At 37.6% G+C, this 60,448-nt stretch overlaps 1 protein-coding gene and 1 pseudogene across 2 annotated transcripts; both read left to right on the plus strand.

Moving 5' to 3' along the window:
• The first annotated feature begins 6,130 nt into the window (after positions 1 to 6,130).
• On the plus strand, positions 6,131 to 50,265 carry LOC307104464 (transmembrane protease serine 11G-like). Its single transcript, XM_079779360.1, has 10 exons — positions 6,131 to 6,231; positions 28,882 to 29,003; positions 29,574 to 29,695; positions 38,453 to 38,520; positions 40,073 to 40,233; positions 41,507 to 41,545; positions 42,543 to 42,714; positions 43,694 to 43,953; positions 46,103 to 46,245; positions 48,699 to 50,265. The coding sequence occupies exons 1-10, from the start codon at positions 6,221 to 6,223 to the stop codon at positions 48,858 to 48,860; spliced, it is 1,260 nt and encodes a 419-aa protein (XP_079635486.1). The 5' UTR covers positions 6,131 to 6,220; the 3' UTR covers positions 48,861 to 50,265.
• Positions 50,266 to 58,731: 8,466 nt separating this feature from the next.
• LOC307100147 (chromobox protein homolog 1-like) lies at positions 58,732 to 59,292 on the plus strand (annotated as a pseudogene). The gene has a single exon. The product of its transcript is annotated as a chromobox protein homolog 1-like (transcript).
• Positions 59,293 to 60,448: the final 1,156 nt, after the last annotated feature.

A 60,448-nucleotide genomic window follows, 5' to 3' on the forward strand; every position in this document is an offset into this window, starting at 1 on the left:
GTGGTTAAAAACACAAAAACCTGGGCTTTGCCTCTTATGCTGTGAATGCTCTAATAATATTCACATATTTTAATAGATAAAAAACTTTTAATTTGTCTGACTCCTTGTTTTAAAAGACAGTTCAAATTCATTAGGCAGACAGTAAATACTACAGCACATAATCTCTGTGGGATCTTGATGGAATGTTGGGTGCCATGAGAAAGAACTAAAGGTTCATTTTTAATGCTAGATAGAACAAGATTGAAGCAAAATTTTTACAAACGCTTAATCATATTCTCTCAGTGAAATCTTCATGATTCAACAATAAGAACAAAAACATATTAACAGGAAGCTACCCTTTTGAGAATAAAGTTGTGGCTTTGTTAGTATATTTATTTGACAGAGCGGAAATGTGTGGGAGGCATTCCTTCATGCAATCATGGAAATGGAAAATAAACTTGTTACAAATTATTGAAACTAAAGCTAGAATTATAGCTGTTAAAACCTAAGAGATTATCTACAGCAATGGTCACACACTTCTTCTGACTGATGTAAAATCAAAGCCAAGAGAATTTTTCCACGTTATACTGTAGGTCATAGCCAGTGTAGAAACTTAACCCAGGAGACCCTTATGTCCAGTCTAGCCATCTCTCTATCACTCTAATTTAAGTTATTTAGGTTCATTAGCCAGGAACACTGCAGTTCTAGAAGTCACTGGAATTAAATGTTTGTTACTAAACCAAAGTTTCTTCTTGCAAAAATATGAGGTAAAATGGTGTTCGGCAAAGCACATCAATGGACAAAACCAGTTTTACAATTTAGACAACACCACAACACTATAGCCACCTATCCCGAAGGAAATGGAGATGATTTGAATGTAGGAAAGCTGCAGAGTCAGTTAAATTCTCAGGTCAGAACACTCCATGCTTTTGTAAATGCTTACAAAGAAACTTCTTTTACAGGTTTCAATATTTTCCTTGCCCGAAAGTTTTAACTATGACTAATAAGAAATGAGAGAAACGCAATCACATCACACAATTTAAAAGATAAATATTCCTTCGCTCTAAATTGTTCTCAGTCTGCCAAATGGAAAGTTAATCTATCAGCCTCATGATGTTGTGAGGCTTTTCTGCTAATTAATAAAGAACAAAAGCCAGAGAAGGTTTCAAACCCATTTCAAAGTGCAAAGTATATTACTGTAAACTCAGCTGATGCTGCACATGCACTAGGATTGTCATTAAGTTTTCATAGTGATGGTTATTTTCATTGATCCATAGTGTTGCTCTGTGCATTTTGTAAATACTACTGTTTTGTTGAAATTATATTTAGATTTTTCTTGAAAGAAGTAATATTTAATATAGCTTGTGTGGTCAATATTAATTTATTTAAAAAGAAAAATACCAGGCAAATCAAATTAGTTTTGTTCATTTGATAGCTTTAAGAATAAATATAATTCATTTTATTTAAAGCATATTTTACTATAGCATCTGAGAGAACTCTGTAAATCAATCTACTAGGAACGTTTTTATAGCTATTCTGTAGCTGACAGTAGAAAATATTAAAAACCAGTCCCAAGTCAGCATTTAACATATATTTTAAAGACTCTGCTTAGTAATATTTTAATTTATATTCTGAATTATTAAAGGTTTTAAACTTAAGTCACAGAGCTATGCTACCCAGATATCATGGATTTCCTGTGAATTTTTATAGATTTTGTTCCCCAGTCAGATTTTGTGTCCCAACTTTTACTGAAAAAAATATAGTCTTGTAGATAAAAAAATTATCCTGTTAGATCTTTCTTCTCTCTACTTCTAAACTCTAAAAGATGTTTGGATGACCACCTTTTAAATATTTTCAGGAAGAGAAAATTAAATGCCTAGGATTGCCTTCCAAATGGTTTTAATAACTGCCCTTTGCTGTATTCAAAACAAGTACCTTTGCTTATTCTCAAGCTTGTATCTTCCTGTAGAATTTGGGGTAAGCAACTCTGGCCCAGCAGGGGGATAATGTTTTAAATCCACTTGTGTTTGTCCTACAAGTGACAATCTTTAGGGAATGAGGATTAGGAGGTTGAATGAACAGTCTGAGGTGCACCATGAACAAAAGTGGAGAGGAGAAATAAATAGAATCTAAATGTTAAAAAGAAGTCATTGGAAAGACAAATATTAAGCCACAGCTACTTGACAAAAGTTTCATAAAATATAGCTGGACCACAGAATAAAAATAATTGTTTTAAGTAAAGGAAATGGATGATTGATTTATCTCCATTAAAAACAAACAAACAAACAACAGGAACATCATAATTAATACTTTTTCAGAAAGCGAGGGCACACAATTGTATCAACACAATTATTTTATCTTCCAATCCTTGTATATATTCATGCATATATTTTATAAAGTTGACATAATTACATATATAAAACTATGTATTTCTTTATCTGAGATTACCTAAGATTTTTTTCAATAACTATGTGTTTTATATAACCATAATTTTTAATGACTACCTTTGACTTGATACATCAAATAGTTAGGCTACATAGACTGTGACCAGAACACTAGGCTAACCTGATATCAACTAAATTTTATACCAGGGTCATAAACCATAAAGTATGGCACATCCCTTCCATGCTCCCTGAATCCTCTAGAACCTCACAAAATAAAAAAAACCCTGTTATCACCTATACTTCCCTGAGCTTTACTTCTTTCCCACAGTGACTATGGCTTCTTCTCCTCATACTGCTTTTTGTCTTCCCTATTGGTTTAACATCTCTCTACTACCTCTTTCTCAGCTGGTTCCACTGAATCCTCCTTGCCTCTTTTAATTCAAATGTTCCTATGCCCTCAATCTCTTCGCAGAATGCTCCCTCACCATCTTACTAAAGTCTGGATATCCAGATCTAAAACACACCTTCATTGTAGCCCTCTCAAGTGATTGCTCTTTCTCCCTGGTTCTAATATTGAGTCAGAATTCTTCTAACTCTTAAATAAAAGATCCCAAATACGTGTGTAATCTCCCAACAATTACTGTTGCACACTAGTATAAAATATGTACTATTTTAGTACAAAGGCTAATGCCTGTAGCTAAACCACACATTGCCCCTCCTAATTACTGTCAATCTCTTGATCACTCCCCACATTTATTAAGGTACTAGTCACTTGCTCAAAATAGACCACTCTACCTAACTTTATCTTCATTGTGGTCAATTTCAACATCTAAGTGGATGAATCACACCTAACTTCAATTCTTTGAACTCATAAATGCAAATGACTTAAACTTCTATTCCACTCCCAACATCTCCAATCTAGACTGTTGAAAGAACGTCAAAATGATCTTTCTTCTATAATCTTGATGCCCTCTGGTCCATTCTCTTGAACTTGTTTCAAATAACTCTAATTTATTTACCTCTTACAAAAGAGATACTTAATCTAGAGTCCACCAGGAAAAATATTCATCTTTATTTTCACTAACTTTTGAAAGAAATCTACTGTTTTATTACATTATAAAATAGGCAGAAAAAGATCCAGTAACATAAGCTGTATAACTGACTTTGTGATCAAGAGAAATCATAGATATTTTTATTTTATTTAAAAGCTACATATGTATCAAAATATATTTATACTTACCACAACTTTGAAATTATGTAATTAGTTTCATTGCTATATGATGTTACCTAATGTTAATAGAGAATCATACTTATTACTAAACCACAAATTTAAAAAGTATTTTTATGCCTATATTGCCATATGTTGATTTCTGTATATTTCTACATATTCTGTTTTATGAATTAAAAAACATTATTATAGAAGGAGCCTGTAGTCTTTACCAGAGAGCCACAGATGGCCATGATCATGACACACACACATACACAAATCAAGAATCTTTGACCTTTAGGTTAAAGACAAAAATCTATTTTCTTGATGTACAAAAATTTTGATGATTATCCTCTCCCTACTTCCATTTTAATTTCCTGCCTTGGGTTCTTTCCTTTTGCCATTATTCATTTTAGCTTTTAAAGTATTTCTAGCACTCTAAACACACTGAGAAGTCTCATGCACAAAAGGATCCTGTTGCGTAGAAGCTCTTCTCTCCTTTTCACTTCAGCAAGTTAGCTTTTTTAAAAAAATGGTATATTTTTTATTGATTTCAGAGAGGAGGGGCGAGAGAGAGATAGAGAAACATCAATGATAAGGGAGACTCATTGATTGGCTGCCTCCTGTGTGCCCCACACTGGGTTTTGAGCATGCAACCAGGGCATGTGCCCTGACTGGGAATCGAATTGTGACTTCCTGGTTCATAGGTTGACGCTCAACCACTAAGCCACTCTGACTAGGTGCAAATTTGCTTTTTGAAACTGTTGTACCAACTGACCCTATCTCCAGAGTATGTAAATGTTGAATTTTACTAAAATCTACTAACATATTAAACATATAGTTTTAAAATAGAAAACAATACTTTATTTTAGTATTGTAGTAGTCAGAACTCTAAAATTCTAAATGTCTGCCTTTTTTGCACTGTGAATACGTTGAGATATCATACTCATTATCATGTTACATTACATGGCAAAAGAAACTTTGTAGATATGATTAAGATTATTCATTAGTTGACTTTTGAGTTAATAAAAAAGATTCTGCAGGTGGGTCTAATCTAATTCTTTAGATGTAGAGTCCTTTATGTAGAAGTAGAGCATTTTCTCTTTCTGGCAGCAGAAAAGTCAGAGATTCTAAGAGTGAGAGGATGTACTATTATTGGCTTGAAAATGAAGGGAACCGTGTGCCAAGGAATGCAGGTAGCCTTTGGAAGCCAAGGTCAGCCGAGCCTGACAGCAACCAAGAAACAGGACCGTAGGCTTTCTGCAATAGCCTGAATGAGGTGGGAAGTGATTCCTCACCACAGCTTCCAGATAGGAACCCCGATGAGTCCACACCTTGCTCTCAGCTTTTGAGACACTGAACAGAGAACAAAGTTGAGCTCACCCAGATTTCTGACCTACAAAGTAAAAACAGATCATTCAAGGCTGTTGTTTTAAGTTTGTCATAATTTGTTATACATGAATAGAAAATTGACAAAAGTATGTCATTTTTATTTATTAGCAAATTTGAACATTTTTCATATGTCCATTTATTCATTGTAATTATATGTTCCAGTTTTGGCAAAAAACTGTTTTTTTTCTTTCAAAACAAAAGAGGGACTGAATCTGAATATGAACATTGATGGTCAAATCGACTGAAAGTCAAGTATTGAATGCAAAGTATTTGCAGAGTTCTGGTATGTGCATTTAGTAAAAGACATCACAGTTTCTGGCCATCACAGTTTCACTATCTAACATGAGAAATGGGTCTACAAACCTAAAAGTAAGCAAAACTAAAACTATATTCCTGCTTGAAGGGAAAGCATGGGTTGTTTAGATAGTGTGAAAGCTGGGACATTAAAGGGAAACATCCTGGAGGAATTATCTTTAGAATCTATGTACCCTGTGTAGACAGAGTCTGATTAAATGACTTGAATCTTACACTGAGGTGGACTTGGAATTGAGAACTGTGCTATAAAGAAGGGAAATGATACTTTAGGCATGTGGGCAAAGACACAATGGGAAGAAAAGGATTGGATTGACAGAAAACTCAAGCTCAGAGAAGGTAGACATGACTATGACTACAAAGGGGAACACATGGAGAGGAGACAATCAGCAGTAAATTTACAATGGCAGCTGGCACAAATATATTTTAATTTTCCCTCCTTCAATCCAGATTCCCCTTTAGAGTAGATGCAAATGAACTACTGAGCTAGACGTGATGATTACATGTATCATTGCACAAAGAAAGGCAAGTTGAGGGTGTCAAATGTTCTAGAAAAGTCCTAATGTTGCCTCTGAAAGAGATGAATGGCAGGGTCTGAAGACCAGGCTTGTCCTGACTCAAAGAGTGCCACCTCTGGAAAGCCAAGCACAAAACCATGCAAAGTATTCAAGGGTGTTGCTTAGGTTTTGAATACGGTACTCTTTCTCCACTTAATTAGCCAGAACCAGGAAATTTTTCCTGCAATAAAGACAAGTGATTCTTCACCTCAAACCATAGTATTGGTTAAAGTTTACCCATCCCAACTTGTCAAACTTGTTTATTTTAAATCCTTAAGCATTCTTTCTTTAGTCAGCGTACAGGTCTGAAAGAATGCCAGGATGCTATTCATTTGACGAGAAATCACAAAGCAGCACGGAGGTGGAGGAGTTTGCATTCTCAACAGTGTATGATGTATCAGTAAGTTTAACTTTATTTCATGTTTGAAAAGATTCATTTCAGATCGTGGTTTCCAATTCAGGCAATTATTCTGAATTGGAAATTTAAAGGTGTTTTTTTTTTTCTTCCTACTGTTGTTGGAGAAAATAATAATATAGATTTGCTAATACTGTTTATTTCAGGAAACCATGCTAACAATTTAATATTTAGGATTAAAAGGTTTAATGGGTTGGATTTTAATTGAAAAGTTTAATGTAAAAATAAGATCATCACAGAGAAGGAGGAAAAACGGAGAGCCTAAGGTACAATACTATAAATTTGTAGCAGTGGAAGGATGGGGCATGGAAGAAAGTGTCTTCTCACTCTCAGTTCAGAGTTTAGGATATATAATAGTATTTTTTAATCTTCCCAAATTATGCATTTCATTGATTCATTGAAAATAAAGGAAACACACAAATTGTGTAAGAAATATTGTATCTTAACCCCTATTTTAAAATTAATAAGTACAAGTAAAACTCCAAAAAATAAATACAAAATATAATGTTCTTTGAGATATTCTTTGTCTCTTAAAATAAAATTTTTGTAAACAATAGAAGAACAATTGGTACATCAGAATGCAAAAGTGAGAAGCAAATCAGTATCATAAAAATTTTGTATTTTAGTAGACTTGGATGTCTATAGAAATGAAAGTGACATAAAGGTAGAGAAATAGAAAAATAGCCTGAAATAAAAATCTGGGGAAAGCAAAAGACCTACATCTGGGAATAGTCCAAGAAACCATTTAGGTCTCTTTATTCCTATTACTTTCTATTTTCAAGATTTTCAAAATTGTCCCCTCCGGGTCTGAAATACCTAAAAAGTCTACAGTTCCATTCCATATCAAGATAAATCAGTATGATTACTTTATAATTTTTTGCTCTGGTTTTCCTTAGCTTTGTAGCTTAGAGGGATAGTAAGGGGTGAGAGTGGAGGGATGGGAGGGAAGGTGTTGTTGAAAAACAATCCCTACTTTTCCTATTGATAATTGATGTCTGAGGTAATTAAGTCAGAGGGTTTTCTCCATTTGAAACACACAAATGAAATTTTATTAGTTTTTGTCCACTGGAGGTAATGTGAAGAAAATATACTTTACTCTTTGTTGTACATACCAGTATCTAGTAGAATGCTTGGCAAAAGCATATTAACTGAACCATTTAATTGTTCTTCAAATATATTTGGTACCAACTAATTTCCAGCTAACAACTCATTCATTTGATTTAACTGGATTTCATGTCACCTTTAAAGCCTTTTTTTACACTGAAGTAGTTTGTTTATTTTTCTAGTAAGCCACTCTGTCTTTAGAGATCATTATATAAACAGGTATAAATATATTTATAACATTTAGTCCTTGTTTTCTTTCCAAAAAATGGGTAACCATGTAATAGATTGTTTGGATTATTTTATTCCTACAATGAGATTCTGAATAATTTTAAATTTCTCTTTACCTCACACAAAAATATTAGCCTTTTTATCGAGATATAACTGATGCATAACATTACATTAGTTTCAGGTGTACAGCATAATGCTTCAGTATCTATAATAATAAAAGCATAATATACTAATTAGACCGGATATCCTTCTGGACATCCTTCTGGAAGAAGCCGGGGGCTGCGAGGGAAACCCAGGTCCCGGGTGCCAGAGGGAAGCCGGTGCTGGCAGCCAGGGGAAGGAAGACCTACTCTTGCACGAATTTCGTGCATCGGGCCTCTAGTTTGTATATATTGTGAAATGATCACCACAGAAAGTCTAGTTAACATCTGTCACCAAACATAGTAACAAATTCTTTTTCTTGTGATAGGAACTACTCTCTTAGCAATTTTCAAATGTACAATACATTTAGTTACTATAGACACCATGCTGTATATTACATCCCCATGACATTTATTTAATTACTAGGGGCCCAGTGCACGAATTTGTGCACCTTGAAAGGAACTGCGGGCCGCGAGGCTGTGTTGGGTACAGGGGCAGGTCTCGGCCCATCCTCTGCATCCCTGCCTGGCTTCTCCTGCCATGGCCCCTGATCCCCTCTCTGCCAGCAGCCCCGCCACCTCCGCTCCATGCCGGCCCTGCTCGCATCCACTGACAGCACAGAGCTGACAGTGCCGGCCCTGCTCGCATCCACTGACAGCACAGAGCGATTGGGCCAGCGCTGCCAGCGGGTGTGAACAGTGGCTGTTGCCCTGATCGCACCTCAGGAGCATGAGGAGGTGGAGAAGCCCTCAGGGATGATCGGGGCCGGCAGCCACCGCTCACACCCGCTGATAGCACTAAGTGATCAGGGCCGGAACCAGGTACCAGCAGCGGGTGCCAGAAGGGCTGGCGCCAGCAGCAGGTGTGAACACCAGGCAGGTTCGCGGTGCGTGAGAACAAAGAATTTTCAGTAACCACCAGAGGCTTGCCCCGATGACAGCGACCAGTGCCCACCTTGGTCTGGTGCCCCCACTCACCTGCTCCACCATCCTTCCACAGCCAACACCCACCATATTCTGCGCTCTGCCGCTTGCTGCCAATGCCCACATGTTCCGCACATACCACCTGGTGGTCAGTGCACATCATAGTGACCGGTTGTTCAGTTGTTCAGTTGTTCCACCATTTGGTCTATTTGCATGTTAGGGCTTTATATATATAGATTGAAAGTTCGTACCTTTTGACCACCTTCATCCATTTTGCCCAACAACCCACCCCAGCTCTGACACCACATAGAGTCTTTTTCATGTAGTAATACCCATTAGTGAATTTTAACTTATTTCCCACGTTGACAGTTAAAACAAGTTTGAGATTCATAATAATAGGCATAAAAGGACCCTGTCAAGTGAAAAAATAAATAAAGAATAAAATAAATATTCAATTAAAATAAGTCATTAGGGTCTAACGATTTTAATTTGTAAACCAAACTTGTCATTTAAATGAGAGGCCATACTCATTTTCTGTAATAGAGCTTTAGGCTCTTGGAGTTCAGCACTGACAATGTAGGACTAGGCACAAAAAAATAAAGACAGATGGCCCTTAAAAAGAGTATCTCTGAAATAGCATAATTCCAAGTTTAAAAATGCAATGTAAGCTTTATCAGAACATATATACACATATTATGCATATATACAAATATACATATATACATATACACATTCATATTCTATCATATATTTTTAAAAAATAAGATTATCAAGATACAGACATATCTGTTTTATATATAGCTAAGTATTTTTATAGGAAAATGTTATGATACATTATCTTTAATTTAAAACTGTTCTTTTTTATTTTTCAATATTGGTAAATTTGTAAACAACACATTAATAATGAACATCCTTCTGGCTAATTTTTACACACATTCAAAATTCTAAAATTCTTTCTTTAGAATAAATTATCTTCTACACTTTCACAATTTCTGGAATGCCATCTCATGATTAACAAAATACTCTGTATCCTAAACTTCTTTTTCCTGAATATTTCCTATATACCTAGAAAATTAAAATACAGCTATTTTTTTCTCAGAAGATAGCATTTTTACAGCCCTATTATGGAAGATTTAGTCTTTGCCCTCTCACTTCCTAATGCCACTTCAGACCATTACTCTCCACACCTTTGTAAATTGCTTTGTTCCTTTGAGGCTCAAACAATTCTGCTCTCTACCCTCTTTTCTTCCTCATCACTGTCCTATGGACCCATGATTATGCCATGATTTATTAAAGACTGACACTGCTTCCCTATCTCTTTCTGTAATCCAAGTCCTAGGTTTACCCTAGGTAGTATCAGTGCCCAGGTGGTTGATTTTCAACATCCTACTCATCTATTTCCTTGATCTTCTCATCTCTATAATTCTCTCCAAATATTACTTTCATGTCCACACCTTAGACTTTGTCATAACTCGAAATTACTCTCTCTGAATCATAACTTTAGATAACTAACACTATTCTAACCTTCCTTCTTACATACTCAGTTGTTTTTAATGCATCATTAAAAAAATCATTAGCTCCACTCTATGAATTCTTCATATCCATCAGTTGTCATCTCCATCAAACACACACACACACACACACTCACTCACTCATCTTTGTTTCTTTTATGATTCTTAATTTCAACAATTTTTTGAATTTTGTCTTAAACTCCACTAAATTTTTTTAGCCCTTATTTCTTTCATCATTCATACCTGAATAAATTCTAAAGAGAATACAGCTGTCTGAACAATGACTCCCCTCTTCCCAGACCACTGAAGAATGCTACAGAAAAGCTCTCAAATGTGCTGGAAGTGCCAGTTCATTTGAGCTCTCAACTCTTACCACTATTCCTACTATGTCATCTTAGTTAATATTCCAATTTTTCACAATGATTATTTTCAACTTCTCTAGCCTCCTCAAAGTTCCAAGTTCTCACCGTGTGTCCTTTCCTGTTTCAACTACTTCAAAGAGATAAAGTGATTGATCAATTAGATAACAATTCATTCAACTTCCTGACAATGAACCAACAAACCTACCTATATCCATTCATGCTCTTTAGAGGATTCCTACAGTTTATCCAAGTTCTCTAATCTATTATGTTGAACTATATGAAAATGGTTCCACTTTTGACCTACACAAATGTCAATTTCATACCTGCAAACATAATAGTTTAGAATCCATGAACTTTCAGATATGCTCTCAACCTAATCCTCCTCTCAACCCCAGGACTTCTACTGGCTAGTCTATACTATTATAAGTATACTCAAAATTGTCCCATTCACAAGAAAATAAAATCCTCCATTAACCCCATATGCCTTGATGACTTGTCTCTCTCTTTCTATCCATAGTTGATATCCACTGTCCCATCTCCTCACTTACAATTTTCCTTCAAATCAACTGACATTTGGTTTATAACTCCACTACTCTGTTTCTTTTCCTTTCATGGTCACCAATAATTCGCTATTGCTTAATCCATTGGGTATTCTAAATTTTTATTATATTTGATTTCTCAATAGCATGTAACACTCTGTATCAATTCTTCTTTGAATACCCTTTATTCGTTGTTATCATATCACAGTTACTTTCCTTATTCCCTCCTTATTTTCTTAATGTGGTTTCCAGGATTCTTCATTCTTTGTCAATATCCTAAATCTTAGATTTATTTAGAGTTCTCTGAGTTTTCCCCCTACCTATTACTTCAATTAAAAAATTCTTGAGCATCTATCATATTCCAGGTACTAAAAATACAGTGATGCATTTCACACAGGACTTAACATTTTTAAATGAAAAAGTAAAATTGTTAGATTATAATGAATGCAGATGTAATGACTTTGTATTTATGCTGATAAATTAACTCTTCCTTTTCATATTTGTAAATATATAACTTACAATTTGCCCCTTGACTTTTGCTTTTGAAAACTAGATCAACAGAAGATTTTATGCTAACTTAATTTTTTCTCTTTCTTTTATTTAAGTAGTCCAATTTAGTGTTTCCCTTGATGATTTCTGCCTCTGTATGCCATTTTTAGGAATAGATATTTCATTCATAAGTATAATAGCAAAGAGTAAATATAAGCCATGATCATGTGTAACTGATTTTTTAATCTCATAGCTCTAAGATTTTACAAGCAAAGACAATAAAACAGTAAAAAATATATAATTTATTTAAATAAGGCAGTTTTTATAAGGAGAGTTCTCCTCATCATGTGGAATTTAAGTAGTACACTTAATGTTTTGAGTTTTTTGACTAGTATTGACCTAGTACAATACTTAAATGTCCCTGTAGGAATAAGTAATGTGTCATAATTATCTTATTTTATAGACTTATAAAAGAGTAGTTTGTAGCCTAAAATTACAATTGGCCAATCCATCTATAATAAATCTTGTTTCACAAAATTCACAGCTCAAGCTATATCATATTTCACAGTTTATCAGTAATCTAAAAGTAAATTCCTTCTATATTTTCTTGGTATTGACATATTACTGAGTTAGAATGCAATCATGATCCTTAGATTTGGTGAATGAACTAGAAAGAGAATTTCAGGCTCATACATAGAGGACATAGTGAGTGAATACTGAGAATACTTCTTATGCCAACCAACTATCTAAATAACAATGAGACGAGCTCCAAGTTATTTCATTTCAACAACATCAAAAGAGGTACTAATTACTACCAACAAAAAGACTTGTAACTGGGCACATGGTAGAGGAATAAAGGAAGCAAGATCGCTGGTAAGGGGAAGAAAAAGAACAATGATCGGTAACAAATATAATTCAATTTAAATTGAATGAAGGTTAAGCGCAGGTGTAAACAATGCACTTTGGCAGCATTACCTAAAAGGCCAGTACTTGTGCTGCTGGTGATATATGAGATGACTTTAGGTAGGATTTACAAGAAAATAAAGCAACTATATCAAACTCAGTATTTGGTGAACATTCTTGCTTAGGGATTGGCTATATTAAAAATGATTCTATTTTACAAATTTAAGGGAATTGATTTAGAGGTATTAGTGCTTGTTGCAAAATTATGATGATTGCAACTGAAATTTGGAAAACACTGTAACAACTCAATGAAAGAACAATTAATTTTAAGCAGGATAGAAAATGAACATTTTAAATAGAGCATTTGGATGAGACCTTATAGTATAATGAACCCCTACTATACATTTTTAGAAGTAGGAAAGTAGGAGAGGGCAATTCTAGACTTGGATTATTAGACTAACAAAGTAGAATGCCTTCTTACTTAATGTAAGAGGTGTTTTGTTTTGTTTTTGACCAGGTTGACATTCTCAAGAAAAACACAAAATTACAAGTCATTATTTAGAAAACAAATGCTTATTTGTGGGTTTATTAGAGAAGGGTAATATATATGCTTCAGTAGGTATAAAATATATCACAAACAAGGCAGGGTGAAATTTTATGAATAATTTTATTTTTAAATTTTATTGTTGTTATTGTTTTTTACAATTACAACAATTAAATATTGTTTTGATAGTAACTATATGCATTTGCCAATCCTTTCAAGTTTACACAAATGAAATCTTCTAGAATTATTTTTTAAAATCTTTATTGTTGAAAGTATTACATAGGTCCCCCTTTTATAATTCTTGCAATTCAAACTCAAATAGTGACTCTCTGGCAAAATACCCAAGCCCTCTCTAAAAACATTCAATTTTATGAAAAATTAATAAATTAAAATTCAAATTAGCTCAATAATTTTATTACAAAATAGAGTAGTTTAGAACAAACACTGTGAAAGAAGCACTGGGTTTGAGGTTAGAACAAACTAACTTTGAATCAATATTCCTCCAGTTAATACATATGTGTCATTCGCTTATTTTTACCTCTGTACTGAGATAAACACCATGAAAACTATAAAAGATTCCAAATGTAAAAGGTAATCATTGCTAGTGGGCCCAATGGAGAAGAGAGTTTAGTATATTAAAGTAGGATTTGGTCATGACCCTTGTGCCAGAGGCACTTGTGTAACAAATGACCAGTTGATTTTCTAGGGGTTCATTATATTTCTTTGACTTGAGTTCCTAGTCAGATTCTTAAAAACAGACACAATAGAATGATTTATTGTGTCCCATTTATAAGTGAATTAACTCTCCTCACTAAAGGGTTTTAAGTCTCTCCAAGAGGAATAATCATTTTCTGGCCACCACCTCTTTTTGGGGTGCCCAGTCCAGACAGCTGGTGATCTCACCATTTTAAGACTCATACACCAGGTGACCCAGGCATGCCTCTCCCATATGGTCTGCTGGGAAGCTCCACTGTAAGGCTTTGGTTTCCAAAGTTACTCTACAAAGTACTAGAAGCTCTTAATTGCTGCCATGTACTGCTCTTATGAGTCTTGGGGTTCTTCCAGACCTCTGGATCTTGGTTGAGAGTAAAATTATTTCTTAGTGCAATTCTTCTCAGCAAAATGTATCTCCCTGTTTCCAAGCTTCTATTTCTCTACCATATCTCATTGGTCATTGTTGTGCTATAATTTTGGATTAGATCCTATGTTCTACAGTGGAAATGTTCACAAATAGAAAAGAGGGAACTTAGGTGGGCTCAAGTAATTAGTACTTTTAAGTTCTTAGGGTAATCATTTTAGTCTCAGTTGAAAAATGGACATAATATTTACCATATGAACCTTACAGAAATGTTGAGTGTTATAGGGTATATTAAAGCTCTTTAAGAACTATAAAGTGCTATCTAAATAAAAACTATTATCATCATTAGTATTGTTAGGATGACCTATGTTTCACCCTTATACCCTTACACCCCACCCTTTGCTTTCCAAACCTGTTTGGAATAAGGTGGGGCAAGCTTGAGTAAAGTACCACTCCCTATTTTTTAGGGGCCCTAAGACTCCCTAAAAGCACTCTCATGAGGCTCTGATTATACTGTGCAAATTTATCAAACACAGACATAAAGAACTCCCAACAATTAAGATAGCTCATCAGATATGTATAAATACCACATATATTTAACTGAGGTCATAGGGTTACTCTCTGGCAGGTATTTTGCCACTGAAATGTGAGGGTGAGTAATAGAAAACTGGGAACAAGAAAGCTATCTGGACAGAGATCCCTTGGTTCCCATGTAGACAGGAATCTCCAAAATGAGTGTGATCTCTACATAGTGATGGAATTGCCTTGGTCAGAGCAGTTATTAATTGTACAGACTTTTCAAACCATATAATTTTATTTAGTAGGGTCAGCCAGTCACAGCCACTCTTTAATCAAGCCTGATTACAATTGCTAACATTGAGGAGCACTTACTATCTCTTTTAGTTCTCATAATATCTCTGTGGGAGTCATCTGCATTTTACAGAATAATAAAATCAGCTCTAATAAATGAGGCAAGGTCACATGATAGTGAGTATAGAGGCACAATATCTAAAAAGAACCCAGTCGCTTTTCACCATACATGCAACCTTTCTTCAGAGAACTGGTGAGGTTTCTGTGATCAAAGCAAACTCTTAAGAAAAAAGTAACGTGAGTGAAATATTGCTTATTTTCTGTTCAAGACTATGTGAGCTTGCAGGATTGGCTAGAAGAAGTGGAATATCATAAAAATGCACAACTAGTCTATTACTGCATTGTCTTTATATACTTTCCTAAGAGCCTTACCCATAATAGTGTACAATACATACATTAGATGCAAGCCAATAATAAAATATTAGGCAACTCTCGGGTTCTTTCTTGTTCATGAGACAGCAACATAGTGAACTTTCTTAATATTTGATAGATCACATACAGACCAGTTTATACAGATGAGTGATATACTGAAAAACCCATCTTGGCAATTAAGAGAAAGTGGCAATTTTCCTTTTAATTATTAAAATAATTGTCTAAATTCTTTACTTCCTCTTTTCCAAGTGAGTCTAAAAAATTGTAGGAGGATAAGACAAGAACCCAGTGTTTTTACTCCCTACCCTATAACCCCTTAAATTTTATTGTCTTTGCAGAAAACAATTGTCAGTTCAATGAATTAACAAGAATGTATTGCCCATTTTGGGCCAAGCAGTCTTTTAAGTGTTACTGTTGTAAAAAGAAGAAAGGCAGAGAACATGGGCACAGAAACAAGCCATAAAAAAGGCAGATGGGGTGGCAGATGATTTAGTGGGAGCTTGTGGATGCTCTCTTCTGATTATTTCTATTTTCTCAGTAAAATGGAATCAAGGTCATTAGCTGAGGATGAGGTTGAAAGAGGAGTTATTGGAGATTTGAGAATAAAATATATGAAATAGTTGTTTATTTCTCACAATAGGAGAAAGAGAGAGTAATAATTAGTATGATGACCAGAAAGCACTGAGGGCCAACATACGATTAATGGTCCTACATTTAAAATGAGATTCATCAGCACAGTTGATCATTTTTTCCCAGCCACAGTTGTATAATCACAAAGTATCTAGAAAGTTTTATTTGGAGTTTTACTACATGATTATGACTGAGAGAGAATTATAGGAATGAGGGTATTTGGCAGGGGATGAGTATAATGAGGGACCATGGGATTTATCCTGGGTAAGTGAGCACTACCAACATGAGGATGATGGGAGACAGTGAAACAATTATAAATGCCAGTGGGATTGAAGTCAGGGTACAAAGGCAGTGAGTTGGAAAGATAAGTGGTGGTAGTTGAAGAGTTGGATGATTAACATTTAGATTATGGAGAAATTGAAGCTGTTGAGAATAACAGTATAGAGAACATGAGTATGAGAGTGGGCAGCTGAAGTAGAGAGAAGAACAAGGTCATTGGCACAAACAATGAAGACAGGAAATAGAATAGACAAAATACAACAGAATAGACAGCAACAAAGCAGTTAGGAAACTTGAAGGTAGTTGCTAAGGGGAGTGAGGGAGGCGGGGACACCTGTGAGAGGAACTGGCCCTTAAGGGAGGGATAAAGCATTAGAGCATCCCAGTGAAAGATTTCCAGAAAAGGAAATGCCAGCAGCTGGGGAAAGGAAGTTAGAAATACAGAGGAAGGGGAGCATTTTAGACAGAGGATATTGTAAGCAGAACAGTGGTGAGTGAATGTAAGGAACAGAAGAGCACATGTGCGGGCAAGTACTATACATTAAGCCAAAGGTAGGTGAAACGTAGCCAATGAAAGGCCCTTCTTTTAAAAATAAAAAATATATCATGCCCTCCCATATTTAAAATTGTCCATTGGGTTCCTATTCTCTTAGAATTAAAATACCTTGCCATGGCCTTCAGGGGTCCCATGATTTTTCCTTGCCTGTCTCTCTGGTTTAGCCTTCTCTAGTCTTTGTTGGATCCACGGGGTTCCAGCAACACTGGCCTCATTTCTTTCAGGAACACAACAAGCTAACCTTTTTTCCAGCTCTAGGAACTTGCTGCCACCTGGTTGTTCATTCCAAGTTCTTCTAAAAGTTCTTTCCTCATAATTTGTTTCTAAGATCAAATGGCCTCTCTTCAGGGATGACTTCCTGCTACCCAGTTAAGGACCCCACCACAGGCCTCCTTATTCATTAACTAGTATCCCTGCGCACGAATCTGTGTGTGAGTAGCTCACTGCCTCTTGCCTCAGCTGGCCACGCCGCCCACCACCGCTGGTAGCTCTCTGCCACTTGTAGCTCACTGCCCCGCCCTCCTGTAGCTCTCCACCGCTTGTAAATCGGTCGTGACGTTACAGCGTCCCAGCAAATTTGCATATTTCTCTATTATTAGATTAGATGTATTTTATTTCCATGAGTTAAATTTCCATGGTTTGTTTATTTTCAGTTTCCTTCTACTCAACTACTTACCACAGCTTTTTCAGCAACAGAATCAGTTTTTAGCACATAATGGGATCTCAGTAAATATTTCTTGAATAAGTGAATACTAAGCTAAAGAGTTTATAGTCTCTGTATTGAGAACTATCTGAAGGTTTTTGAGCTAGAGATTCACATTATCAGAACTATATATTTGGTTTGACGTGGGGTGGTGAACACACAATACAATATACAGATGATGCATTATAGAATTGTACACCTAAAACATATGTAATTTTATTAACCAACTAGAGGCCCAGTGCATGACATTCTTGCACTGGGTGGGGCGCGTCCCTCAGCCCAGCCCACGCCCTCTCGCAGTCCGGGACCCCTTGAGGGATGTCTACCTGCTGGCTTAGGGCCGCTCCCCACCCTGAGCTGGCAGGCAGACATCCCCCAAGGGTCCTTAGCACTGCCGCAGAGGTGGGAGAGGCTCCCGCCACCACCGCTGTGCTCGCCAGCCATGAGCCAGGCTTCTGGCTGAGCGGTGCTCCCCCTGTGGGAGCACATTGACCACTAGGGGGCAGCTCCTGCATTGAGTATCTTCCCTCTGGTGGTCAGTGCACATCATAGCAACTGGTCATTCTGCCATTTGATCTATTTGCACAATAGCCTTTTATTATATAGGATGTCCACCCCAATAAATTCAATAAAAAAATTTTTTTAACAAAATGTATATTTAGAACATAATTCTGGCAACAACATTATAGAATGTATTTGAGAGGAAATTACCTGGAGATAAAGGATCTATTAAGGGCTATAGTGATTGTCCAGATGAAACACATTGAATGCCTGAAGTAGTTAGCATGGTGTTAGGAAAATGCACCAGGGTGTAAATAGGGAAGACAATTCAGGGAGTTGTGGAGAGGGAGCTATCATATGATTTGAAGGTTCAGAGAGAGTAACTGGAAAATTATAAATAATTTTATTAATTCTTATTTTTGTTTTTTAAAATGTGAGTTAAAATAAAAAAATATAGGGAGACAGGAATAAGATATGAACAGACTAAGGTAGAAAGAGAGTGTTGTGATAAGAATGAGGTGGAAGAACCAAGTAGAAGGAAGAAAAAAGAGCAACCCACTATGGGATAGTAAAGGGAAAAAAAAAAGATTAGTGAAGATGTTGACAAATTATAACATTTTTACATTGTTGATGTGAATATAAAATGGTGTAGACACTTCAGAAAAGTTTAACAATTTCTCTAAATGTTAAACATACATTTATCATTTGACCCAGAAATCCAACTCTCAGATATACATGCCAAAGAAATGAAAACACATGTCCATACAAAACTTAAACATGAATATTCACAGCAGCATTTATAATAGCCAAAATGTAGTAACAATGCAAATGTCCATCAGCTGATGAATATATAAATAAAATGTAGTATATCCATAAAATAGAAAATTATTTGGTAATAAAAGACATGTAGTCTTAACTCCTATGATATCACATTGATGAATTTTGAAAATAGTATATTAAGTGAAAGAAGACAGGTAAAAAAGGCCACACATTAAATGACTCTATTCATAAGAAATGTCTCTAATAAACAAATCCATAGCAACATAAAGTAGATTAGCAGTTGCTTAGGTTTGGGGGCAATAGAGAGTGACTATTAATGGGTATGGGTTTTCTATTTGGGAGATAAAATGTTTGAAAATTGGTTTTGGTGATTGTTCTACAACTTTGAACATATTGAGCCATTGAATTGTATATATTTCACTCATTTTGTCAAATGAGTGAAATATATGGTATGTTAATTACATATCAATATAGACATTAAAGAAAGAAAGGAAAAGAGAGAAAAGGAAGGCAGGAAAAAAGGCAGAAAGGAGACATCAAAAGGCTCTGGAAGCTCAAAAGTGAGTTTTAATTAAAAGTAAAAGCTCCTGACAGTTATTGTTCACTGAGGCTGTCCAAGTCACCTAACTATCATTATCTTTGTCTTTGGCATTCATGTGACATCTCCAGCAGAATCAAATAGTCCTTTCTGGCTAAGAAAAGCCTTATTTAATTTTCTTTTCACATTTCAAATTTTATTTTTTTAGATTAAAACTATTTCCCAGCTGTCACATACAAGTGACAGTAGGACTTGCTCATTAGAAAAGATTTGTAGCTAATACATTTTTGCATCTATTAACAGTCAAAACAAGCCCCACTTTCTTCTAAAGGTCAAAATTTGTTGTTAAATCACAGTAGGAAGCAAGATGATTAAGGATAAGTGATGATTAATTGAAAACATTAGTAAGAAAGCAGAAAAAAGTGTACCAATAAAACTGACGCAATATTGGCCAAAGTGGGTGGAAGTACTGCTTGGGACACTCACCTTATCTTCAATAGCTCAGGTCAATTCTTTTTTGTCCTCATGTGTTTTAGTTACCTCAATACTCTAAAATTTCCTTCAAGGAACAGCTTCTCATGGAACCTCACCATGTAAATTTGTATTAATGAATAGAGATTTGAAGAGTAACACTCCTGACCTTGATTATTTCCTTTTGAACTCTTTCACAACTAAAACACCGGTTATTTTAATTATGACATCAATCAACTTTTCACTTATGAAACATGTCTTATTTGCATAATGTGGGGTTAAAGAAACAAGACACACAGCTTATCAGAACATAAAACATAAACAAAGCACAAATGTTAATTTAATCTTATGCACAACTTTTAGTATTCTTACTCACATCCTAGATTTTATAAAAGTCTCATCATATCTGGTGATACAATTATAGTAATCATTGTCATCATTGTTAAGACACTACAATTATGAATAACACCCCCCACCTCCTGATATTTTCATAACAACTTTTTTCCAGAGTTCTCTGTCTTTTCTGGGCAGTAGATTAAAACCCCAGCTACCTGATTCACCCATCTTGTCTTGTCTTAAATTTTCTCATACCCATTATTGTTGTCCAGTAACTCTTTCCCAAGGATGCTCCAAAATGTGCTCACCACATGATGGCTACCTCTGAACCTTGTGATTGATTACTTTTGAAGGCTCTAGTCCCTCCCTAAACTTTAAATCTCTTATCTGCTGGAATGTCCCTTGGAGATCATCAGGGCTTTGCTAGGCTCCCAAATTGCTTCCCAGTCTGTGCATAGTTTGTACACAGTGTTGCCACTCAGATTCCAAGATCCTAGGCACAAGTTCCCTCCTCTTTCTTTCAAGAGCAGCACATCTACCATCCAGCACCCACTTTCCACCAACTCCCCCTAACCCCGTGGTCAGCAAACTGCGGCTCGTGAGCCACATGCAGCTCTTTGGCCCCTTTAGTGTGGCTCTTCCACAAAATACCACGGCCTGGGCGAGTCTATTTTGAAGAAGTGGCATTAGAAGAAGTTTAAGTTTTAAAAATTTGGCTCTCAAAAGAAATTTCTATCATTGTACTGTTGATATTTGGCTCTGTTGACTAATGAGTTTGCCGACCACTGCCCTAATCCATTATGCACTCCTTGGTTATCATTTCTCTGCTGCTTTTGATAATAAAAATAATAAAATAAACAAAACTCCTAAGTTCTCACCACGTTTTAGTTACTGTTCTGAGTGCTCTTACATATATTAACTCAATTGTCTCTGCAGAAGGTGAAATACCCATAAGGTGGGTAATTTTAGCTCCATTTTATAGATAAGGAAGCTAAGGCATAAAGAAGTTGAATGACTGCCAATGTCCCACAGTAGGGGAGCTGGGACAGGAACTCATTTCAGCTGGATGCAGAACTCACACTCTTAACCACTATGCTGAACAACCTCTTTCATGTGGCCACTGCTGTGGCAAAAAGAAATCCTTTTATTCCTCACCCTTGACTCATTGAGTGACAACATTTGATAATATAAATAATTTTAAAAGCACCAGGAAAAAAACAAACAAACAGATGTTAGGAGAGCTATCTAAGAGAAAAGGCCCTGAAGATGTACCTTTACAAAGGTACGTTGAAAAGAGCCAGAGGAGTTGATTCCATTCTGTTGAGGTCAAGAAGTACCTCCCCAGGAGACAGTCTGGGTAATGAGCCACTCAGAATTTACATAAAGGTAAGGGAGAGATGAAATAGAAGACACTTTTCAAAATGCTTCTCTTCTTTGTGAAAAATTTTCTAGACTGACCTGCTGAGTAGGTAGTTTTCATCACTGCTCATCTTTGCTTTGGCAGGTATACTTCAAAAGATGAGGTCACATATTTTTCTTTTGGTTGAATGTCAAAAGTTTCTCTTAGGCTGTATTTTCTTGTACTACAATAAACCTATTTAGTCATCTTGCTGGGATAGTCTGACCAAATTAAAAGTTTTGAATTGGAATGGTTAGGGGAAGAAAGAGGCCAAGAAAGAAAGAAAAGAGAATTGTCTTTTAACAATTTATAAGTATAAAACTTGTATTCTATTTCAAGTAACTGCTTAGTCTTTCCCTGCATGCTATGTTTGAAAAACTCATCTCTAGCAAAACTCTGATAAAAATAGTTTTTGTGTTGTAAATAATTTAGGGTTACCTACCACCTAAAGACACATTCTCTTATTTAGTGAACAAACATTTACCTAATATGTGTGAAGTGCAAGCTCCACCAATACAGAATAATCGCTGAAATCACACATTGAAATTAGTCAATGTGTAAGTTAAAATTATATTAGTACTAAAAATTGGGGAGAAAATCAAATCTTACTTTAATTTTTTTAAAACATCCAAGAATCCTATCTAATAAAAGAGTAATATGCAAATTGACCGTACCTTGGCTACACCCACAAGCCATGCCAACCAGCCAATCAGGAGCAAGTATGCAAATTAACCCAACCAAGATGGCTGCCACCACAAAGTGAGCAGGAGGCTTGAGTTTCCCCGGCAATGGAGGAAGCCAAGCTTCCTGCACACCCTGGCCGGCCCAGGCATCACTACACTTAAGGCTACAAAGTTTCAATTATAGAAGATAAATAAATCCCAACAAAAATGGCAGCAGCCACAGAGCTGGAGAGAGCAGGAGGCTTGAGTTGCCCTGGCGATGGAGGAAGCCAAGCTTTCCACCTGCCTTGGCTGGCCCAGGCCTCCGCAGAAGGCTACAAAGTTTCATTTATAGAAGATAAATAAATCCCAACAAAAATGACTGTGGCCACGGAGCAAGCAAGAGGCTTGGGTTTTCCCGGCAATGGATGAAGCCAAGTTCCTGGCCTGCCCTGGCCTCCGCTGAAGGCTACAAAGTTTCAATTATAAAAGATAAATAAATCCCAGATCCCAGGGCCTCCACTTGGGTTGCCGGGGGCGTGGCCAGCCTGCAAACCACCACAGGCCCCTTCCCAGGCCACCCCACACCCTAAGGGAACCCCCACCCTGATCCAGGACACCCTTCAAGGCAAACCAGCTGGCCCCCACCCATGCACCAGGCCTCTATCCTATCTAATAAAAGAATAATATGCAAATTGACCATCATTCCGACACACAAGATGGCTGCCCCCAGGTGATCAAAGATGGCTGCACCCATGTGGACACAAGATGGCCACCACAAGATGGCCTGCAGGGGAGGGCAGATGGGAGGGATCAGGACAGCAGGGGAGGGCAGTTGTGAGTGATCAGGACAGCAGGGGAGGGCAGTTGAGAGGGACCAGGCCTGCAAGGGAGGGCAGTTGGGGTCGATCAAGCCTGTAGGGGAGGGCAGTTAGGGGGACCCAGGCCTACATGGGAGAGCAGTTGCGGGGGGGAACAGGCCTGCAGGAGAGGGCAGTTAGGGGTGACCAGGCCTGCAGGGGAGGGCAGTTAGGGGCAATCAGGCTGGCAGGAGAGCAGTTAGGCATCAATCAGGCTGGCAGGGGAGTGGTTAGGAGGTGATCAGGCTGGCAGGCAGAAGCAGTTAGGGGCAATCAGGAAGGCAGGCAAGCGAGCAGTTGGGAGCCAGCAGTCCTGGATTGTGGGAGGGCAGTCGGACATCCCTCGAGGGGTCCCAGATTGGAGAGGGTGCAGTCTGGGCTGAGGGACAAACCCACCTCCCCCACCCCCGTGCACGAATTTCGTGCACCAGGCCTCTAGTAAATATTATAAGTCATGGCTGCCTGGTTAAGGAAATAAATGTACATTTTTACTTATTCATATGTGGACCCCCAAAAAGAAAGATTCATTTAATGTAAAACTCAAAATGGAATTTATCTGCTGAGATGGATTCCCCTTAGTCAACCAGGGGTCCAAATTTTATAAATAATTAGAGCCCAGCAGCCATTAGCTGGCAGGGGCTCCTCGTGTACTGCAAAAATGGGGAAGGACCTCAGATTGAACTCTCAGCTTCCTACACTATGCCTCACATGAGTCAACAAATGAGTCACATGAGGCAACCAATGCAGGGGAAGCCCTGGTTTTATCTTTCTATGAATTGAGACCTACCCCATCCAATTAGAACTGCACAATTTGGTACCTCATTTATATAAAATAGACCTGATTGGGAACCTGGGTGGGAACTTTCACTATAAATGGCCAGCAACTTCCACTCTGTCTCAGGGGAACACAATTTAAGTTGCTACCTGAATCTGTGTCTCCCGGGCTGCAGCTCCATTTGCTCAAATAAATGCTTTTTATTTTTATTACAGCCTAAAATTAATTTTGGTTTACACATACCTAAGTCTGTGATTCAGTCACAATGTTTCTGGTGTTAGAAATAGAACAGTTCAGTGGGAAACTATATGCTTCTGAAGATGAGAACTTTGTTGCAAAACAAGCTCCCCCTTCAGTGATGATTTTTCCTGACCAAGAGAGAAGACAGTGAAAAAATGGATCCAGCATTTTCAAGCTTTAAAAAATTATCACTATTTGCAGCCATTATCTCCTCCAAAGAGAAATAATTAGTTTTTCTTCAAGATTCTCTTAGAAATTCTCTGTGACTCTGGTAGCAATGTGTGTGCATTGTGCTCCTTCTCCTCTGTAAGACTATACCTTGAGAGGAGGCTATACTTAAGATGCTTTTTACATTCCCCTACTTTGTACAGGGTAATGCTCAATAAATTTCTACTAATTTAACTAATGGAAACATGCATTAAGCTTACCTCTATTCTTGTTCATAAACTCTACTTTCTCAAGTATGTCCTTGAGAAGTCCTTCTCCTTGCCTCATGTTTCCTTGTCTTTTTTTATGTTGTTCCCTCTGCCTGTGGTACATGTCATCCTTGCCAATTTCTACTCCTCAGCCTTCATGGCCAAGTTCAAAGGACAAATTCTTTAAGACAAAACTAACCCACTTACCTCTCATAGCAAAATCAACCCACTTACCTCTCTTGGGAATATTTCATTATGACATTTTTCATTTGTATTATAGTCATTACTTAATGTGTCTCTAAATCACACATTCTTGTAGATGGGAGACTATGTCTTATTCAATTTTTAATCTCAAGCAAAAAGTGTTTGGCAAAGAGAAGAAATCAGCAAATGTCAACTGAATGAGTTTATGATTGACCATGATCCTCTATTAATAAAGGTGATAAGCCCTAACCAGTTTGGCTCAGTGGATAGAGTGTCAACCTGCGAACTGAAGGGTCCTGGGTTTGATTCTACTCAAGGGCATGTACCTTGGTTGTGGGCTCAACCCTAATAGGGGGTGTGCAGGAGGCAGCTGATCAATGTTTCTCTCTCATAGATGTTTCTAACTCTTTATCCTTCTCCCTTCCTCTCTATAAAAATCAATAAAATATATTAAAAAATAAAGGTGATAAATATGTTCATTAGATTTTGTCTATGCCCCAGTGGGATCCTAGCTTTTCTAACAATACTTCAGATATCTGCAGATTGCTGCAAGTACTCTTGTCTTGCCATCAACCAAAGAGTAGCAGGCCAAAATAACTTTAGATCCTTTCAGAAATATAGCAGAACTCAAAATTAATGCTACCTGAGGTATTTATCAGGGTTTAGGTTATAATTCCTGAAGTAGGAAAATTGCTTCTAGATTCTTTGCCCAGATGCAAGGATACAGGAGCATCCCTACTCCTTCAAGATCATTGATGACAAAAGGCACACCTCAGTTATATCTTCAATTATTTAGCTAGGGCCTATATTTTCTACTTTAACACCACCAGCTATCAATCCCAGAGAAGGCAATTCCTTCTTCTTTTCCATGTGTACTTGTAAGATAAAAAGAAATAGTATCTATAATTATCAGAACAATATTCCTGTCCAGTTTTCTAATTTGTTAGATCTCCCTGGACAATCCCTGATGGTCCCCTTCTAACCTGCCTTGATTCTATAAGTGTTCAGGTTTAGTATTAAGTGTGGGCTCTGAGCCTGAGATGGGGGAAGTGCTTTGTCACATTTTCCTGTTTCCACAAAACTTTGCCAAATATCAGTCATTTGCACATCACTTTTTCTCATGTTTGCATGCTACTGGTACTATTATTATCTTAATATTTTCTTTAAATTGATTCATTATTTACTCAAATAAATATGGCCTTATTATACACAATGTTATCTATAAAAAATCACAGCTTTGAATCTTAGAATCCTACTAGAGGCCTGCTGCATGGATTCATGCACTGGTGGAGGCCGTGGCCTGTGGGGATTGGCCTGCTGTGGGAGTACCACTCATCCCAGTCAGCCAATTGGCTATGGACCTGCCCTCTGAGTGGCTGCTCCTACTGTGGGAATGCACTGACCACCAGGGGGCAGCTCCTGCTTTGAGTGTCTGCCCCCTGGTGGTCAATGCACGTCATAGTGACTGGTTGACCAGTCGTCCTGGTCATTCTACCATTCTGTCACTGGGCTTTTATATATATATAGATGAAATGGTTATTCATTATATACCCCCAGTGGTTCTCATGCCATGAAGTTTCTGGATCCAAAGTCCTGAACTATCACTATTTATTTGTTTGTTCATTATGTCGATGATTTCTTTTTGTGTCGTTTATTATTTCTCCTTATTGTTCTTTTCTGTTTTCTTCTACATGTCCTGTTTTAGATGTTCTTTGTATGCATTACAGATTACTTCTTTTATAAATGGAGATTATAGGTTTATGTACAGATGTGTGCAAAGAGCCCTAACAGACCAACTCTGTATTCTAGCTCCTCCAGTTTTCAGTAGTCACTCAGAACCTCTGTGTGTTCATGCTAGAATGAGAGAAGTGGCCCATTTGCCCTCACTCTTTGAGGATCATTGTGATTTGAGGCACATGAACCCAATATATGATATTAGTTCATTTACAAAGAAAAACTATTTCAGAAAATCTAGGTAATGAACTGGGGAATATATAAAAAAGTAGTCATTCTAGTGTAATTCTGACTTTTTAAAATCAAAATATAAAGTTAATCATCAGTGAGTTTTTATTGACAGTATTTTTTCTAATTTTATATTTTTAATATATTTTATTGATTTTTACAGAGAGGAAGGGAGAGGGATAGATAGTGAGAAACACTGATGAGAGAAAAACATCATTAGCTGCCTCCTGCACAGCCCCTACTGGGAATGTGCCTGCAACCAAGGTACATGTCCTTGACCAGAATCGAACCTGGGACCCCTCAGTCTGCAGGCCAATGCTCTATCCACTGAGCCAAACTGGTTAGGGCTTTTTCTAATTTTTTATAAAAAACATATTCAAATGTTACTAAGTATAATATGAGCTAACCATGAATTCTAGAGTAAAAAAAAACCCAAAACATTCTAAACAAATGGAAGAACATACCGTGTTCATGGATTGGTAGAATCAGCATCATTAAAATTTCCATACTACCCAAAGCAATTTATAGATTTAATGTAATCCCCATTATAATACCAACAGCATATTTCAAAGACCTAGAACAAACTCTCCAAAAATCCATCTGGAATAAAAAAAGACCCCGAATAGCCACAGCAATTCTGAGAAAGAAGACCAAAGTTGGAAGGATCCCAATACCAGATATTGAACTATATTACCAAGCCAGGGTTCTCAAAACTGCCTGGTACTGGCACAAGAACAGATATATAGACCAATGGAACAGAACAGAGAACCCAGAAATTGGTTCTATCATACACAAGCCACTATGCTCAATCAATATTTGACAAAGGAGGCAAAAGCATACAATGGAGTCAAGACAGTCTCTTCAATAAATGGTGCTGGGAAATTTGATCAGATACATGCAAAAAAATGAAACTAGATCACCAACTTACACCATACACAAAAACAAACTCTAAATGGTTAAAGTACTGAAATGTAAGATGGGAAACCATAAAAACCTTAGAAGACTCCATAGGCAGCAAAATGTCAGACATATATCGAAGCAATATCTTTACTGATACAGCTCCTAGAGCAATGGAAACTAAGCAGAAAATAAATAAGTGGGACTACATTAAAAAAAAAAAGCTTCTGCACAGCAAAAGAAACCATCAACAAAACAACAAGAAAGCCCACTGTATGGGAGAACATATTTGCCAATGCTATTTCAGATAAGGGTTTAATCTCCAAAATTTACAGGGAACTCATACAACTTAACAAAAGGAAGATAAACAATCCAATCAAAAAATGGGCAAAGGACCTAAATAGACACTTTTCAAAAGAGGACATTCAGAAGGCCAAGAGACATATGAAAACATGCTCAAAGTCACTAATCATCCAAGAGATGCAAATCAAAATGACAATGTGGTACCATCTCACACCTGTCAGAATGACTATCATCAACAAATCAACAAATGACAAGTGTTGGAGAGGATGCAGAGAAAAGGAACCTTCATGCACTGCAGGTGGGAATGCAGACTGGTGCAGCCACTGTGAAAAACAGTATGGAGTTTCCATCAAAAGTTAAAAATGGAACTCCAATTTGACCCAGTAATCCTACTTCTAGGACTATATCCCAAGAAACCAGAAACACAAATCAGAAAAGATATATGCACCCCTATGTTCATAGCAGCACAATTTACAATAGCTAAGATTTTGAAACAGCCTAAGTGCCCATCAGCAGATGAGTGGATTAGAAAACTATCGTACATCTACACAATGGAATACTATGCTGCTATAAAAAAGAAGGAACTTTTACCATTTGCAACAGCATGAATGGAACTGGAGAGCATTATGCTAAGCAAAATAAGCCAGTTGGAGAAAGAAAATATCACATGATCTCACTCAAATGTGGGATATAATGATCAACATAAACTGACGAACCAAAATGGATCCAGAGACAAGGTGGCACTGAGCAGACTGTCCAACCTCGGGGAGAAGGCAGGGGTCAAACAAAGGACTTGTCTGCATGCATATTAGCATGACCAATGGACACAGACCCTGGGGCAGTCGGGGCTTGCCCTCGGGGGTGGGAGTGGCCAGGGGGCGTTAATTGGGAAAAAAGGAGACATATAATACTTTAAACAATTAAAAAAATTAAAGTAATTACTTATGAAAAAAAATAAACAACAACAAAAAAACACATTCTATGCCAAAACTATGTGAAATTGAGATTCTAGTCTTTAAGTTCTGTTTGTTTTTAATATATAACTCTCTCTTTCAAAAGGCCACCTATACGAGGCAGAAGAACAAATTCCTTGAAACCATGGATGATTGCCCTTATTGTTGCAGCTGTTGTGTTGGTTCTAGCAATAATCATCGGTCTCCTTGTTTATTTTTTGGCATTTGGTAAGAATCTATCTCATTGTGTGTTTTTTTTAATTTTAAATATCCACTCACTTATTTCAAAACCTTAATATTTTTAAATATTTTAGAATACAATTTTCATTGCAACAATCATTTGCTTAAATGTATACATACTTTGCATAATGTAATGTTGATTTGCATAAATTTATCTACCTTTCGGAAATTATAATCTTTTATGTATAAAAATGCTTCTAGCATTTAAAATTTGACTTGGTTCACGTAATACTATTTCTTGACCAATGCCATAGATTTATATCCTATGTTATTGTATGATTTAATATTCTCAATATGATTTATTGAGAATAAAAAATGATTTTAGTAGCAATTCTAAATTCAAGGTCAACTTGTGTCAGGACACAACTGAAAATTACACGACTAAGAGATTGTGCAATCTCCAAAAAGGAAGAGAGAAGTATTGGCCACAGCTATTGAATTAATTCTCAGGAGTTCATCAATTATGGGATATTTTTGCATGCCATTCCCTTTATTTCCATTATTTTTGTAGCTCATATGAACTAAAGAGAAACCATGCATATTTGTTCTCCCTTCCAGGTCAGAAAAAGTTGCACTATTTCCAAACCTCCTTCCAAATCCCCAGTATTGAGTATAATCCTGATTTTTCAGTAGAGCACTCAAAAGTTAGGACTGACCTGAAACAAAAAATCAGTGATGAGGTAAGTCTAAGTTTTGCTTGTATCATTTCTACCTGAAAATACTGTTAGGGGGAAAGAGGTTAAAATAAAGTAAGAGGTGAGTTGAGAACACACAAAATTACATCTATGTTAGGTTTGCCAGATAAAACACAGAATGCCCAGCTAAATTTTAATTTCATATCTTCCTGAAAATATACTTCATTCAATATTTTCAACATGCTGATACTAAAAAGCATTTATTATTTATCTGAAATTAAAGTTTAACTGTATTTTTATTTGCTACTCCTGGCAACTCTAACCAACATTGTCTCAGGTACACTGGAGAAAGGATGATTGCACCAAAGACTGAACAACACAAGCTAAACAAAAAGAAAAAAAATTAGCTGAAGTACAAAAAAATAGCGTATTTGGAAATATAACTCAATCATTCAGGCACAAACAACATTACCATGTAACATTTATTACACACCTACAGTGTGTATGATCCTAATACATTTCCCATTAGGCAATTATATTGAACATTTGTTCCTAAAAGTAGAGCACAGAAACACATAGACTTCCACTGAAGTTTTCAGTTTATATACAGCTTCTACTGAGCCAAGCATTGGCCAAAGATAAAAGATCATTCTTGCCAGCTTCAGAAATATTTCTTTAGCAATTTCCCAACCAAAAGCAGAAGGTGATGAAATGAATTGAAATATGCAGCTAAGTGGCATTGGCAGGGTATTGAATATTTTATTACAGGAATAAATATGTTGAATTGGAGACAGTCTAAGCCTCGAAGTCAGAATATCTATGTTCAATAGGCTTCTCAACTTTGGGAAGCTACTTGACGCCTCAAGGTTTCCACTTTCAAAATAACGATAATTACACCCACCTCTGAGTTATTCTGAGAATCAGTTTACGTTGCAAATAAAAAGTATGAAAAACAATGTCTGAATGAATGTTAATACCTGTTTCTTGTGTTCTCATGGAACTTTTCACACACCTCTGCTAGAACACTTACTGCCTTGTGACATTATTATTATTTTATATGTCTAGGTCTCTCTGGATTTGTGAAGGGCTAAATCGACTTATTCTTATAATTCTGGTGCCTGTCACAGTGTCTGCCACATGGTAGGATCATAAAAATACTCATCAAACAAATGACCAGGGGATAAAGATTTTACTAGTAGTGGTCCTGTCCTCTAGAATACAAATGGTGACTACATAGGAGAAGTATCATAATTGAGAAGTACAGTACAGAAGTATGGTAATTTAGACCAGGAGTTGGCAATTTTTTTTTTTTTTGTACAAAGCCAGATAGTAAATTTTCAGCTGTGCAGGCCATACAGTCCCTCTGAAGCAATTCAGATCTGTCTTTATAGTGCTACTGCACCAGAGACAATACGTCAGCCAAGCAGTGTGGCTGTAGCCAAGGAAAAATTAATTCTGGATGCTGAAAGTTAAATTTTGTAAAAATTTTTAGTGGTCACAAAACATTACTCTTTTTATGATTTTTTTCAACTATTAAAATAATGTGAAGACCACTCTTAGATGATGGGCCCACAAAAATGAGTGGCTGGCTAGATTTTTTCTATCTATATATATAAAAAGCCAGCAACCGGAATGCCGGAACAACCAGAACAACCGGTTGCTATGACACTCACTGCAGCCAGCCAAACTGCCAGATCAGGGGCGGAGCTGACCGGCCAACCTCCCATGGCCCCTCCCCCCCAGCCAGCCCTGCCCCCAAGCAGCTTCCCCCACCCTAATCGGGAGCAGGGCCAGCCGGCCAACCTCCCATGTCCCCTCTCCCTGCTGGTCCTGCCAGGATTGGGGTGGGCAGGCCTACCCCACCCGTGCATGAATTCTAGTAGGCTATAATTTGCTGATCCCTGATTTATTTCATTATTTATTTTAATTTTTTTATTGTTTAAAATATTACATATATTAGTAAATATATCTCCTTTCCCCCCCCCCATTGACCTTCCCCCAGCCTACCCTACCCCCTGTCGCATGCCCTCATCCCACCCCCTCAGTGTCTTGTGTCCATTGGTGTGCTTATATGCATGCATACAAGTCCTTTGGTTGATCTATTTCCCTCCCTCCCCAACACTTCCCAGCCTTCCCGCTGTAATTTGACAGTCTATTGGGTGCTTTACTGCCTCTGTATCTATCTTTTAATTCATCAGGTTATAATGTTCTTTATTTTCCATAAATGAGTGAGATCATGTGGTATTTTTCTTTCATTGCCTGGCTTAGTTCACTTAACATAATGCTCTCCAGGTCCCTCCATGCTGCTGCAAATGGTAAGAATTCCTTCTTTTTTATAGCAGCGTAGTATTACATTGTGTAGATGTACCATGGTTTTCTAATCCACTCATCTGCTGATGGGCATTTAGGCTGTTTCCAAATCGTAGCTATGGTGAATTGTGCTGCTATGAACATAGGGGTGCATATATCCTTTCTGATTCGTGTTTCTAGTTCCTTGGGATATAATCCTGGAAATGGGATCACTGGGTCAAATGGGAACTCCATTTTTAGTTTTCTGAGGAAACTCCATACTGTTCTCCACAGTGGCTGCACCAGTCTGCATTCCCACCAGCAGAGCACAAGGGTTCCTTTTTCTCCGCATCCTTGCCAGCACTTGTCATTTGTTGATTTGTTGATGGGTGCCTTTCTGACAGGTGTGAGATGGTACCACATTGTCGTTTTGATTTGCATCTCTCAGATAATTAGTTACTTTGAGCATGTTTTCATATGTCTCTTGGCCTCCCTTCTGTCTTCTTTGGAAAAGTATCTATTTAGGTCCGTTGCCCATTTTTTTATTGGATCATTTATCTTCCTTTTATTAAGTTGTATAAATTCCATGAAGATGTTGGAGATTAAACTTTTATCAGTGATAACATTTGCAAATATGTTCTCCCATACAGTGGGCTTTCTTGTTGTTTTGTTGATGGTTTCTTTTGCTGTGAAAAAGCTTTTTATTTTGATGTAGTCCCATTTGTTTATTTTCTCTTTAGCTTCCATTGCCCTAGGAGCAGTATCGGTGAAGAAATTGCTTCAGCATATGTCTGAGATTTCTCTGCCTGTGGATTCTTCTAGTATTTTATGGTTTCCCATCTTATGTTTAAGTCCTGCATCCATTTTCAGTTAATTTTTGTGTATGGTGTAAGTTGGTGGTCTAGTTTCATTTTTTTGCATGTATCTGTCCAATTTTCCCAACACCATTTATTGAAGAGACTGTCTTGACTCCATTGTATGTTCATTCCTCCTTTGTCAAATATTAATTGAGCATAGTGGTTTGGGTTGATATCTGGATTCTCTATTCTATTCCATTGGTCTATACGTCTGTTCTTGTGCCAGTACCAGGCTGTTTTGAGAACAGTGGCTTTTAAATCTGGTATTGAGATCCCACTTACTTTGTTCTTCTTTCTCAGGATTTCTGTGGCTAATCAGGGTCTTTTTTATTCCAGATGTATTTTTGGAGAGTTCTTTTAGGTCTGAGGTATTTTAATGGGGAGTGCATTGAATCTATAGATTGTTTTGGGTAGTATGGACATTTTAATGATGTTGACTCTACCAATCCATGAACATGCTATGTTCTTCCATCTGTTTACATCTTCCTCTATCTTTTTTCAGTGTCCTGTAGTTTTCCAAATATAGGTCTTTTACCTCCTTAGTTAAGTTTATTCCTAGGTATCTTAATTTTTTTGGTGCGATGGTAAATGGGGTAGCTTTTTTAGTCTCTCTTTCTGTAAGTTCATTATTGGTGTATAGAAATGCCATAGGTTTCTTGACATTAATTTTGTATTCTGCTACATTGCCGAATTCATTTATTAAGTCTATTAGTTTTTTTGATGGAGTCTTTCAGGTTTTTTATGTACAATATTATATCATCTGCAAATAAGGACAGTTTTACTTCTTTTCCAATTTGGATGCCTCTTATTTCTTCTTCTTGTCTAATTGCAATGGCTAATACTTCCAGTACTATGTTGAACAGGTGTGGTGAGAATGGGCATCCCTGTCTTGTTCCTGTTCTTGTGGGAAATGGTTTTAGTTTTTGCCCATTGAGTATGATGTTTGCTGTGGGTTTATTATATATGGCTTTTATTATGTTGAGGTATGATCCTTCTATTCCCACCTTGGTGAGAGTTTTTATCAAGAAAGGGTGTTGGATTTTGTCAAATGCTTTTTCTGCATCAGTTGATATGACTATGTGATTTTTATCTCTCAATTTGTTTATGTGATGTATCACGTTTATTGATTTGCGGATATTGTACCATCCTTGCATTCCTGGGATAAATCCTACTTGGTCATGGTGTATGATCTTTCTGATATATTGCTGGATCTGATATACTAGAATTTTGTTGAGGATTTTGGCATCTATGTTCATGAGGGATATTGGCCTGTAATTCTCTTTCATTGTGTTGTCTTTATCTGATTTTGAGATTAAGGTAATGCTGGCTTCATAGAATGAGCTTGGAAGTGTTCCTTCCTCTTGAATTTTTTGGAATAGTCTGAGGAGGATAGGTTTTAGTTCTTCCCTGAATGTTTGGTAAAACTCCCCTGTGAAGCCGTCTGGCCCCAGGCTTTTGTTTGGAAGCTTTTTGATGATTGCTTCAATTTCTTCCATAGGTATTGGACTATTGAGATGTTTAGATTCTTCCAGAATGAGTTTTGGAAGGTTATATTTTTCTAGGAATATGTCCATTACCTCCAGGTTGTCCGGTTTGTTGGAATAGAGTTGTTCATAGTATATTTTAACAATCCTTTATATTTTGGTGGGGTCTGTTGTTATTTCTACTCCTTCATTTCTGATTTTGTTTATTTGGGTCCTCTCTCTTGCTTCTTGGTGAGCCTGGCTAGAGGTTCATCAATCTTGTTTATCCTTTCAAAGAACCAGCTCTTGGTTTTGTTGACCTTTTGTATTTATTTTTTTTGGGTCTCAATGTCATTTATCTCCACTCTGATCTTTATTATTTCCTTCCTTCTGCTTACACTGGGCTTTTCTTGTTGCTCTCTTTCTAACTCTTTGAGTTGTAGGGTTAAGTAATTTATTACCATTGTTTCTTGTTTTTTGCAGTAGGCTTGTAGAGCTATGAACTTCCCTCTCAAGACTGCTTTTGCTGTGGCCCATAGATTTTTGTATTTTCATTGTCATTTGTTGCCATGATGTTTTTTATTTCTTCTTTGATCTCTCTGGTAACCGAGTCATTGTTTAATAGCATGCTGTTTAGTCTCCATGTGTTTAATTTTAGGGGGTTGTTTTTATTGTAGTTAATTTCCAGTTTTATGCCACTGTGATCTGAGAAGACGTTTGATATGATTTCTATCTTCTTGAATTTGAAGAGACTTTGCCTATGACCCAACATATGGTTTATCTTTGAAAATGACCCATGTGCACTTGAGAAGAATGTATATTCTGTGACTTTGGGGTGAAATGTTCTGAAGATGTCAATTAATTCCATCTGGTCTAGTGAGTCATTTAAGATTGATGTTTGCTGATTTTTTGTTTAGAGGATTTGTCCAATGGTGATAGTGGGGTATTAAAGTCTCCTACTATGATTGTATTGCTGTCAATCTCTCCCTTGATATCCTCCAGGTGTTTTTTTATGTATTTGGGTGCTCCTGTATTGGGTGCGTATATGTTTACCAGAGTTATTTCTTCTTGTTGGATTGCTCCCTTTAGTATTATGAAGTGGCCTTCCTTATCTCTTGTTATGTCCTTCACTTTGAGATCTAATTTGTCAGCTATAAGTATTGCTACCCCAGCTTCTTTTTTCATTTCCATTCGCCTGGAAGACCTTTTTTCATCCCTTCACCCTTAGTCTGTGTGAATCTTTTTTTCTGAGGTGGGTTTCTTATAGACAGCAGATATATGGAACATGTCTTCTTATCCAATCCATTACCCTATGTCTTTTGATTGGTGCATTTAATCCATTTACATTTAAAGTTATTATTGATAGGTGCTTATTTGTCGCCATTTTTATTCTTTACCTCTGTGTTCCTTTTTCGCTTCCTATTTCTTTTTTTTACAGCAGACCCTTTAGCATTTCTTGCATTGCTGGTTTGGTGGTAATAAATTCCCTTAGTCCTTTTTTGTCTGTGAAGCTCCTGATTTCACCTTCAATTTTGATTGATAGCCTTGCTGGGTATAGTATTCTTGGAGTCAGACCCTTCCTTTGCATGTCTTTGTATATTTTATTCCATTCCCTTCTGGCCTGATGAGTTTTTATTGAGAAATCAGTCGGTAGTCTGATGGGGGTTCCTTTGTAGGTAACTTTCTGTCTCTCTCTGGCCGCTTTTAAGATTCTTACTTTGTCATTGGTGTTTGCCAATTTAATTATAATGTGCCTTGGCATCGGTCTTTTGGGGTTCATTTTGCTTGGGACTCTGTGAGCTTCTTGGATTTGTGTGAGTTTTTTCTTCCCTATATCAGGGAAGTTTTCTGTCATTATTTCTTCAAACAGGTTTTCTATTCCTTGCTCAGTTTCCTCTCCTTCTGGAATCCCTATTATGCGGATGTTGTTTTGTTTCATGTTATCCCCAAGTTCTCTTAGGCTCTCCTCCTGCTTTTTAATTTTTTTTTTCTAGAAGCTGCTCTACTTGGGTATTTTTTCCTACCTTGTCTTCTAGCTCACTGACGCAGTCCTCTGCTTCTTCTAGTCTACTCTTGATGCTTTCTATTGAGTTCTTTACAGCAGCAATGTCATTTTTCATTTCTTCTTGGTTCTTCTTCATTTCCTCTTGGTTCTTACACATATTGTCGAATTTGTCTTCCAGTCTTTTCAGCCACCTTATGACCATTTCTCTGAATTCTTTCTCTGGCAGGTTGCTTGCCTCCATTTCGTTTACTTCCTTTTCTGGTGATGGCTGCTTTTCTTTCATATGTGGGCTGTTTCTTTGTCTCCCCATGGTCTCTCTTCTCTGGGTTTCTGGTTATGTAGTTCTCTCTCTCCTTTCCATGGTGGAGTGTAGAGCTCCTCTGAATCTGCATGTTTGTGCCAATTGGGGACTGGTGCTCTGGGGTTCACAGCTGTTCTTTGGGTGCCGCAGTTGTAGATTTTCAGGTTTCCGATAACATCCACTTTCCCCTTCAAGATGGTACGGTCTCCGCGTCCAAGCCGGTCGCTCCGGGAGGGAACCCAGCAGCAGTGGGAGCTGCCTGATCAGGGGAGCCCCGTCCAGCAGTCCCCCACTGTCTCCTGGAGTATAGCTGTTCCTCAATTCACCAACAAACACTCCCTGTGCAACCCTCAGCTGTTTTTTCTATCTGCTCCAGGACAAGGCTTGGGACATGTCTATCTATTCCACCGCCATTTTTTCCTCCCCTCGCTGATCCCTGATTTAAACTGTAATTTACAGTTCTAGGAAACATTATCCCAGAAGAAATTACTAAAATTAGTACCTAAAATGAAATTTAGAGATGTCTTTTGAAGTTAAATAATTTAGACTGTTTATATTCTCAATGGCCATGGGCAATAACATGGTTCACAAAGCTATGACTTAAAGGAAACAACAACAAAATAATGAAATAGAAAAGAGAATGAAAATAGGCAGAGAAACTATAATAAGATTTATAAAAATCTATGTAGAAATCTGGAAGTACATATGCCCCAAATGAAAATAACAGGTTCTCTGCAGTGATTTAGAAATTATTTTAATTCTTTTCATTATGCTTTGCTGTTTTGCTAGCTTTTTATAACGTTTTACAATGAATATGTATTAGGTATTTTCATATAAATGTACATGTGTGTATATAAAACTATATCCTTAGAAAACAAATTTTCTATTATTGTTAAAGGAAAACACATGGCCATTGTTTTTCTTAATAACTTGAATTTTCTTCTTTTTAATAACTGTTGATTTTTCAATAACTGTATGCATACCATCCTATCTAATAGGATATGATATGGTGCCTTACCAGAGGAAGTTTCATAAATGAAATCAGACAAGTGAAAAGCACTTGTTCAGCACATGCCTAGTTTCACATTTTGGCAGCTCTTCTCTTCTGATTTGAGGAAATAATTATTGAGACTCAGGTTCATGTAAGATTTGGCACATGATCTGTCATTTTTTTTCTGAAAAGCCAGATTGAGGAATCAATGTTAATGAATAGGTTAGTGCAACCACAGATTCTGTAACAATCTGTGGTTTTAGTAAGAAATAATTTCTTCTAGGAATTAATATTACACAGAAATTATCCCACAAAAGTCTAAAATGACACACAAATAGCAGTCTTATTCTGTTATTATTTCATGATTTTTTTCTTGCTGAGTATATTCATTTTAAAGAAGTACCCAAAAATATATATTCTTTTCCTCTCCCCCATTTATCACAGAATCAAAATATGGCCTAAAAAGTTTCAGAAAAGCCTAAAAGACTGATTCTTTAATCACCTCCATGAGGATGATAACTGACCTTGAATGACAGAGGATTTTAAGTCCTTATGTAGCAAGTTTTCAAAGAACCTCAGTCTTTGTACCTCCAAGTCTGTGCATATTTTATATTGGCTGTTGAAACAGCTAGCTTCATTCAACTCTACATCAGCCATCTTTAACCATGTGACAATTTGTTTAAATATCAACATCTAATTACTAGGAAGATCTTTCTGATAACAGGATTATGCCCCAATGAGCTTTCTGGGTGGGGATAGGTATAAAACAACACAGAATTAAATGCTATTTGAATCACTGCATGTTTTATAGAAACTTTTTTGTATTATATTGAAATGTGTGAAATTTATATTTAACAAAGTTCTATGCTGTGTGTGTGTTTTTTTTCTTTTCTCAGATAGATAAGATATTTCAAAATTCCAGTTTAAATCATCATTACATCGAGTCTCATGTTGTCAACTTTAGGTAATCATAACTAATCAATTTGTACAATGAAAAGGCAATTTTGTTTTATTTAATTATTCTTCATTTATTTGCTTTGTTGACAGGATATAAAAATCTTAGATAGCTCAGCTGGCATGGCTCAGTGGTTGAGTGTCGACCTATGAAACAGGAAGTCACGGTTTGATTCCCAGTCAGTGCACATTCCTGGGTTTTGGGCTTGATCCCTAGTAGTGGATATGCAGGAGGCAGCCAATCAATGATTCTCTCCCATCATTGATGTTTCTATCTTTCTCCCTCTCCCTTCCTCTCTGAAATAAATAAAAATATATTTTTTAAAAATCTTAGACATACCAAGAGCAAAAATAATTTCATATTACTACATTTAATTATTATTCCTCTTCTACAGAGTACCTATAGGGGGCACTTTCTTGACTTGGGTAGAGATTAAATACATTCTTCTGGTTGTTCTTTTAAAGACTTGCATTTCAGCCCTGGCCGAATGGCTCAGTTGGTTGAGCATGGTCCAGTTGGTTGAGCATGTTCCTGTGCACCGAAGGGTCACTGGTTTGATTCCCCATCCGGGCACATACCCAGATTTCGGGTTTCATCCCCCCATTAGGGTGAGTACAGGAGGCAACCAATGGATGTTTCTCTCTCACATCAATGTTTCTCTCTTTCTCCCCTGTACCTTTCTCTCTCTTAAAAAAAATCAATAAAAACATATTTTGGGCAGAAAAAAGGTTGTGGGTCTGATCTGGTAGGGCACATACCTAGGTTGTGAGTTCAGTCCCCAGATGGGGCATGTGCAGGAGGCAACCTATTGATGTTTCTCTCACATCGATATTTCTCTCTCTCACACACACTCTTTCTCACTGTCTCTATAAAAACCAATGAAAACATATCCATGCATGAGGATTTAAAAAAAAAAAAAAAAGACTTGCCCTTCAGTTAAAGATTCCCACAATCATTAAATACTTTTACTTAATTTTTAAAAATATTTTTTTATTGATTTCAGAGAAGAAGGGAGAGGGAGAGAGAAATAGAAACATCAATGATGAGAGAGAATCATGGATCAGCTGCCTCCTGCACACACCCTACTGGGAATCGAGCCTGCAACCTGGGCATATTCCCTGACTGGAAATCGAACATGTGACCTCTTGATTCCTGGATCGAGGCTCAACTGCTGAGTCACACCTGGCTGGGCTTAATTTTTAAATTTTACTTAAATTTTAAACATAAACATATATGAATATTTAAAAATCAAGGAAAAATATATGTTGACAGAGTTGATGGATTTAACAAGTACTTTTGATTTATTTTTCCAGAAAAAAAATTCCAAAACTCTAGAATTTTACTCTTCCCTCCCTGAATATGATCAAATTTTACAAGCAGGGAATAATTTATGTATTAACACTATATGATAAAAGAAAGGAAAAATCTATGATAATAAAATGTATAAAATATTTATATTTAGGTTGTATTTTAAAGATATAACTAATATTTAAATAATAAGGTATAAAAAATAATTATGGCTATGACTTCACTTATTTATTCTGGTGTTTTTGTTTTCCAGGTCAAGTGATAATGGATTAAAAACAGATGTATTGCTTAAATTTCACTTTATTTCTAACAATGCAGAAACAGTAAAAAGACAAGCTGCTAACATTTTGCATCAGAAGTTAAAATTAAACCAAAGCTTCTTAAAGATAGATACTTCATTGCCTTATCTTAAAGGTAAGAAATACCATTTTTCTCTCCTTGCTATAGTTCACAATTTTACTATCTTCTCATCTACAGAGAAAGGATCTTTATTTCACTATAAAATAAAACTGCTTTTCATGTTTATGTTTCTCATTTACTTGATAATAAGCAAAAACCCAATCAACACCAAAATATTCCTTTGGTTAATATGGAAATAATTATGACAGAATAATTATATAATAACACAAATATAATAGTATTTCCTCATTTTTTGAAAGAGAGATATTAGTATAATTGTTTGAATTAATTAAACATGGATATGATTTTTTTTTTAAATACCTGCACTCTGCTACTGTGCCATGACAAGACTCCTTTGTGTTACTTCTTTATAGCCACACCCAAACCCTCTGCCCATCTCTAGCCCTTGGCAACCCTAATCCATTCTCCATCTATGTAATTATATTATTTCATGAATGTTACATAAATGGAATCATACACTTTATATCCTTTAGAGATTATTATTATTGGCAAAACCTAATTCTAAGGGACTTAGTCTAATAAACTCCTTACCCATAGTTATCTGCAGATGCATTCTATGTTCCCGGTTAGAGTCTGACCTACATTAAAGACTCCTTAATTTGCAGGTTTACTGAAATTTTACACAGCTTTCATTGTAACAAAATGTGGGTCTAGCTTGCTCATTATGTTATCTGGCATAAGGTAGAATTCATGTAATTGTGGGGAACAACTGAGCATGCTTTGTTTTCTATGTTACTTCATTAAAAAAATGACTAACATATTTGAGGATTTGTTAGGATATTGGTGGATTTTGATTCCACAGGGAGCATCTGTGGACCAACCCTAGATGCCAGCTGTCTAAGACTCTTGAATGGCTTTATAGTAACACTACTGTGTGAATGAGGATGGAGGAGAACGCTGTCCAAACATATTAGTATATATGTAAAAGTGGTCTTAGATTCTCTTCAGTTTCACTTATAGTTTAATAAATTGGCATGGTATTAATTAATTAGATGCTATCTGCCTTCATGGCAAACAATATCATCCTCTCTGCCAATATTTTTATAACCATTAACCAGTATTTTCCTGGAGTCCACATATAGTAGTCAGAGGAAAGTTTAATTTATATCTAAACCTCCCCTTTTCATAGGATTTTATTCTACTGCCTTTAAATTAAGTATTTCCTGACTAATTCAGTTTCTTCCAAATAGAAATATTCATGTCATGGGTACAGTGTTTTAAATGATAATTGTTCCATTGCTGAGCAATTATCTTGTATTTTTTCCAGATATAAATGAAATTCAAGCAGAGCACATTCTGAACAGCGGTAAGTTCAAAAATATCACTGAGATGTTTTATAAATCAAATAATAAAACTTAAAACACTTTTTAAGAGTTTCTTGTCCTAGCCGGTTTGGTCACTGGATAGAGCATTGGCCTGTGGACTAAAGTGTCCCAGGTTTGATTCCAGTCAAAGACACATGCCCCAGTTTTGGGCTCGATCCCAGTAGGGGATGTGCAGCAGGCAGCCTATCAAATGATTCTCATCATTGATGTTTCAATCTTTCTCTACCTTTTCCTTCCTCTGAAATCAATAAGAGAGAGAGAGAGAGAGAGAGAGAGAGAGAGAGAGAGAGAGAGAGAGAGAGAAAGGAGTTTCTCTACTCCCATGTTTACTATTTCCAAAAGTATATGATATCTCTAAATGGATTCATGATTTAACTCTCCTCAAAGGAATAGAATTATTAGTAATAACTTGGAATTCATGTCACATGAGCTTCTTGGAAATAACTTGCTCTTCTTTATAGAAGGATTCACTGATGACTTCTTTTAACAGTTCCCTTTCATTTTATCTTATTTATTTTTATTTGGTTCACTTTGTTAAAGTAGAAAATTTGCTTAGAAGTAAATGACACCCACTAACTTTAATATGTAAACTTTGATATTTATACTAAGTTATGCAATGGTTTTAATATTAGACAAGTATTTAAAAAAATAGTACAAATAGTATTTTTTCTGCAATAATTAGTGTACATTTCACAATCAAAACCATTGACTATCACGGGGGTAAATGCTGCACCTAAGAACATAACCCCAAAATATAAGAAAAAAAAAATTAAGTGAAATTGCTTTAAATACATCAGGGAGTGTATTAAATATTTTATGTTTTAAATTAATCATTTTTAGTGTAAATTATCATTCTATCATGTAATTTTGATTAAAATTTTAAGGCCAGGCAAACCTATGAATGTTTTCATATTTTACTATGTGCCAAATATACACATTGATAGCTCTAGAAATAATCATCTTATTCTCTTATGACAGGCTGTGGTTTAGGGAGGGAATCTCCGTCCATGGAAAAAATTGCTAATGGTTATATTGCAAAGAAAGCTGATTGGCCATGGCAAGCCAGCCTGCAAATGGATGGCATCCACTATTGTGGGGCCTCTTTGCTCAGTGAGGAGTGGCTGCTGACTGCCGCGCATTGCTTTGACACGTAAGTCCTCAGTCTGTACCAACAGGGTCACCAATTGCACTTCTTTTTCTCACCTTCACTTCTATAATTCGTATCCCTTTTTCACTAAGCATCTTAGGCCTCCCAATAGTATTCGTGATTTTTCTGGCAGGCATAGAAAAAGTGACAATCACTGAATAGTAGAAAACAATTAGACAGAGTATCTTCAGCTTTAACTGAATATGCAGCATATTCTCCAGCAATCTCAATTTTAACTAAGAACAAGCCAACACTGTCAAAATTTAAACACACTCACTAGTTTTTCTGAGCTATATTGTGGATTTTTAAAAACTCTGCTAATAATATCCCAACCCACAAACTTACATCTGATTATCCCATAAACTTATATTTGATTTTCCCACATGGATATCTTTGGTGCTGAACTTTTATTATTTATATACTCATTGAAAATTTAACATATGGGACACTTGGAGAAAATAAAGCAATAGAGTAGCTCTAGTGAAATTCACATAAAATGTGAAAATATTCTGAATAAAATTTAACCTAAAAGAAAAGAAAGGATGAGAAAACACTGAATCAATTATGGCTCTAATCTCTCTCTCTCTCTCTCTCCCCTCCCCTCTATACAAACATACATTTATATAACTATGCATGGACATAGTGATATGTATATGTATGTATACAATACCTCTAATTTTTATTCACTTATATTTTCTTCACAAAATAGCAATAATACATTGGTTTCTTTAAAAAAAAAATACAAACTCCCCCTGAAGGAGTATACTTTAAGCTACATGAGAATGGGGGGATTTGTCATCAGCTAAATCAACACAAAGCAGTCCTAGGGGAGAAGCCTTAAATGCGAAGGTAGGAGGATCCCAATCTACTATCACCTTAAACAATTTGCCCTTCTCCCACCCTATGTCCCCTGCTCATGCAGAGTCCTGGGTAACTTTAGATCATAAATGAACCAACCATAATCCTTTTCATCTGTGATCAGTTACAAAAACCCCAAACTCTGGACGGCTAGTTTCGGAACAACTCTGAGCCCTCCGCTAATGAGAATAAGGGTGCAGTCAATCATCCTTCATGAAAACTATGCTGCCCATAAGCACGAAGACGACATCGCGGTGGTGAGGCTCTCCACTCCCGTCCTGTTTTCCGAAGATGTGCACCGAGTCTGTCTCCCAGATGCTGCGTTTGAAGTCTTGCCTAAGAGTAAAGCATTTGTCACTGGATGGGGAGCACTTAAAGTAAATGGTGAGTGTCTCAGTAAAACAATAAAAACCTCCATCTGAGTGGAGATGTAAATTAAGATACCAAGTCAAAATACAGAAAATAGATTAAACCAGTATGTCCCATGAAAATTATGGCAGAAACAACAAACAAAAACCAGATATTGTGAATTATGAAAACTTTGGCTATTACTATTACATGATATTTATGTTTATTGTATTCTTTATGGGTTTCTCTAAAAACTAGTTATAACTTTTTCAAACATAATTAAAGCATATTTTTTCATATGATTTTTTCTTTCATTGCTCTTTCATATGTAAAGATTCTGTTATGGCTACGTAATTCTTAAAGTATGTTATTTGTGAGCAGTAGTAATGTATCATAAACAGAAATAGTCTTAAGAGAGCAATCTGAATGACATTCCTGATGCTGAATATTAAATGGGGCCTTCTGACATGTATCTATAAAAGTTTTTTGAGTTTGAGAGTTTATGAGGGTGATAAATATACTATTTTGCTATACTTAACAAACCTATCTAATAAAAGAGTAATATCCAAATTGAGCATCACTCCAACACACAAGATGGCCGCCCCCATGTGGTCAAAGATGGCTGCCCCCATGTGGACACAAGATGGCCAGCAGGGGAGGGCATTTGGGAGGGACCAGGCCTGCAAGTGAGGGCAGTTGGAGGCAACAAGGCCTACAGGAGAGGGCAGTTGGAGGGGACCAGGCCTGCAGGGGAGGGCAGTTGGGGGGACCAAGCCTGCAGGGGAGGGCAGTTGGGGGCAACCAGGCCTGCAGGGGAGCAGTTAGGCATCAATCAGGCTGGCAGGGAAGTGGTTAGGGGCAATCAGGCAGGCAGGCAGGTGAACGGTTGGCATCTAGCAGTCCTGGATTGTGAGAGGGATGTCCGACTGCCCTTGAGGGGTCCCAGATTTGAGAGGGTGCAGCCTGGGCTGAGGGACACTCCCCCCTCATGCACGAATTTCATGCACCAGGCCTCTAGTATATGATAAACAGCTGATAGACATTTAGATACTGATGTAAGTTTCTAGTTTTCTTAGTTGCACTTTTTACATATGGTTTAACCTGTCCTTGACTTACTGATTCTCGTTCCAGGCTCTTATTATGAAGTTGTAGTCTTATTATGTTCTTGCTCAAAGTACAGCTTTTATCTACCGAGTCTTCATCAGTTGATTTTTATAGATGTCTACTCTCTCTCGATATGCACTCTAAAATTCTCACATGGGATCCAGGTTGACACACTGTTGTTATAACTGAGAGTCCTTTTCCTCATTACTAAGGTATCTGCCTTGTTATATAGGGTATGGTGATAAATATGAAGGAGAATTAAATCCTTTGGAATTAGGCAAACTGCTTACTGATTGGAGTAGAAATATATAGCATCTACCACTAGGGCAGGACCATAACACCTCTTCTAGAACCTAATTAAACTTAAAATTGCCCTTTCTAGAGTAGTAGTTTAGGAGTGATTTGTAAGTTCATCATGAATCATTCAATGCCCAAAAGTGTGCAGATAACTGTGTATTGACCTAGCTATTGTTATAAATTGCATCCTTTTTTTAAAAAAAAATCTTTATTGTTGTTAAGTATTATACTGGTCTTTTTTATGAAACAATAGTATTTCATTTATTTAGTATTGAAGTTAATTCCTGATAGTAGAGACTTGCTCTATATTGCTTTTTCTAAAGGATTCTCAATTCCCAATATAAGTGTGTCATTAGAAGAGTGACAATCCAGATTTCCTGATAAATTAGGTAAACTGGGACAGATTTTCCCAGGTAGTGATAAATGCCCTGACTTTAAATCAAATATTATCCCCATTTAGCTAAGTGATCATTGCAAGACTCAAAACCAAGTGAGCTTTGGTTTATTCATCTGAAAAAAAAAATCCATATCTATCTTTAGTAATTGTGAAAAGTATGAAGTAAGACAGTGGAAGTAAACATGCTAAGGATGATACCTAACACATAGAAAACAAAAGGGCATCCAGGAAATATAACTTGACTCCGAAGCACTGTCATCAAGCCCAGAGTCCCACAATTTCCAGACATATATTTTATCATTAATCTATCCTTTGCAAGACACAATTAACTATTATAAATACAAGAATTTGGAAATTCTTCACTGTTTTTTTGTTTTTTCTTCTTAGGTCCTTTTCCCAATACTCTTCGACAAGTTGAAATAGAGATCATAAGTAATGACATATGTAATGAAGTTAATGTATATGGTGGTGCTGTGTCATCAGGAATGATATGTGCTGGATTCTTGACAGGAAAACTCGATGCCTGTGAGGTAAGACTAGACACAAATCCAAAAAAAAATGAATCTGTTGAATAGAAATGAGCTCACTGACCATAAGTAAATGTCACTTCATGGATCTCTATAAAATTAAGTTCTGCAGGAGAGAGCAGAGTGTAAAAGGAGGGAAAGGAATAACCATAAGAAATACTCCTATTATCTCCATGCAAATGTAAAAAATGACCACCAGATGCACATTTGGGCTCTAATTAGAGAAAAAGAGTCGCAGCAGATAAGAGAAACTAAGTCAGGAAGCCACACAATCAGTGCTTCAAGCCATAATTATAATTGATAGTTAGATATCTAATCCCTACTAGTTGTAAGGCATTGTGAGATGGGATTGGCAGTATCATTCTATGGGTGCTTGAGCCATTGATCTTAAATAGTACATCCAGAGAGAATTACACTATTTAGAAAAAAAAATTGTCTTAATCATTAAACATTTAAAGAGAATATCACTTTTATTTTTTCCCTTTTTAAAAATTTATTGGGGTAACACTGGTTAACAAAATTATACAGGTTTCAGACGCACAATTTCACAACATGCCACACATACAGTGTATTGTGTATTGACCACCCCAAGCCAAATCCCTCTCCATCATTTATACCTCCTATGGTCTCCTCCACCTCCCCTCATCTTCCCCACTCGGGCAATCACCACCCTGTTGTCCCTGTCCATGAGTTTCTTCTCTTTTTTTTTCTTCTTCTTTTTTGCTCAATTCCTCCACCTCTCCCACCCAGCCTCCCAACTCCCACCCCTCCAACCGCTGTCAGCCTGCTCTCTGTTTATGAGTCTGCCTCAGTTTTGCTTGTTAGTTCATTAGATTCCACATATGATTGAAAACATATGGTACTTATCTTTCTCTGACTGGCTTAGTTCACTTAGTATAATGCTCTCCAAGTCCATCCATGCTACCACTTTTAAAGTCTGGTTATATAAAAGAAGAAAAATAAATATCAAAATTAATAAAGATTTTACCTATAGCATTTGAAACTGAGCTCAACATTTCATAATTCTTGAAGGATTAGAAATGGCTACGAGATTTTTAAATGAGTGCTTTTTTTATATGCAAAGTTGCCACCATTGATCTGCCATTGATAATAAATATTCATTCACTTATTCATTCACTTTTTGTGTGAATTGCAAGGTACTATGGCAATTACTGAAAGAAACATAAACAGTTAAAAAAGCAGGAGTCCATGATGAATTTACAATCTAATAACAGCATGTAAGTACATAACTAAAATCAGTGGACAGAAGACAAGGATTTGGCTACATATTCTGGAATACAAGGCCTCCTTCTACTAGTTTTAATTCTTAAAAAGCAGAAACAACATGTATGCTTCAAGATAGAACTGGATCACATGACTTTTGAGGAAGAAAACAAAAAATTCTATAATTAGAATAGACTCAAATCCACAAAAATGAATCTGTTGAATAAAAAGCTATATTTGAGTTTATAAGAAAGCAGATTTCCTCTTTCTATTGGTCCATGCTCTCTTGCTTCCTTCACCACTAGCACACTGAAGATCTAAGTTCGGATGTGGGCTAACTTAGGAGAGGAGCTAAGGAGCTGCGGAGGATAGCTTTTGGTAGACCAAGGTTTTCACACTCTGTCCACTGTGCACTGAAATGTATGAAAAAGCATGTTAAGGAAAGAGAGCTAAAGTGATAAGACTCTGGGATCCCATGCCTACTTCAAACAGGACCATTTCTCTTATTTAAAAAAAAAATCTGTAAGGGACTTCTACATAATCCTTTTTTTGGAATGAATAGGTTCATTGCTAAAAGATAAGTACAAATCAGTTGTCCACATCTAAGGTTAAAGACGTCAGGAAAGTCCTCAGGATTCACAACATCCAAACCAGATCTTGAAGGCTCGGGATTCCATCTTAGTTTGGAAGCAAAATCATTTGTGTAATAAATGGTGCACATTGGCTTGGAGTGCCCTTTGCAAATCTTCTTCCTCTCAAACCCCCTGCTACACAGTGATAAGGTGCCCAGGACACCTTTCTATCAGTTGGTGAGAGTGGAACAAGGTGAGACTTAAACTCAAAGCAAGAGATTATTTCTACGTAACAGAGTTAGGAGAGGCTTCATTGTAGAGGTGATGTTTATTTGAAGCTTGAGGTATCATTTATGTAAGAATTGGATGCCTAAATTTAGATACAGTTTGCACTCTCTATTTAGATAGAGAAAAACTAAAAAACTATACAACTGAAACATTATCTTTGTTATCATCTTTCAGGTGAAGGCATTAATAGAGATAAGCAGACATAATAAGATAATAAGTAATAGCACAATTATTATATTAATGCTAATAGCAAGTAAAAATAGAATTAGTTTTACATACTTTAAAATATTAATTTATTAGATATTAAGTTACTGATTAACTGTCATTCTGACACTCATTTATTACATTGACAATATTTTTCTTCTTCTCTAGGGTGATTCTGGGGGACCTCTGGTTATAGCACCTGATAGAAACATCTGGTATATTATCGGAATAGTAAGCTGGGGAATAGACTGTGGTAAAGAAAACAATCCTGGAATTTATACAAAAGTGACTCATTATCGGGACTGGATTAAATCTAAAACTAATATCTGATGCAACAACCATCTATCTCCAAGTGTAAATGTCATGTGTGGTGTCCAGGAAATTGTGTCCAGTATGTGTTTGCATGTATGCTGTCATTGAGGTCAAGATGCAAATAAGCATGATCTGACAACTCTCCCCCCTTAGATGTGAGAAGGTAGGCTTTCTTTCACATAATCTGAAGTGTTTTGCTGACCATGAACACACAAGAAATTGTCATCTCCCCAAAGATCCACCATTGCTGCTGTGTCTCTGATGACCTCCTTGTTCACCTTTCTATCACTACTACACACTTCTCAGATTAGCATAATCCAGCAGTTTAAGTATGTAAGTACCACTTGGCTAAGCATTCTCTATTTTTTTTCCACTGACAGATCACACTGTCCTTCTCCTGACTCCAAGGTTTTTACCTTCCTCATCAAATAGCTCTCATTAGGAATCTGTAGGTCCATGTACTAGGCAAATCAAAGTGATTAGTATTGGCCAATGCTAACACAAATGATGGAGGGGCACTAGACATGAAACCAGGACTTAAGAGATGGCACTACTGTGAGTTCTTTCCCCTTTGCCCTCAGATGCATATTTTACCTCTCTTTGAACCTTGAAGAAAAACTGTAATTTACATTTACACCCAGATTTTAATCTCCTTAAACAACTACATTAATCTTTACTTTTGAACAATAATGAAATATTTGAATCAGATAGCAGGAGAACTGAAAATATTGCCTAGCACTGGATTTTGTTTTAAATTATGTAAAAATGCCTTTTGATAGTCAGAAAAGAAAAGTTTCTTGGCCTTTTCACTGGGTGGGACTGAGAAGAAGAGGCAAGGACTGGGTAAGAATGAGCTTCTTGCCTCTCTAACAATGGGAGAACTTCCGATCTTAGTGCAAATTTACTTTTAAGTTTTGTTTAATAATTTCCTAATACAGTTTATTTTCTAAAAAATTTTTTATTTTCAATCAACTTCAGAACAATTAAGGAAACCACAGAATAAGTCAATGTAAATTAGATATTCATAAATAATTTAAACAAGAAGCCAGTATAAAATTAGACATTCATGGATACTTTGATGCAAGATTTTGGGAAATATCTTACTATACAATATTTCAAATTTCTGTTTAAAAGTTAGGCATTATTTGAAGAATGGTATTTATAGAGAAACTTAAGAAAGCATCTTTGAAATGGTTTCATTATTTTACTAGGTCATTTTCATATATATTTAAATGCATTTTTTGTGGCACTGTACATGGCAACATGACATGAGTAATATTCAACAAAACTCAAACTTTTTCCTGTGCATCTAAACTTTTATTTGCTTCCCCCTTCTTTTTACAATTAATTAATTTAGTTAATGAAATAACTGTCAATGCTAAGAATTTTTTTAGTTTTATATCAAGGGAGAGTCTCTCTTGTACTGCATAATATTATGTTATATACATTAAAATATATTTATAATAATGAAGTCAAACTCATTCTTTTTTGTCATCACTATACTGCAGGTTTTCTCATCCTTGGTACCATAGACATTTTGTCAGAGATAAATCTCTGGGGGACGTGGTACATGGAGGGCCAGCAGCTATCCTCTACTTTGTAGAAGGTTTAGTAGCATTCCTTCTTTCTATACACTGGATGCTAGCAGTAACCTTACCAAGTTGCAACAAACAAAAATGAATCCAGACATTGCAAAATGTCCCTTGAGTGGCAAAATCATCCTCAGTTGAGAACCTCTGTCACAGGATCAATAGCCAAAAGAAAAAATTCACTGTTAAAAATCTTGCACCATAATTTTCTTACATGAATTTGGGAATATCTTTCTCCTCCCCATTTTCATTTTTTTTAAATTTTAATTGAATTTTTAGAGAGAGAGAGAGAAACATCGATCAGATCAAGGGATAGAATATGCAACCTGGGTATGTGTCCTGACCAAGAATTGAAGCCATCACCTTTTGGTGTACAGGACGACGCTCCAACCAACCGAGTCACACCAGCCAGGACTCCTCCCTCTTTTTATAATGCTGATGTATTGAGAATGCTGAGAGACCATCATGATCACACCCATATCTAAATAATTCTAGCTAAATTAAGATGATTTAGAAACTGGACCTGGCTGGAGGAAGGAGGCTGTTTGAAGTTTGAACAGCTTTGGGCAAATAATTCATCTGTCTATCTGTCTATCTATACAACCACCTATAGAGAGACTTATATAGAGAGAAATCTATATCCTATAAATTAAAAGGCTAATATGCAAATTGACCCTAATGAAGAAACAACCGGTCGCTATAATGCACACTGACCACCAGGGGGCAGACGCTCAACACAGGAGCTGCCCCCTGGTGGTCAGTGCACTCCCACAGGGGGAGCTTTGCTCAGTCACAAACTGGGCTGACAGCTGCTAGCACAGTGGCAATGGTGGGAGCCTCTCCCGTCTCCTCAGACATCCCCCAAGAGCTCTCGGGCTGCCAGAGGCATGTCTGACTGCCAGCTTAGGCCCAATCCCCTGGGGAGCGGGCCTGAGCCTGCAGGTGGACATCCCCCAAGTGCTTCCGGACTGCGAGAGGGTGCAGGCTGAACTGAGAGATCCCCCTTTGACCCCCACCGAGTGCACAAATTTTCATGCTCCTGGCCTCTAGTAGATATACATATATCTACAAAGAGAGTTATTTCTCAAATACCTTAATTCTGCAAAATTGTACCATAAATATCCTATTTAGTATCTTCAAAATGCATAAAGAGATACTACTTGAAAGAGCATTATGTATTTGGCTGAGGCAGAATGGTCCACTCTATCATTCACTAACAGTGTAGAGTGGAGACTAGAAAATTGCAAAGCAACACTAGGCACTAAAAGCTGCACTTGTCCAGTATGTTAGGCACTAACCAGATGGGGCCACTTAGATTTAAATTAGTTTAAATAAAATACAATTAAAATTTGATTTCTTCAGTTATACTAATCACATTTTAAAAACAATATAGCTACCTATGGCATATTGAGCAGTATGGATATACATCATTTCCATCATTGCAGAAAATTTTATTGGACACTGCTGACCTTAAACATTCTATGCAACTACTTACAACAGCAATTTTCAACCTTTTTCATCTCATGGCACACAAAAACTAATTACTAAAATTCTGCAGCAAACCAAAACATTCACTATATGTTTTACTAATATGACAGAAAAATTGGTATAAGTTTGATTCATTTACACCAGACAACTATTGTTGTGTTGACCAGTATCTTATTTTTATATGACACTCTAAGGGAAAAGAGGTCAGTGCTCTGACTAAACGGGTATTGCTTGTTTTAAAAATTCTTGCAGCACACAGGTTGAAAATCGCTGACTTGCATAATCACTTATTCATCGAATAAACATTATTTGAGGCTCTATGTGTCAGACATTGGGTACTCTAGACACTGGGTATACAATTGTGTATAAAGCCAAGTCCTGTTTTCAAGATCACATAAAAAGGTAAAAGTGTGTTTGATAACTGCTGGTGAAAGTAGGAAACCCTCGGGGTGTGTGGCTCCTTTCAGACTCTCCTTCCTCTAGGGGCACTGGTCCAGGCAGGAGTGGAGAGGTGAATCTCTGTATGAATACAGCAGGCCCAGCAGAGACCCACAGGTAGATGGAAGTGATCAGAAATCACTTTTCAACCTTCCAAAGATCCCAGAACTTCCCCAATGAATGGTATGTTAAAGAATCAAAAAAAGTTCTTCGTTGCTTTTTAAAAAACATCAAATTTCTTATAACTCAAAAAGATATATAATGACAACCAAAGAAAAGAGTATCAAGTAATGGAGAAGTAGCAGAGTCACAAAGTTAAAAATATTAAATGATGTTTTAAGCGAGAAGCCAACCCAAATAAAACAAGGATTGGCATGTGCAATATGCTAATGGCATTTTGGTTGCCAGAGAGGACGGAAGGGTGGTGATGAGTAAGAAGAGGGGAGGGGAATAAGAGACACAACTTCCAGTTATAAAATAAAATAAAATAAAATAAAATAAGTCATAGTGACATAATGTACAGCACAGGGAATACAGTCAATAATATCATAAAAATTGTGTACTGTGACAAATGTTACTAGACGTTGTGGAGATCACTTCATAATTCATAAATATATAACTGTTGAATAAATAGGTTGTACACCTGAAATTAATATAATATTTTATGTCAACTATACTTGTATTAAAAAAGAAAAAACAAACCAATGCTGCAAGATATTAAGAAACTTAGACCAAATGTGTTACTATGCTGCCATCTCCTGGTCAATGTTATTTTTAAAATATATTTTATTGTCATCTCATTTCAAACTATTATTTATACAATCTGTGTTCCAACATAGAGTAATACACAGAAAAATCTGGCAATCTCTCCCAAATTTTCTCCTAAGTTAATCAAAGTTTCCAGTTTTGTATATCCTTTCATATTTTTCTTTGTTTATATAAACACTAGTAGCCCGTTTGCACGAAGATTCGTGCAATAGACCTTCATTCACCTGGCTGCCTGCACCAGTTTTCTGCCGGCACCGGGGACCCAGGCCTTGGCTGTGGCCACCGCCTTCTGCCTTCTTTCAGGGTCGGGGCTTGGCCCCGGGCGGTGGCCTTGGGCTTGGCCGCACCCAACATCCCTGCTAAGGATCGCAGGAGCTGACCCGCAGTGGTTTCCTGCGATCCGTGCAGGCTCCCTGCTGGGGCCCAAGGCCGGGAAAGCCTCCGCCTGGCTTTCCCGGCCTTGGGCTCCGCCACACCCCAACGTCCCTGCAACGGTTTCCTGGTGGGCGTGGCTTGGGCATAGCGAAGGTGCGGTCAATTTGCATATTTGTCTATTATAAGGTAAGATAATCTAAAGGATTTACCCACTTAAAAAGATTATATCTTTTTATCTGCCCCTCTCTCTCTCATTTCTGCCAAAATGGTGAACTAGTATAGTATACCTACTCCCTCCAAATCAATCCAATAAGATAAACTATAGAAGAAAGAAGTAAACATGAATTCTAGGCCAGGAAATTATAATAAAAGTGAGAGACGAGGAGACTGAGGCTATCCTGAACTGGAGTATGTGAGGAGGGTGGGTGGCGGAAGCCTAGAGTGGAATAAGAGAATACTTAAAGAAACACTTTCTAAGTTTTACTCTTTCATCCCTCACCCCGACCCCCAACACCCTTCCTTTCCCGGTGTTGCCTTGAGACAATGTTCTCCTGCTTTTCATACCAGAAACTAGTCACAGCAATCCAGACTGCCAATTTTGGAAAGTATCAAGGCAAATGTCTACTAAGGAGAGGAGTTTCTACAAAAGGTGACAACTAAGCAGCCACTTTCAGATATTCTCTTCCTCATGCACACTCCTCCAGACCTCCAGGGCTGCTATTGTTTCCTCCTAGTGCCGCTTAGCTGCTCCTCCTATGGCCAGCCTTCACCCTCAGAGAAGAGCCAGTGTTGAGCTTCTCAGTTATGCTCTAGCAATAATCACCCGCTCATCTAGTGGCTTTGATAAGTAGAGTGTCCTCTGGGCCACCCCACATAGAACATATCCCCTGATGGGTCTTCCAGCTTTCCACAACATATCCAACCTCTTTATTTCTTTCACTACTCTCTACCAGGACACATAGGGCTTTTCTTTTCTCTTTCTTTTTTCTTCTTTTTCATTTTCTTTTTTTAATCCTCACTTAAGGATATGTTTGTTTTTTTGGTTTGAAAGAGAGAGGAAGGGGGATAGAGAGATAAACATTGTTGTGAGAAAGAAACATCCATCGGCTGCGTCTGATACACACTGCAACTGGGGATTGAACCTTCAACCTGGATATGTGCCCTGACCAGGAACCAAATCCACCACCCTTTGGTGTAAGGGATGACCAACTGAGCCACACTGGCCAGGGTCATAGGGCATTCCTGCTTCACTCAGCTTTGACTATTGCTTTCTTCAGGCTAAGAGCCACCTTAGCAGCAAATCTGCCCAATCTCCTTGGGTCCTTGCCAGTATGTTAAATAATATATCTCAAGAAAGTCAATAAATTCTTATTTATTTGTCTTTCATTCAACGCTGCTTCATCAGCCACCCTCAAAATTCAATGCCAGAAACAGGAGTGCCCCTCTGTTGGCACATACTTATTCTTATAGTATTTTCAGTGCACTGTCTTCTTCCTCCCTTATCAGACCCTGCACATTCCTAGCTGTTATTAGCCTAGTTGTCAATCAAGGAGTTGGGAATATCTCTCAAGGAGGCACCTGTGTCTTGTCGGGGAAAGGGCTCTGCAGGATCTTTCAGCAAGGGAGCAGGGCTGGCTCTAACTAAAGAGTAAGGGACTACTTCTGCAAATTCTGAGGGTTCAAGGGATCTGCAGAACCAATATCATCATGATATCCATCTGCTTGTCTCCATCTTACATCTCAAGGTCCTAGGTTTTTCCAACCAGGGCCCTGACCTAAGTGTCGTGGATCTGCTTTGACTAAGTTTTCAAATAAACTCTGACATTCTAACTATTAGATCTTCAGCCTGCTGCTTATCTGTGTCTGCTTTTTCTCTGTAGGACATCAGGGCCTCTTTTTAACCTTTAATTAATTGTAAGTAACCCTCAGTTTCTCCTTATCCCTATGCAGGGCAACAGTGCAAATCAGCAGTTGGCAATAACCAGCCAACTCCATTATTTTTTTGTAGGCACTTTTCCCTCTCATTTTCCATTGCTTGGACCATCATACCTGGAGTCCCCTCTACCAGGAAGTTTTTCCAGGTCACTGCTGGTGAAATCTTTAGTAATTCAGCTACCCCCTTACGACAAGGATTATCTGTGACTCCCATGCCTCTCAAGATGGCGCCCTCTTTACCCAATGGACAGTGAAGTGAGTTAGTCGGTCCTATGTTTTCTTTGACCATTCAATCAGACACAAGGTGGAATCTGAGGTCAAAGAGATTGAAAGAAATTTCTGTGAAGAAAATGAAATACGTGCCAGAAGAGTCAAAGACCCTTCAGAATGCAGCTCAGGTCTGACCCTGAAGTAAGGAGGAAAGGAAGAAGAGTCAGATGGGAAGAGTCTCACATGGGAGTGCAGTTCCCAGAAAATTTGGTCAGACCTTTGGGGAGTCCTTAAGTAAAGTTACCCAGCAGAGGAGTCCCACATCTCCCAGGAAAGGGGACAGCCTTAACAGGCCTGCTCTGCTTGATCAAGCAATGGAACCATTAGTTCTAACTGAATTTTATGCTGAAGCTAAATACATGAAAGAAATTACATTGAAGTAGATCTGGTTGAAGTGAGCAGAGCATACCCAGAATCCCACTTACTAGAAATGTTTTGTGAAAGCTATTGTCCTAGAAGTTTCAGGAGGAGACTTCTTATTCTGTTTAAAGAAAGGTCATGGCTTGGATACTGATCCAGGAATATCATAGGCATAGCTATCATACTATCCACGCTTCTAATTAAATAGAACAAAAATAAGGGAATATGTTCATGTACTTATTTTAATCAAAGTTGCCAGTTAATGCAGTTAGTTACAAGTATAAGTTGTACATATAAGAATCTACTTGAATTAAAAGATTAAGATATAAAATCTTTCTTTTTACTGCCTGCATCTCTGAGCGATGAAATCTATGTTGGTTGTTTTGCATAGAAGGTAAGGTCAATCCTTTACTGCTTACTCTAACAACCTTGAGGTTTATTCAAACTGTGAAAAACTCTTTCCCTCCTTTAACAATTAGATAAAGATGGATTGTTGATTCTGAAAACTATGAAGACTGGCAGCATCACTTAAGAATGTATGTTTTTTCCTTCTGCTACAAATATTCTATTCTCAGAACTAAACTCTTGTCAAATGTGTTCTTGATTTTTGGTTTGCACTTGAAATTTTATGGGAAAATTAAAACTTTTCCAGATAATCTAATCTGAAGAAAATGCACTGGGATACAATTTGAAAGTGAATTGTGGATGATATAGAAAATTATAAAATTTGGGGGTCTTCAGACATTAAATATCATTTCCTATACCATGGGCTGGGTGGCTTAAACACAAATAGTTTATCACTCACAGTTGTGTAGTCTGGGAAGGTCAAGATCAGGCACCAGCAGATCTGGTATCTTATCAGAGCATGCTGCTTGGTTCATAGATGGCCATCTTCTTGTGATCTCACCTGGAAGAAGGGACAAGAGCTCTCTGGGGTCTCTTCTAATAGGGCATTAATCCCATTAAAGAGGGCTCCACTCTAATGACCCAATCACCTTCCAGTGGCCCCACCTACTAATACGATCATATCGAGGGCTAGGGTTTCAACATACAGATTTTGAGGAGACACATTCAGTCTACTACAGATGGTTCCTCAAAACATTAAGAATAAAATTGCCATATGAAACAATTCCACTTCTGCGTATCTATCCAAAAGAATTAAAAGCAGGGACAAACAGATACTTATTTGCACACCCATGTTCACAGCAGCATTATTCTTACTAGCCAAAAGGTAAAAGCAACCGAAGAAGCCATTGACAGAGCAATGGAGAAACAAAATGCGGTGTAGATTCATGTAATAGAATATTATCACACCTTAAGAAACAAGGAAATTCTGGCACCTGCTACAATATGGATGAACCTTGAGGACATTATGCTAAGTGAAATAAAGACATGCTGTGTGAGGTACCTAAAGTAGTCAAATTAATAGAGACAGATAGTAGAAAGGTGGTTTCCAGGGACTGGGGGAAAGGAAAAATTGGGAATTAATGTGTGATGGGTACAGAATTCCAGTTTTGGAAGATGAAGTTCTGGAGATGAATGATGGTGATGGTTGCAGAACAATGTGAATATACTTAACTAGAGGCCCAGTGCATGATTAAATCATGCACGTGTAGGGTCCCCTAGGCCTAACCTGCCATCCAGGCCATATCCACTGCCCTGCAAAGCCTAGCACGCTCCGCAGACACTGCTAGCAGCCTGCTCCCCGCTTTTGATGGCAGGGGGTCCGCTGGTGCTGGAGCGGACACACAGCTCCCCGCTTTCAATTGCGGGGGAGCTGGCTGGCTGTCCGCTGGTGCACCAGGCCTTTCGAAAGACTCCGGCGTGGCGGAGGCTTTCGAAAGGCCTGGTGCCGGAGCGGACAGCCAGCCAGCTCCCCTGCTTTTGCTCCCCGCTTTTGATGGTCCGCAGCAGGACGTGGGCTCGCTGCCCCAGAGGCCCCTTCTGTGCCGCAGCACAGCCATGGCGCAGACGCTGAGCTGGCACAGATGCTGAGCTCGCGCCGCTGCTGGCGACGCGAGCTCAGCATCCTGCTGGCCCAATCGGCCACCCCAGCCACCCCGAGTCCCGCCCCCTGAACCTCCCGCTGGCCCAATCATGGGCGTAGCGGAGTGATGGTAATTTACATATTACCCTTTTATTATGTAGGATGCCAAGGAACAATATACACCTACAAATGGTTAAAACAGTAAATTTTGTTATATGTATATTTTATCACAGTAAAACAAGAGAGGGCCTGGCTGGTGTGGCTCAATAGTTGAGTGTTGACTTATGAACCAGGAGGTCACAGTTCGATTCCAGGTCAGGGCACATGCCCAGGTTGCTGGCTCGATCCCCAGTAGGGGGCATGCAGGAGGCAGCCAATCAATGATTCTCTCTCATCACTGATGTTTCTATCTCTCTCACCCTCTCCCTTCCTCTCTGAAATCAATTTTTAAAAATTCTTTAAAGGAGAGGCTCTTTTGTTCGGCTAAGGAGAGGGCCATTGGCGTGGGCCTGCGGTACGCCGCTTCAGTGAGGGGCTCGACCGGGGCCACCTGGCCTGATGCTTTTCTGGGCGCCACTCCTCCACGCCACCCCCTCCCACGTGACGCGAGATTCCTCTTGTGCTTTTGGGCGCTGCTCTGAGCAGCGTCACCCTTTATACCAGAAAACTGGTGGGCACTATGGAGAAAAAACAAAACAAGAAGAAAGTGGAGGAGGTGCTAGAAGAGGAGGAAGAGGAATATGTGGTGGAAAAAGTTCTCGACTGTCGAGTGGTAAAGGACAAAGTGGAGTACCTCCTCAAGTGGAAGGGGTTCTCAGATGAGGACAACACGTGGGAGCCAGAAGAGAACTTGGATTGCCCTGACCTCATTGCTGAGTTTTTACAGTCACAGAAAACAGCACATGAGACAGATAAATCAGAAGGCGGCAAGCACAAAGCTGACTCTAATTCTGAAGATAAGGGAGAGGAGAGCAAACCAGAGAAGAAGAAAGAAGAGCCAGAAAAGCCTCGAGGCTTTGCCCAGGGTTTGGAGCCATACGGATTATTGGAGCTACAGGCTCCAGTGGAGAGCTCATGTTCCTGATGAAATGGAAAAACTCTGATGAGGCTGACCTGGTCCCAGCCAAGGAAGCCAATGTCAAGTGCCCCCAGGTTGTCATGTCCTTCTAGGAGGAAAGGCTGACGTGGCATTCCTATCCCTCAGAGGACGATGACAAAAAAGGTGACAAGAATTAACTCTCTTGAGTACCAGCCCCTGTCACATCTAACTGTGGGTTTCAAGTGGGGAGGAGAAGGAGTTCTACTTGTCTTGATACATGGAAGTGGCTTGAGAAGATGTCCTTTAAAGAGTCAGTATAGTTTCTGTGCCCTACAGCAGCCCAAGTGCTTTAAAGCCATTCCATGCTGTATAGTTTGCACACCCATCCATGTGGAGGGGAAGGAGGATAAGTGTTTCAAGGCAATTCATTCTGCACTTTGCTGAGAAAAGGGAAGGGCCTTCTATGAAGGACAAAACTTGCAGAATGGGTATGTGTGAGAGCAAAAAGATACTGTAGATCTTCAAAGAGCATCTCCACAACCCACAGCCTTCTTCCCAATAGTGTTAACTGCATTTTTACAGCATAGCATGTGTATAGTTTTTGGCTATTACTGCTGTACTATTTGGGGGTGGGAGAGATGGGGTAGAAAGGGAGATGAGTAGCATTGTTTTTATTAAAATTTGGGACCTGGTTGCAGAAATGGTGAAACAATGAAAAGAAGAAACTGCTAATGATTTGGTTTTGGTGTCCAGAATATTTTCTTTTTAAAAAATGTAATTGGCAATCTAATTGAGGAATCTGAGAGACTGTTTAAAAGCTGTGAATGCCTGAAACTTACAGGACAAGGTGATCCCTGCCTGAGATTAATTCTGTTCCCAACAAAGGACTAAGCCAGTTGATAAGTTACCAAAGCTGCCATTTGGGGCGGGGGGTGGGGGAGATGGAAATTAGTTGAGAAGGGAAAGTCTTTTATTGGAGCATATATATAGGCAGATCATTCTGTCTTAGAGGTGCTAATTCTTGAAATTGATAAGACCCTTTCTTTTCTAATTATGAAGCTATAGATATTAGCTTGTCCATCCAAGTTCCTGGCTGAGGTATTTGGGGGGAGGTGAAGAGGATGGTATAGGAGGTGTGAGAGTAAAGAGAGGGGCCCATGTTTTTAGGATGGAAAAACTCTTGGAGCCTCTCTGTTTTTTGAACTTTGAACTCTGAAACCATTGGTGGCAGTGTTCAGTCACTGACAACACAAGTTCATTGAATCACTTCAAGAGTTGGATTATTTCAAAGCCCTGGTCTCAGGAGAAGATTAAACTTTCACTTTCATACTGGGGCAGTGGTTCACTTTAAGACACA

This window comes from Cnephaeus nilssonii (assembly GCF_951640355.1).
Source record: "Cnephaeus nilssonii genome assembly, chromosome: 1".
Classification (NCBI taxonomy): domain Eukaryota; kingdom Metazoa; phylum Chordata; class Mammalia; order Chiroptera; family Vespertilionidae; genus Cnephaeus; species Cnephaeus nilssonii.

Bases quoted from the DNA above. Each gene is read 5' to 3' on its own strand.
- LOC307104464 (XM_079779360.1), top strand. The intron at 29,696-38,452 runs GTAAGTCTAAGT...TTCTTTTCTCAG, and splicing joins AACAAAAAATCAGTGATGAG to ATAGATAAGATATTTCAAAA. The intron at 43,954-46,102 runs GTGAGTGTCTCA...TTTTCTTCTTAG, and splicing joins GGGAGCACTTAAAGTAAATG to GTCCTTTTCCCAATACTCTT.